Below are 72,089 nucleotides of genomic sequence, written 5' to 3' on the forward strand. Positions count from 1 at the left end.
TCTCCTCTTTTTTCTGGTCTTGTTTCTCTGTCCTTCAGTGATTCTGATTATCAGCTGTTCATCAGTGTCTGAATTCACTCACTTCTTTTCATTCACTCTGTCAAGTGGACTATATTAGTGAACTAATATAGGGAATAGTGAATGAGGGTATAGGGTGTGATTTGGAACACAGCCTCTGAGTGTCGACTTTGAGTGTTGTTAACTCACAGTATATTCCTGTAGGCTATTTTCTCGAAGATGACAAATATTACCCAGAATGCAGTGTTTTCTACGGTATATTACTGTTTTAATGGAAAATGGTTTGTTATTGTCAGAATTTGGCTGTTTTTCTACAGCAAGGTCTAAGTGTGTGTCTAATCCCTTGTGTTTAATTATTAATGGAAAATGGTTTGTTACTGTCAGAGTTTGGCCATTTTTTTTTTTTTTACAGCAAGGTTTAACAGTGTGGGAACACCCAACATGAAACTGAAGCCAAAGACATACTTTTCTAGGATGCCAATTTCATAAAATACAGATGTTGTGAGGTTGGTGGATGCTACATGTATGGTGAAGTTCACTGCAGATATACTCATGTCTCCCTCTTCTGTCTTCTTGCTCCAAAAACAAATAACTATCTAAATAAATAAATAATTTAATTGTGATCTAAAAAACAAAAACCAAAGTCAAGGTTAGTGGTTAGACTGCATGTACATAAAATTAAATCACAACCAGTTGTAAAATCTAAAGGGATAAAATTAATGTATGCTGAAGCAGAATTGGAATTGCATTCCAAATTAAAATCCCTCCAGATTATTATATAATTCTGGTAATCAAAACAATATGTTGGGTTTCAGGTAAATTACTTCAACTTCAATAACAAAAACAGAGTTCCAAAACAAATTCATCTAACCTCACCATAACCCTTATAATATGAATGATTCCATTTATTCCATTTATTTAAGTAGCCATGAAATATTCAGTTTATCAATAAAACAGAATAAAACACAACAGGGTGATAAGGACTCTGGTGCAAAGCAGTCGATAAAAGGATTAATAATTCAACAAAATGTCAGTTTTTTTGGAGAACAGAAGCAGAAGAGGTTTCCAGTCCAGTGCAGATAAAGTCCAAGATGAACAAAACCAACAAGAATAAAACAAATGTAACTTATTGACCAAAAGATCTGAACAATCTGCCGGGTCACAAGATAGTGCAATCCAGTGATAATGAATGGAACATATGTGATAACCAAGGTAGCAGTAGTTACTCGAATGATGTAAAACGCTTTTCTCTTCATGTGGTTTTCCTCCTCTCTCTCTCTTCTTCTCTCTCCTGGTCCTGACTGCTTCAGAGCTCTGAGAACAGCCACAAGACAAAACAACTGGATGGGAAAGCAGAGGAGGAGCTGAAGCGAGTAGAACCATATAAACATATGTATGGAAAATGAGAAAAAAGTAAACATGAAGAACAAACAAGTGCCATAAATAATTATCCAGACCACAGTGGAGCAGATCACTCTATATCTGAGAGCTTTGAACTTCAGAAAGGTTACAGGATGAACCACTGCCAGGTAACGCTCAACACAGATCAGACACTGAAACAGAGGATGAGCAGTGACAGTAATTCCAAAGAAAAACTGTGTTATTGCTGTGAGACTTTGAAATGGAAACCATTTTGTGAATAGGATGAGCAAAGAGTTCACGGACAATAAGATCCCACAAACAGAGAGATTGAGGTTGAAGAACTCTGATGCAACTCCACTTCCTGTTCCTGCGGTGATGATCCATATAACATAAGAGTGTGCAGGAAAACCAGATGTGAAGCTGAAGGTGAGCACACAAATTTCTGATATGCCAATTTGCCAAAATGAAGATACTGTGATGTTGGCAGGTGTATGGGGTGTGGTGAAGTTCTTCATTAGTTCCATGTCTGCTTTCTCCAGTCAGAACCAGAAGAACAAAGCAATAATTTTGCAGTTGTGATCTGTGGAAAAAAGAAGTCCAAATGTTCCAAGAAAAATCAATAAAAAACTGGCAATCTAAGGCAAAATTACACTTTAAGCAATTGTAATAATTTTACACATTACCTAAATTATGCACAGAAAATAAATGCATTCTATTTTAATTACCATGCTATATAATAATAATATTCTAAATATGTTATCACTCAATATGTTGTTAATGTTCATAAATTAAGTTACAAAATCTAATTTTGTTACTTTTTCCCCCCAAAGCTTAAACCTATTTACTCAACTAATTCATCTAGCATGTTCATAACACTTACCCTGTGTGTCACAGTGACTGTTATATATTAACAGATATTAAGACAATAAATCAAAGTGAACAGAGTTTGTCACCTGAAGAATGAATGAATGTCTCTCTGGCTTGACATAAAGCTCGCTGCTGTTTTATATAGTCACTTCACAGCTGTCTAAACCCCATGTATATACAATTTCATTTTCCAAGCATCCCTTTGGACACCAGCTATGCAAATACTTCAAGTGAAAATCAGGAGGTTAAAAAAGACAGATAATCTTGAGTAAACATGAATAGAAACACATTCTCTGTGGAAAACTAATTTAAAATAGATTGAATATATTTACCCATGGACACATAATAAACTGTTCTTAATATTCCCTAATGTTCTTTGGTTGCATTTGATGAAGGCAAAATGATATAAAATTGTTCATGAAAATGTAATATACTAAGTTCCACAGAGAAATATCATGAAATGTATTTCGTACAGACATATGTCAGGTTTAATGAGAACATCTCTGTGACAAATGTCTAATTAACAGGTTTGGTTGTTTCAGTAATTAAGTGAAAACAAATCTTAAAGAAATACATGGTCAGTACAGGTTAAGTTCATTCAACTATAGCCTATTTGTGGCATAATATTGATTACCACAAAAATATTTCCATTCTTCCCTCCTTTTCTCTGCGCACACACACACACACACACACACACACACACACACACACACACACACACACATATATATATATATATTTATTTACTTTACAGTGAATGGCTTTACAGTAATTTCGCTACGATGAGTTTTCTCCTATTTTCCAATTGATAAGTAAAAATACATAAATAAGGATTAGTTACACAACTTTTGAGGAAAAGAGGCAGGATAGCTTTTTAGCATTGAACAGATAAAGAACAGGCTGAACAAAACCAGCCAGCAAAAACCAAATCAAACAAATGAACAAAAGTGCAGGAATATTCTGTTTTGTCACAATTGTAAAGAGTCCTGTGATAATATATGGAACATATATGATGACCATGTTGACAGTAGTTATTAGAATGAGATAAAACGCTCTTCTCTTCATGTGGTTTTCCTCCTTTCTCTCTCTCCCTCTCTCTCCTGGTCCTGACTGCTTCAGAGCTCTGAGAACAGCCACAAGACAAAACAACTGGGTGGAGAAGAAGAAGATGAACTGCAGTGAGTAGAACCACGTTTGTTCTATAGTATTCAGTGGGAGAAACATAGAGGAAAAACAGGAGCCAAGAGTGATTATCCAGACTGCAGTGCAGCAGATCACTCTATATCTGAGATGTTTGAACTTCAGAAAGGTTACAGGATAAACCACTGCCAGGTAACGCTCAACACACATCAGACACTGAAACAGAGGACGACCGGTGATGGCTAGACCTAATAAAAAACTAATTAATGTTATGAGACCAGAAAACCAAAAAGACAGTAAAAAAATCAAACTACTCATACAGATACCAGTCTCACAAACAGACAGATTGAGTTTGAAGAGCACTGATGCAACTCCACTTCCTGTGATGATGAGCCATAAAACATAGAAGTGTGTAGGAAGACCAAGCAGGAAACTGATGCCATGTGCATACATTTCCAGAATGTCAAATAGCCCAAAGGAATGAGTTGTGGAAGATTCAGGTGTGGTGAAGTTCACTGTAGAGTTGTTCATTTCCTAAAATTAATAAGTAGTTGCAACTGTGATCTACCGGAAAAGAGAAGAGCAAACATACTAAGCAAAAAGCCAAAACAAATGGACTCACATTTTAATCTTCAATATATCCCAGTCTCCAATTTAAAACAATTTGACCATATCTTTCCAATATTAAATTACTTTCATGTCCAGGGAATTTTAAGTGACATTATTATTATTATTATTATTATTATTATTATTAATCAAATGCATCACAAGCCGTAATTCTATGCAATTGTTTAAACTAATTCTTTCAGGCCTGGTTTCACAGACAGGGCTTAGATTAAGCCAGGATTAGGCCTTAGTTTAATTATGACATTTAAGTAGCTTTTATAAACATGCCTTAGGGAAAAAAAAAAAAAACATATTACTGGTGTGCATCTTGAGACAAAACAATGGCACTGACATATTTTAAGATATGCAGTAAAAACAGCTTGACCATGCATTTTAGTCTGGGACAAGACATAAGCCTTGCCTTTGAAACCAGGGGTATATTACCCAAAAGATTATCTTCAAAATCACTTCAGCACCATTTTACTCATTCAGCTAATTTATCTAATTCACCTGTAACACTTAAACTACATCTGATAATCACACTCATGTTTTTGCACATTTAAAAGAAAAGCAAACAAATCAATCTAAAAGGAGTTTGTCACCTGAAGAGAGAATGTCCAGTCTCTCTGATGTAAATTATACTCTGTGCTGTTTTTCTAGTCTCATTTTACTGTTGTCACAAGAATATATTTGCATAAATTCATATATAACATGTCACATAAAACAAAACATATGCAAACAAATGCACAAGATTCAAAATGATCAATGGCCTACTGTTCAAATGACTTAGAACATTTAAATTGAATGGAGAAATTGCACTTTTTTTTTCTGCGGACAGTTTAATTACAGAAATGGCACTATACAGCACAATAACATTCAAAGAGCCTCAGGTCTTGCGCATCTCAGCTAAGGTCGGTGTTTTTAGTGAGTGTTTCACATTGGATGATACTTAATGTCTTATGAACAAACAAATGTAAAGTGGTACTTGACCCTGTGAAGTATTTGGTAACACTTTATTTTGATTTTAGACATTCTACTAACTTTGCAACTGCATGTCAACTACCAGTCATTTGAATATTAGTAGACTGTCTGCTTAATATCTGCTAACACTTTTATTATGATGGTCCCCATCGGACATTCTACTGACTATGAGTAACTTTGCATGTACATATCAAACTGTCATGTTTTAGGTCCTGTTTTATGGACTTTTGTTTCCTTGTGTTTCTGTTCCTGTGCCCTTTGTTCTCTATGTTCCCACTTCCTGTTTGTTGTCACTGACTTGGTTACTGATTTGGTTTCCCTTGTTATTGATTCCTTTCACCTGTTTCCTATCTAGTTTTCTTGTTAGCACAGTATATTTAAGCCCTTAGGGGCCATTTACAAGACACCATTTTCAACTAAAAATAGAAAACTTTTTATGTGTTTTGGCCGTTCATTTAAAATTTTGGTGGCCTAAAAAACACAAACTTTTTAAAACGGGTTTGAAAGTGCAAGTTTCTGAAAATGATACCTTTATCATCTCTGTGTAAACTGCAAAAATGTCTGTTTGTGAAAATGGTCACGGCATGCACATGCATATTACATATGTTCAGTCTATAGGCATGTCCCTCTCCTTTTCCTTGCCTGCCGTGCACTACACGTAATACATACACACACAAAAATAGTTTATATGTAACTAAAGTCATTTTAAGATGGAGTCATTAGTAGAAAATGCATAAATGAGAGCTGCAGTATACTAACATGTTCTGGGATCATGAGTTCAATAAAAAGACAGTTCAGCTGGAAAGACATATTCTGTACATACACTGTTAGACCTTGCTGGGCTTTTTTATAGTAAAAAACTGGCAACACCTTTGCCAGTGATTTACTATTGATTGTACAGTTATTTACTGTAATCTACAGTATGTTACTGTAAAGATACCATGCACTAAATTAATTTGCAGAAACCAACTGCTTCAAATTGTCAGAGAGTCATTTAAATTTACAAACTAAAAGTCAGCACATCAATCTCAACAATGGTGGCAATAAAGCTGCATAATTTATTAATTCTGCAGTGCATGCTGGGAGTTTTGTACTATGCTGGAATCCAGCATGCATTGCAACATTAAACTTTTGGATGTCACCATTGTTGAGATTCATATTCTGATTGTTGATGTCTCTGCGGAGCAAGATTTGCAGGAGCTTAAAATATTTTATGCATTATAAGACTTATATATTCTCCTAAATAATTGGTTACTGAAATGTTGCTGGTTCTTACGCTGTTGAATCACAGATACGGTATAATCATTAAAGATAAAATACCCATTAAAACAAATACTAAACACAGAAAGAGATCAGTGAATAAGACAAGCCCAAGATGATTACAGAATCATCACAACAGCCAAAAAACCTGATCAACTTAATATAAACTATATATTTTCTGCCATAACAAATGTGTTTTATAAACACTCAGTTACAGCAGCCAGAGAAAGCTAATGTAAAAGAGTCAAGAGCCCAACTAAAGCAGACACTGGTCACCACGATGGTGACTTCAATACATTTTTATTTTCAATAAAACATCAACATCCAAATCTGTTAATTCTCAACAAGAACTTCTGTACATGTATGAAAGAAATAATGTCAAACTGGTTTGTGAACTGGATTCATACTCAGTGTGGCTGAAGTCAGTTGTAGTTCTTGTGTTTCTGCTCGTGTCATTTTTCTGGTCTTGTTTCTCTGTTCTTCAGTGATTCTGATTATCAGGTGTTCATAAATTTTCTGAATTCACTCACTTCTTTTCATTCACTCTGTCAAGTGGACTATATTAGTGAACTAATGTAGGGAATAGTGAATGAGGGTATAGGGTGTGATTTGGAACACAGCCTCTGAGTGTCGACTTTGAGCGATGTTAACTCACAGTATATTCCTGTAGGCTATTTTCTCGAAAATGACAAATATTACCCAGAATGCAGTGATTTCTACAGTATATTACTGTTTTAATGGAAAGCGGTTTGTTACTCTCAGAATTTGGCCGTTTTTCTACAGCAAGGTCTAACAGTGTATTCTATACTGTTATGAAAACTATGGATGTCTAAAATAAATAAAGATTATTTACTTAATTTTGTAATAAATACATGTCTCATCAGGATCAGAGGCAGGGGATTTTTCCAGTCTGGTGCAGATAAAAAACAGGCTGAATAAAACCAGCCAGTAAATAAACCAAAACCAAAGTGCCTGATTATCCTGTTGTGTCAGAAGGATAGTAAATCCTAGAACTGTGCGAGGATCTGCTTCAGCGTCAGCATTTTGAACTTCCGTCTCATGAGGGAGCGATTCAAAAGTCTGAGATCTAGGATGGGTCTGAGGCCGCCATCCTTCTTGGGGACCAGAAAGTAACGGCTGTAAAAGCCTGACTCGCTCTCTGAAGGGGGAACTATTTCTATAGACCCTTTCTTCAGTAAAGCCATGACCTCGGCCCGGAGGACGTGAGCGTCGTCCGAGTTCACTAAGGTTTGAAGCACCCCGCCGAAGCGAGGGGGCCTTCGTGCAAACTGGAGCGAGTAGCCCTGCATTATGATCCCTAGGATCCAGCTTGACACGTCGGGGATGGCCTGCCAGGCCTCGGCCCGAGTGACAAGGGGTTAAATAATGTCGGATGACAGGCCGCCGGGTAGGGGGCCGTACACCGAGGGAGGTGGAAGAGGAAATTTGCTCTCTTTTTGAGGAAGTAAAATAGTGTTTGCCGTGAAAACGGCGTTTTGTGTGGGTGCAACATGTGTAGGCCCAGCTGCAACAGAGCATTTCTCCCACGCCCGGAATTAAACAAGGTGGAGGGGAGACTGCACGAGGGAGCTTTTGGGGTGGTCCGGTCGCAACGAGACATTCCCCAACCCTCTTCCTTCCTGCTAGATCAGGACGTCTTCGGAGTCACTGGGTCCAGCACAATCTTGGGTCGGGGTCCCTGGCGTCTCGGGAAGGAGGGGTGCTTTGCAGGGCGCGAGAGCTGGCGATGCTCCTTAGGCGCCGCTGCTTGAGAGGTGGATGGGGCTGGCTTGTTCTGCTGAGCCGGCGCAGGTCTGGGGCGGCTTGAAGCAGAAGCAGAGCTTTAGCGCTTAGGCAGAAAGTTCAGATTATATTGATAAAGCTGATCTTCTGCTGTAGAATCACAGTGCTGCTGTAATCAACAACGTAAATCTGACTCAGAGATTGGGCTCTAAATGAGTTCAGTGATTCAGGTCAAACTATGATCATATGAAAACATAACCAACACCGCCTGATCAATTTTTCCATTTGTTTGTCTGGATGTTATAACTCAGTTAAAACAGCCCAAACAAAATTTTATTTTAAAAAGTCAAGGGTCAAGAGCTCCACTAAAGCAAACCCTCATCTCCACGATGGTGGCTTAAAAATTGTGATTTTCTCCTTTGGTTATTCTGCTTGTTAACATAAGGTATCTTCAATAATGGTCAATCATCACTGTTAATCACTTAATTAACTCATTAACTTTAACACAGCTTCAGTGTTCATTTAACACTCTTATTTTAACACTTTAACACTCTTGAGTATGGTCTCACATATACTCCCAGGAGAGTTAATTTAACACTGCAGTTTTTGCTGTGCATGTTCAGGTGGCTTTTTGATTTCTTGGCCTTAAACCTCGTCCTGGTCATTGTTTCCATGCAGTCAAATGTATACAGAACTCACCTTGCATCTGTTAATGTAACAGTTAAATCACCCGGGAAACCTCTTATTGACTGCTCATTTGTTTCTTGAAGCCATTAGCAGCTCACGGTTTTCTCTTCCAGCCAAAGAGATCTTGGGTCGAAAACATTCTTAAGTATAAAACTCTTCTTAACTGCCATTTTCTTCTTATTTTCAACTTAAGAAAAAAGTTAGAATGTTCTTATCTAAAACAAAACATACAAATAATTAAAATTCTTCAAAAGAATGTCTTAAAAATCTCCTCAAAAAGGTAGGACATTTAATGAATTTATTTGGTTGTTTCAAATGTTAATCATTACAACGTAACACTCTACATACAATGCATATTATTATACATATTATATGCACTATGAAAGTATTTCAAGTAAGGGAAAGTGTACATTGAGTCACTCACAAATAGACACGTGATCCAAGTTCAACCCTCAATCTGGAAAATGGTGAAACTGGGTGATGCAGGAAGTATTTATTCAAAACAAACAAACCACAAACAAGTGTAACAACCATATCTGATAAACAAACACAGAAAAGATGAAATGTGTATGCAAATGAAGATTTAAATCACAAGTCGTTTTAAAGTGGTGGACCTCTCTGAATAAATAAGCAAATGTGTTTCCTACACTAACATGTTCTGGGATCATAAATTCTTATTTAGAGGAAAATGTCAATTCAGAAAAAAAGGGGGAAAAAAGTTTGTCTAGTTAATTAAGAATTAGTGACGATACATTAGCAAAATTATGAGGAACAGGTGATTTTTCCAGTTCGGCGCAGAAAAAGAACAGGCTGCAAAAATCCATCCAGCAAATTACCAACTGAAGCAATAAACCACAGAGCTGAATTATGTTGGTGTGTTAAAATGAATGCTGAAATTTTATATGGGACGACTATGATAACCACAGCCACAACAGTTATTAGAATGTGTTTAAATGCTCTTTTTTTCATTTGGTTTTCCTTCTCTTTCTCTTTTTCTCCTGGTCCTGTCTGTTTCAGAGCTCTGAGAATAGCCATAAGGAAAAACAACTGAACAGAGGGGAAAAGTAGATACTGCACAGTGAACAACCATGCATGTGGACTAGTGTTAAACGAGATTACAATAAACATGCAAAACAAACAGGATGCAAGAGTGATTATCCAAGCAGCATTGCAGCAGATCACTCTATATCTGAGAGTTTTGAACTTCAGAAAGATTACAGGATGAACCACTGCCAGGTAACGCTCAACACAGATCAGACACTGAAACAGAGGACGACCAGTGATGGCTAGTCCTTGCAAAGACTGTGATGTTGTCTTAAAATTTGAAAACCAACATGACAGTACATCAATTAAACATTTCAGACAGTTGCCAATCTCACAAAGAGAAATATTTAGGTTGAACAAGTCTGTTGCAATTCCGGTTTCTGTGACAATGAGCCATATGACATAAAAATGTATAGGAAGACCAAAAAGGAAATTGATGCTGCACACATACAGTGCCAGACTGCTCATTAATCCAATGGAATGAGTTGTTGAGTTTGTAGTAGAGTTCAGTGTGGTGTTCATTTCGTCACTATTTTTTTTCCAACTTAAGACTGCATGGAAGTAAAAAGAAAATAAAAGATAAATTACAGTCTTTAGTTTTGTAGTTCTAAATTTAAAATCAAATTAAACCAAAGCAACCTATTAAACAACCTAAATGTGTAGGTATGGTCATTCAGATCCACAAAGTCAGAGTCATTTAAATTAAGCAGTTGAATGACCATTTTAAATTACTTCAAAACTGAACTGCATTCATTATCATCAAACAACTTATCTTTATAATGATCACATTGATATTTCTGCATACTATTGAATAGAAAAATGGGTAACACTTTAGTATAGGGAACACATATTCACTATTAACTATGACTTCTCCCTCAATAAACTCATGATTTACTGCTTATTAACAGTTAGTAAGGTAGTTGTTAAGTTTAGGTATTGGGATTAAGAATGCAGAATAAGGTCTTGCAGAATAAGGCATTAATATATGCTTAATAAGTACTAATAAATAGCCAATATTCTAGTGATATGCATGCTAATAAGAAACTAGTTAAAAGACCCTAAAATAAAGTGTTACCAAAAAATGTCACCTGAAGATTGAATATCCAGTGCCTCTGGACTATGTTTTCATAGCCCTACTTTAAAGCTGTCACACAAATAAATGGCTTTATAAGCAACACCTCACATAAAATGGATATGCAAATTAATAAAAGAAATCATGAGGTTCAAAATGATATGTGGTATTTTATTCAAATGGCTCAAACATTTGAATAAGAAAAAAAAAAAAACCTCACTTCTGTGGAAATTTCTCAATAGAAATTGTAAGCTACTTATTTTAATATAAGTTTAAATATTACAAAATAAAATTTTCAGAATAAACATGAGTACAACAGTAAACATATTGGTAACACTTTACTTGAAGGGGTGTGCATAAGACTGACATGACACCTTCATAATCTTGACATGACCACATGTCATGAATATGAAGGAGGTTTTATGCATGTTTATGACAACTGTCATTAAGTGTCATTCGCTCAATTATGTCATTTTTAATGCAAAGATGACATTGTGTGAGATGTCTTTGTTACGACAACTTGACATAAACCAAAACATCATAACCTGTCAGTGTCTTTGTCATGACAACTTGACATTAGCAAAACATCATAACCTGTCATAAACATGACATAGCAGATTAATTATCAAACTTAAAAAACTACTTAGCTTTATGGGTTAACATTACATTACATTATTTTGGTAACATTTCAGTATAGGGAACACATATATAAACGATTATATGACTTTTCCCTCAATAAACTCTTAATTTACTGCTTATTATAGTTAATTGTTAGGTTTAGGTATTGGGTAGGATTAAGAATGTAGAATAAGATCATGCAGAATAAGGCATAAGTACTAATAAGTACTAATAAATAGCCAATATTTTAGCCATATGAATGCTAATAGTAATAAGCAACTAGTTAAAAGACCCTAAAATAAAGTGTTACCATTATTTTATAACAGTGTCATCTTTTTTACGAAATTTGAAATTGTCTATTATCTGACCTTCTGTTGGTGGAAACTTAAAAAAACAAAAAACAAAAACAAAAAAAAACATGAAATGAAAAATAGTCATGACGCTGTTATAAAATTATTTGTCAGAGTATTGTCACTTAATGACATTTTAATGACAAGTTCAATTTGTACCACTGTACTTGAGCTCAAGATACATATTCATGACACTATTATAATGGCCTCATGTCAAAACCAACTACATGACAGTTTAATGCAATGTTAACCCATAAAGCTAAATGATGTCAAGTTGTCATGACAAAGACACTGACAGGTTACGATGTGTTGGTTTATGTCAAGTTGTCATAACTCGGACATCTCAAACAATGTCATCTTTGCATTAAAAATGACATAATTGAGCGAATGACACTTAATGACAGTTGTCATAAACATGCATAAAACCTCCTTCATATTCATGACACGTGTCATGTCATGATTATGAAGGTGTCATGTCAGTCTTATGCACACCCCTTCAAGTAAAGTGTTACCAACATATTTAGCTCACACATAATCAGTATAGCAATATAGCTATATTCGATGTTTAGCATGCTCCATGTCAAACTTTCTCACTCGTGACAACTAACCTATGACCCTCCCACCCTCTTTGGTATGGGGAACACATATTCACTAACTATGACTTTTGCCTCAATAAACTTATAATTTACTGCTTATTAATAATTAGCGAGGTAGTTATTGTAGCATTTGAGTTTAGGTAGGATTTAGGGATGTAGAATATGGTCATACTGAATAAGGCATTAATATGTGCTTTATAAGTACTAATAAACAGCCAATATGCAAGCTAATAAGCAACTAAAAGTGAGAATTGTTCCCCATACTAAAGTGTTACCTCACTCCATCATGTGTCAAAGTTGCCGGAGCAACTTTTCTCTAATTGTGGTATGACGAGGCACATAAGTATAGACATAAGTATGCAATTTCACGAAAAAGCATCCCGCTCTGTCTTTAAAGGGTTAGTTCACCCAAAAATGAAACACCCGTAAGAACTTTGTTCATCTTCAGAACACAAATTAAGGTATTTTTGTTGAAATCAGATGGCTCTTCTTCAGAGTGTCAGCGGTTCGGAGTGGCAAAGTCACGTGATTTCAGCAGTTTGGCGGTTTGACATGCGATCTGAATCATGATTCGATATGCTGATTAATTTGTGCTCTGAAGCTCGAAGCAGTGTTTTGAAATCTGCCATCACTATATAAGTCGTTATTTCGGGGTTTTTTGCGCACCAAAAATATTCCCGTCGCTTTATAATATTAATATTGAACCACTGTACTCACAGGAACTGATTTAAATATGTGTTTAGTACATTAATGGATCCTGAGAGAAGAAATGTCATTGCTGGCTATGCAGGCCTCACTGAGCCATCGGATTTCAACAAAAATATCTCAATTTGTGTTCCGAAGATTAACGAAGGTCTTACAGGTGTGGAACGGCATGAGGGTGAGTAATAAATGACATTATTTTCATTTTTGGGTGAACTAACCCTTTAATAAAACACGTACAACTGGATTACTAAAGTGAATCAGGGTAAGACAAAGTCACGCTTTCGATTGGATAGTGTATTGACTCATTATTTAAATTTTGTTCATTTTGACCTTCAACTTAAACTTAATTAAGTTCTTTATTCAAAAACCAGCTATAACTGATAAACGCACATAGAAAAGTCATACTATGCATATATGTAAAAAAAAAAAAAAAAGTCAATGATTTTATATTGGTCTTTTTAAATGTAGTAGAATAAGTAAAACAGTGAATGTCTGACTAACATGTTCTGGAATCATAAACCGGTTTAAAATGAGCAAAGTGTCAATAAGCTTAAACAGAAACAAACAAACAAAATTAGTTAGTTAACATTGTTTACATAAATGGATATCTTTAACAGGATTCATGGAAAACAGTGGCAGTTTTCCAGCATGATCCAAAAAAAGAACTGGCTGAACAAAACCAGCCATAATATAACAAAAGACAGAAACAAACCAAAGAGCTGGAAATTGCCGTTGTGTAAAAATCATAATGAATCCTGTCATTATATATGGAACATATATAATAGCCAAGCTAACAGTAGTTATTAGAATGAGATGAAACGCTCTTCTCTTTATGTAGTTTTCCTCCTCTTTCTTTCTCCCTCTTTCTCCTGGTCCTGACTGCTTCAGAGCTCTGAGAACAGCCACACAGCAAAACAACTGGATGAATAGAAAGAGGAGGAACTGCATCAAGATGAACCATGTATAGACGCTGATAAGTGATATTGAAATTAACCAGCAGAATAAACAGGAGCCACAAGTAATTATCCAGACAGTAGTAGAGCAGATCACTCTATATCTGAGAGGTTTGAACTTCAGAAAGGTTACAGGATGAACCACTGCCAGGTAACGCTCAACACACATCAGACACTGAAACAGAGGACGACCAGTGATGCCTAGTCCTTGCAAAATTATAGACAATGTTGTGAAACTTGAAGACCAAAGTGACAGTAAATTAAACAAACCTTTCAGACAGACACCAATCTCACAAAGTGAACAATTGAGGTTGAGGAGCTCTGATGCGACTCCACTTGTTCCAGTGATGATGAGCCATATAACATAGGAGTGTGTAGGAAGACCGAAGAGAAAACTAATGCTGTACACACAGATTCTGGTGATTAAGTCAAAGGAATTAGTTGTGAAGTTTGTAGATGCTTCAGGTGTAGTGAAGTTCACTGTGGAGTTATTTATCTCATCCATCTTCTCAGCTCAGAACCTCACAAAAGGATTCATTAGGGAAACAGCCATCTATATGAAGAGAGAAATGTAAATTCACCACAAGCAATTAAAGGATTAGTTCACTTCTGAATGAAAATTTCCTGATAATTTATTCACCCCCATGTCATCCAAGATGTTCATCTCTTTCTTTCTTCAGTCGAAAAGAAATGAAGGTTTTTGATGAAAACATTCCAGGATTCTTTTCCATATAGTGGACTTTAGTGGGGTTCACTGAGTGTAAGGTCCAAATTGCAGTTTCAGTGCTGGTTCAAAGGGATCTACGCAATCCCAGGCGAGGAATAAGGGTCTTGTCTAGCGATCTGTCATTTAAAAAAAAACAAAAAAAACATTTTAAATACAAATACTTTTTATCCACAAATGCTTGTCTTGCACTGCTGTGCGATGTACCACACATTACACTGAAAGGTTACTCGTGACGTAGGCGGAAGTACCGCCGTAGGGTGAAAAACTTCTAATTTTCTCCTTCAACTTCAATATCATTGTTTTACCCTGTGTTGTAAAGGGCGTTTGGCTTAATCTTTGCACATTCACTTTCAGACGCATAGAGTTCATTACGCATGACCTTTGTAACATGATTACGTCATGCGTGCGGATCACAGAAACAATGCAAGACAAGCATTTGTGGTTAAAAAGTATATACATTTTTATATTTTTAGAATGACCAATTGTTTCACTAGATAAGACCTTTATTCCTTGGTTGGGATTGCATAGAGCCCTTCGAAGCTGCACTGAAACTGCAATTTGGACCTTCCACCTAGTGAACCCCACTGAAGTCCACTATATGGAGAAGAATCCTGGAATGTTTTCCTTAAAAATCTTTTTTTTTTTTCTTTTTTTTTTTTCGACTGAAGAAAGAAAGACATGAACATCTTGGATGACATGGGGGTGAGTAAATTATAAGGAAATTTTAATTCAGAAGTGAACTAATCCTTTAGGACTCCATTAAAAAAAAAGTAAAAAAAAAATATTACACATATGTATTCCAGTCTCTTGGATTCTGCACAGTTCCCAATTTAAATCCAAATAACCAAAAACACGATATTAAATGACTTTCATGAACAGGTAACAAAAAATATAATTATTTAATTCTCAAATTTCACAGAAGACAATTGCATTTTCTTAGTCTGAACTCATATACAAAATCTCAGTTTCTAAATACTGTTCTTGAAGTTCCTAGGTCAAGGAAAACATTTAGTGACCTATTTTACTCTGAAGCTAAATCATCTAACCTATCCATAACCCTTAAACTATGGCTGACAATCACACTGACATTTAGCATATTACTGAATGGAATAACTAATAAATGAATAAAAAAAAAAGAGTTTGTCACCTGAAGAGAGAATGTCCTGTCTCTGGAAGTAAGCAATACTCTGTGCTGTTTTTGTAGTCTCACTTCAATGTTGTCATTTGCACAGCTTCATATGCAACATTTCACATAAAACAATACATATGCAAACATTACAGTCAAATAAAAAAACATGAGGTTTAAAATGACAGATATTTTAAACCAACCCCCCCCCCCCCCCCCAAAAGCAATTTACAACTTATTCTTACAATGCATTCTATACACAAATAAAATTACAAACATATATAGTGTGTTCAGCTCAAGTTACTTTTATTAGCTATGTTTCCATCTAAAAATACAAATTGAACAAATTTGGAATATCACATAAACAATTGTGAGTAAAGCTTTCCATCCAGTGAGTCAAAGAGAACAAAATCTTCACTTCCTGATAAACTTTCACTAAATATCACTAAGAAAAATGGAAGTTGCTGCAGAAGAAGCCACTGTATATAATAATTTTCATATATAATAAATTATTTGCACCTCAGAGTACGCAGACGAAATGCAATAAACACTGTCATGTTATCTTGCCTTCAAGTGTGAAACGCTTCTGGGAGGTAATTATACTGAACCACTTTAATGACAGACTTTGCTCAGGCGTTACAGAATGACCTAAACAGCATTTCAGACGCTGTACAATGAGATCGGTCCTCTGGTTGGTCCAGTTATGCCATCCCATCGCAAAGTCACATGTTTTTTTTTGATGACCATCAAGGAATTTATTCGATAAAAGTGTTTCAATCGCAGTTTATGTGGATGTTCGACCGTATACGTTTTTTTACGTGCGTTTTTAGAATTTATGTGCATCTTGGCATTTTTGAGCACTGTAAGTCATTTCCCATCAAAATGCTCTGCTCCAGACTCACTTTTGTTAGAGAAGAGTGAGCCTGCGGGTCCTCAATGATGAAATCATGAGGCTTGCATGTTGATCTGGCTGAAGAGCAGGAGACAGGTCTATCCATTTCTTTTGCTCTCTCACCAGATCATGAGGTCCTGGAGCTCTCTTCTTGGCACTTCTGAAGACACAAGTTCTCTTGGGGAGATGGATTTTTGAGTGCACAGCCTCTGAGCGTTCCTCTCGTGATGACAGATCATTCGATGAGCTACTCAAGGTAATCACTTGTGCTGTGCATAGTCTTGGCCACAGGAACAAGAGACCCCCAGATTATCTAAGTTAGATGGCAAATTTCTGTTGGGTGGCCAAGGGGAGGCACCAAAGATGGTCCTCCCCTTTTTTCAAGATCTCCATGACAAACTTTCTAAATCATGGAACAAGCCGATTTCCTCTTGTGTCATCGTGCCCTTGACATCCTTATATTCAACTATCACTGGTGCGAATTATGTTTTTTTAAAACATACTCTCAGAGTTTGAAATCATTTTGTGACATTGCAGTGCACATAGAAAGAATTCTATTCTTCAGCTCAAGTCCACTTTCGGGTGTTGTGTGAAGGTAAGCATTTTTATTTTCTGTCACTGTGCAGGATATTTTATTGTATATGACAGAAACAGCTCAATAACCGTTTTTATTTAAAGGCTTAATCTATGTCCTGTAGACCGGCCCGTTGCATTACGATTGCAAACAATTTCAAAAATGTGATAAAAGTCAATGTGTATGCTGTTCTAGGGGCCATGTTTTAGGAAAAAAGAAAAAAAAAAAGAAAAGGAAAAAAACAACAACTTTTGATTGACTTTTGGATACGAGAAGAGGTAGGCTCCAAAACAGAACATGGCAAATCGTGCTCCCCTTTGCAGAGATTGGGGACCAGCGTGCCACACTCAACCACTCAACCAAGATGATGGACCTGAGATCTTTGATCTCTGCAAAAAAGAAAAAAGTACTGAGGTTTTTGAGGCCAGGACTGAGGGGCGGGATGGGGCAGGTAAATATACATCCAAAATGAGCTCCTTCCCAATAGAGTGCCCCAGGGATGACGCATTTTTGTAGGTAAAACCCGGAAGCGAGTTAGCATTTTAGGACTTCTGGTTCCAACGCCGTAAAGTCTATGGGTTTTTTGAATGGGTTTTTGCTAAATCGCCTGAAATAAGGTCTGTGGTTAACAAAGCCTCTAAATACATTCACGTTTTGATCTATGACATAAAACACACCAGTTATAACCCACTTGTGATTTTTTTAAACTTTTACTGTGTCTTAAAATCGGCGGTTGCTAACAAGTTGCTAAAAGGGACTACTTCCTTTGGCGGGGACTTTAGATGTCATCATTAAAAACGGGACATTTGGACAGCATTTCTCATGAAAAAGTGGATAAGTATTCATAACAGCACAGATCATAATCAGCGAGCATGTTTATAAATAAAGTTGTTTTTTTTAAATACAGTTTGAGGAAGCTTGGTGGTGACGACGTTGATCCGCGACCATGGTGTGCTGTAGTCCATTTATAGCCTACTGTTAGCCTTTTATATCTGACGACTTTATTTAGGCTTCAAAATCTATAAATGTTGTGTTAACTTGTAAAGATTATCTTGATAGACAAAACGTGTAAGTGTCATAACCCTTTGTTAAACACAGAGCTTATTTTCTGCGATTTTCCAAAAGTCTATGGGAAAAATGCATAGGCTTTCAACCGAGGGAACCCGTGCGCCGCTAACTTCCAGGTTGGCCTACAAAAACGCATCATCCCTGGGGCACTCTATACCCTCAAACCACTGTTCTCCACCACCTCCAGTGTTTCGGGAGGCAGCAGTTTACAGTGAAATGTTAAATATTTAGTTGCCACAAAGACTCTGCTGACTCAGCAAACTCTGCTGGACAAAGGGGCCATAGAACATGTTCCCCTCTCAGACAGTGAGGTTATTACAGCTGTTATTTTCTGGTTCCCAAAAAAATGGGGGTTGTGTCCAATTCTAGACCTTCACTGTCAGAACATTCAAAATATTGACGGTCAAAATGATTGAGTCTCAAATTCAACACAAAGACTGGTTTGTCACGATCGACCTCAAGGATGCATATTTTCACATAGAAATTCTGCCACAACACAAGAAGTTCCTGGGGTTTACTTTCAGGGGGTGAAGCTTAACCCTTAAATGCATGACTGTTTCGCCAGTCATTCTTACATATTCGGGTCTTTATCGACCCGGATCTATATCTAACACGGAAGGATTTCTTCCTGTCACGATAATATAAAACTCCTCTGCTATTAGAGTAACAATTACAGAAGAATAAAATAAATCATATTTTGTTACCTTTTGGAGCTTGAAAGGGCTCAGTTTGAGCAGATGTTTTATGTCATCACTGTCCTCGTCAGAGCTCATTTCCCAGTAAATTCAGCAAATAATAGGCTAGTTTTATGTTTGAGGTCACAAATACGAGCCTATTCAAGATCTTAAACATATTCTCAAAACTATATAATTTTCAACATCTTCAAAATCAATATTTCGATCGCTAACAGCTTTACCAGATCCATGCAGTAACAGTTACAGTCATATTTGATTGCGTTCAGTACTTGCTCTGCAGTAAATCCCTGAGCCATTTCATGTTTTTCTTATTATTTCTGATTATTTTCTGTCTAAATGAGTCATCACTTCAGCATTGTGTATCAGACATTGCCACCTTGTGGAATAAAGGTGAATTGCACTTATTCCGTCATCTAAGATTGTATTATTGTTGTGCAGAAAAAATATACATACACTGATACACACCTCGGGTCGTTAGCGACCCTATTCAATTTTTACAAAAAATGAATTCAAAAATAGGCATTCTTTTATAATTTTATCATTTTTTTCTTGTTATATTCTTTATAATGAATTGATCGAGGAATACCAAGAATGTTGATGTCTAACTTTAAAAAATTAATGAGGAGGAGGGTAGTGAATGACGTCCCGGGTCACTAAAGACCCGAGGTATGCATTTAAGGGTTAACAATATTGGGTTCTTCCTTTCGGCCTGGCCTTGTCACCCCGTGCATACACCGAATGCATAGATGCAGCGCCGGCTTCTTTGTGACTCCAGGGCATCCAAATATTAAATTACATAGACGACTGAGTGATACTGGCCCAGTCTCGAGAGCTTGCATTACAACATTGAGATATCATCCTAACTCATCTTCAAACTCTTGGGTAGAGACTCAACAGCAAGAAAAGCTTTCTCTCTCCGGCCCAGTGAACAATGTATTTAGGGGTCGTATAGGACTCATTAGTCATTCATTCACAAAACTTCTGCAAATCAACCAGCTCAATTTCTAATGAAAATTTAATTAAACATCACAATAATTGTTTAAAAACTTAACAGTATCCAAAATACATGAAGAGGGAAAAAAATGATGTAAAACACAGCTCAAAACTTTAACAGCATTCTCTCCAATATCAAGCAACAGTCCAACTGTCAACTGTGGCTGTCAATAACACAGTACTATAACCACATTTTTCATTGTGGAAGTAAGGTGTTTTGTTCTGCTAAAAATAACTGGAAGCGAATGACACCAGAAGCCAGACACAATCAATTTACAAATGGCCGTGCCCGCTCTTGGAAAATTAGTTGGATATCAACATGTCATTTATATAATCATTGTTTGTAAAAAAAAAAAAAGAAGAAGAAGAAGATGATGAATTGTAACATCCTATATATTTACCTATATATCAACCAGTATAACAAAAAGTGTTATAAAAAAAAAAAAAAAAAACTGCCACCCTTACCTTTAATGCTAAATACTAAGGCAACAAGGCAACATGTTTTATGATGAACAGAGGCAGAACAGCTTTCCAGTCCGCTGCAAATAAAGAACAGGCTGCACAAAACCAGTAAGTACATAACAAAGAAAAGCAGGAAACCAAACGTCAAGTAAATCCTGTTTAGTATGAATGATAGAGAATCCTGTGATAGTAAATGGGACATTTTGGACAAACATATTGACTGTTGTTATCAGAATAAGATAAAATGCTCTTTTTTTCATGTGGTTTTCTTTCTCCCTCTCTCTTTTTCTCTCTCCTGATCCTGACTGCTTCAGAGCTCTGAGAACAGCCACAAGACAAAACAACTGGATGGAGAGGAAGAGTAGGAATGCTGTTGAGAGAAACCATACATATGGCTCTATGTTGAATGATATTAAAGTAAAGATGCAGAATAAACAAGAACCAAGAGTGATTATCCAGGCCAAAGTGCAGCAGATCACTCTATATCTGAGAGGTTTGTACTTCAGAAAGGTTACAGGATGAACCACTGCCAGGTAGCGCTCAACACACATCAGACACTGAAACAGAGGACGACCAATGATGCCTAGTCCTTGCAAAAAATGTGTTAATATTGCGAAACTCGAAAACAAGTACGACAGTAGACCGAACATTGAATTGAGGCTGTTACCAATCTCACAAACAGAGAGGTTGAAGAAGAAAAACTCTGCTGCAACTCCACTTCCTGCTCCTGTGATGATGAGCCATATAACATAGGAGTGTGTAGGTAGACCAAACAGGAAACTGATGCTGAAGACACATATTCTACTGTCCACTAGTCCAAACGAATAGGATGCTTCTGGTGTGGTGAAGTTTACTGTAGAGTTATTCATCCTTTCAGCTCAGAATGTCACACAATATCTAGCTATAAATAATATTGCAGCTGTGATCTACAGGAAAAGAGAGAAGTGTAAATGCAGTTCAGATGGCACATAAACTGATGTTATTTTATTTTATTTATTTATTTGGTAACACATTTATTTGGTTATTTGGTTATTTGGTAACACTTTATTTTGATGGTCCCTTTTGCACATTCTGTTGACTATAAATAACTTTACAACTACATGTCAACTAACTCTCATTAGTACACTGCCTGCTTAATATTTGCTAAATCTGTATTGTGATGGACCCCCAACAGACATTCTACTGACTATAAGTAACTTTGCAGGTACATAATATTCTAACCCTAACCCTACCAGTCTACTAATACTGTATTAATACTCTAATAAGAGTTAGTAGACATGTAGGTGCAACATCACTTATAGTCAACAGAATGTTTTAAAGGGGCCATCAAAATAAAGTGAATCTATCTATCTATCTATCTATCTATCTATCTATCTATCTATCTATCTATCTATCTATCTATCTATCTATCTATCTATCTATCTATCTATCTATCTATCTATCTATCTATCTATCTATCTAGTGGTGCTCAGAATTATTGGCACCCTTGGTAAATATGATCAAAGATGGCTGTAAAAATAAATCTGCATTGTTTATCCTTTTGATCTTTAATTCATAAACTTAGCAAAAATCTAACCTTTCATTGAAGAAAAAGAATTGAAAGTGGGGGGAAAGTCACATTATGAAATAAATGTTTATATCCAAAACACGTTGGCCACAATTATTGACACCCTTTTATTCAATAGTTTTTGCAACCTCCTTTTGCCAAGAAAACAGTTCTGATTCGTCTTCTATAATGCCTGATGAGTTTGGAGAACACCTGACAAGAGATCAGAGACCATTCCTTCATGCAGAATCTCTCCAGATCCTTCAGATTCCAGCTCCATGATGGTGCTTCTTCTCTTCAGTTCACTCCACTCATTTTCTTTAGGGTTCAGGTCAGGGAACTGGGAAGACCATGGCAGAAGCTTCATTTTGTGCTCAGTGACACATTTTTATGTTGGTTTTGATGTTTGTTTTGGATCATTGTCCTAATGGAAGATCCAACCATGGCTCATTATAGGATTTCTAGCAGAAGCGGTCAGGTTTTGATTTTTTATCTGTTGATATTTGGTAGAATCCATGATACCATATATCTGAACAAGATGTCCAGGACTTCCAGCAGAAAAATAGGCCCACAACATTAAAGATCCAGCAGTATATTTAACCGTGGACATGGGGTACTTTTTATCTGTGTGTGCACCAAACCCATCTGGTGGGTTTGCTGCCAAAAAATCATATTTACCAAGGGTGCCAATAATTCTGAGCACCACTCTATCTATCTATCTATCTATCTATCTATCTATCTATCTATCTATCTATCTATCTATCTATCTATCTATCTATCTATCTATCTATCTAATCGGTGGGTTGGTTGGTTGGTTGGTAGGTAGTGGGGGGATTGGAAATAACCATTAAATGATAAAGTTTTCAAACAGTGTGTAATTCCAGACAATTACAAAATAATAGAAAAAGAATTACAGGTAAGTTAATGCAGGTCACTTTAACAATGCTGAATAATTCTGCACTACACATTTAAATAATCGAATAGCATAAGAGAAACACAAACCAATATTAAACAATTTAGAACATAAATTACTCTATTTTACCAAATAAAATACTGTTTACTTTCATATATGTTTACATGAACAATCAAATCATATTATAGGAGTAAAAAACAACAAAATTATAATCAAAAGTTTATCACCTGAAGAGTGAATGTCCAGTCTCTCTGGATGTGTATAAATCTCTGTGCTGTGTTTTGTAGACTGACTTCACAACTGTCAAAATAACATGTGAGCAAGGCCAGTGGCGTAACTTAATAATGATGGGCCCCAGTGCAGGCTATTACGATGGGCCCCCTTGGCTGCACTGCCTGCACTGTCTGTAGTTACGCCCCTGTGTGGAATAATTTTAATGGTTTTCTCAAAATATTTCTAAACACTTTTGGTTGTTACTGCCATTTTTGATAAAATACCGGGCGGGAAGAAACGGGAACATTTAGGGGTGTAGGCCTATAAATAGTCAACAATAAGCGGTAGAATGTGAATGACGTGTGATTTACAATTTCAAACTCAGCGCATTTAATTTGATGTTTCCAATGTTTCTGTCGATGTGTGCCCACACATCATAGAAGATCTGATGAACTGATAGATCACTAAATAAAATAATTCAATAAATACATATTTATAAGCATTTATCTCAAAATAACTATATAGACTTTAATAACTGAGAACTGGCAAAAACAAATCAGATCGCAAATGCTAGGCCTATCTCATGAAACGAAAAGGTGAGTCCTTATAATTTCTATAGCCTATAGGATACTTTTTTCTTAGAAGTGAATTGTGACAACATGCCCCAAAGGTGAGGCGCATTAAGATTAACATGACCAAATGACAGCTTAAAATGTTACCTTATATAATAAAAAAATATCTAAACTAAAACATTATGTCCAAAAAATTAATTAATACAAAAATAATAAAAAATGGCATTTTTAATCATTAAAAATAGCCTATACAATGTTTTGAGTTTGATAGCAAACACATCATACAGCTAGGCTATACAGCGTAGGCTAGTTAAAAATATAATAATTCATAATTTCTGAAGATTGACTGTGAGTCATTAGTCGCCCTTTTCTCATGGTTTCTCAAAAGAATTTATAAAATTAGGCTATAGAATAGGCTATAATAGCACCCCATCTGCACAACTGGGATTTGCTGGTTAGCATTAAATAACAGTCTCAACTGTTATATAAGATTAAATAATATCAGATTTGTCTTATTTTAAATAAACACAAAAAAAAAAACAGAGATGGAAAAAAATAACTTTAGAAATTTACTTTTGCGTTGTAAATGTTCAGTGATATCTGTGTTACTTACTCCGCGTTAGGTTGTGCACCGCGCTCCCCTAGCCTATACGGTGCTATTCTTCATTTAATCGAGAGTCTGGTGGTTGAAAGTTTACGGCAACATTAATTCAAGGTGAGAAAACAATTCTAAAGAAAGAGCAAGAAGGTTCACTCGGAGTGCACAGGACAAGGCTTGAGCTCGCACACGTATGTGAGCGAGAGCATGAGCCGTGAGACCATTATGAGAACGCATGCACGTCATTGTGAATTGCCTAGTGAAAGATATCCGCCTGAGAGAAAACAGAGAAATTTGCGCTCTACTCTCGTGTTACAATTATGTTCTCTCACATTTGTCATCAAAATAACGCAATAGAAACGGCCTCAAATTAATAAAACGAGAAGAACGTCATTTAAATCGGTTTTATTATTATGGGTTAAAAATGAATGTATAATATAGCATCCTGACGAGACACTTCATCGCCAGGGGCCCACTTGCGATGTGGGCAGGGCCCGGGTGCGCAGCGGGCCCCCCCGCCGCACGGGCCCCAGTGCGGCTGCACTGCCTGCACTGTCTGTAGTTACGCCCCTGAGCAAGGCATCATCTGTTACATGTCACATGAAATACCAGATATGAAAATATTAAAAGTAAAAAAATGAATTTGAAAACAACAACAAAACACCTTATCAGAATATATTTTGAATGTTGATACTTTATTTATATTTATGAAGTAAATGACCATTTTGACAAGGAAACTGCCTTGATTATCTAATGAATCACAACTCTTTGGCGAATGTATTCTCCATAACCATGACTGGCTTATTTTGATTAAGATTGATATTGTACACCAAGCAACATTTGAATAACATTCATCAACTAGATGAGTAAAGTTCATAGACAAACTTTAAGTTGGCTTGAAAAAGCCTAGCCAGAAGGTTTGGATTAGTTTTAAAAGCTTGAAGTTTGAAGCTTTTTAGTTTGAAATAGTTGAAGTTTTAGTTTAGTAGTTTAAAAGCTAGATAATGTATGAGTAAGTAAGTGTGAGTGAGTGTGTGTGTGTAGATAGATATAGTTAGTTAGATAGTTAGATAGTTAGTTAGATGGTTAGTAAGTTAGTTAGATAGTTAGAAAGTTAGTTAGTTTATGAGTTTGAATGGCTCAGTAATAGTACATTGAATGGAAGCTTCATTGAGTTTAATGGGCTTCAGTTTGTTTTGATTTGAATTTGAGTTAAATAGATAGTTATATAGTTAGTTAGAAAGTTAGTTAGTTTATGAGTTTGAATGCTCAGCAATAGTACATATGAAAGCTTCATTGAGTTTAATGGGCTTCAGTTTGTTTTGATTTGAATTTGAGTTAGATAGTTATATAGTTAGTTAGAAAGTTAGTTAGTTTATGAGTTTGAATGAGTTTGAATGGCTCAGTAATAGTATATAGAATGGAAGCTTCATTGAGTTTAATGGGCTTCAGTTTGTTTTGATTTGAATTTTGACAGTTGGAGTTTGATGGAATGTTCATAAGTCAATGGGAGTTTTTTCCAGTTTTAATCAGCATTTTTAGGAAAATCGTAAGTCGGATCAGTCTGAAAAGACATAGCAACTCGAGTCAGAACAGTTTGAAGGTCTGGGCCGAGTTTGGTGGTTGTAGCTTTAAAGCTCTAGGAGGAGATGCAGTCTAAAATTTGGCTCAGAAGACGGAAGAATAATACTAAGTTTATATAGCAGATCAGTAAGTTGGCTTTTTCAAGCCAACTTAACTAACAATTACATCATCAATACAAAGGCTAACACAAACACAGTGATTGTTATATAATCTTATTTTCCTAAACATACAATGAGACTTCTCAAACAATATTCATAAATCTAAAACAGGCCTGAACAGGTGCAACACATTTAACATCTGCAACACATTTTTTTGTGAGTGTTAAATGCAAGGTAGGCAATGCAGTAGAGTTAATGGGGAATCTTTTTATGAACGACATTGGTTAGGTGAGGATAAAGCCTGGTTGCCAGTCATTTTCTCTATTAAAAGGATAATTTGTCTTTTTCTGTTGTTGCTCCCCAGTTATGGAATTCTCAGGCTCACATTAACATGTTTTGAGGTAAGGAAGAACAGGAAAATTAATCTGAAAGTGTAAAACAGTAATTTACAAATTTTCCTGCCAAGGGTATTTAAAAAGAAAAAGTTTTATGGAGAGCAAAGACAGAAGAGTTTTCCAACCCGGTGCAGATAAAGAGCAGGCTGAACAAAACTAATAAGTACATTAAAAATAAAACTCACAGAAAAAAGTTCCTTAATATACTTCCTTGTTAGAATGAAAAAGAACCCTGAGAAAGTAAATGGCATATAGAAAATAATCACGCTTACAGTAGTTATTACAATGAGAAGAAATGCTCTTCTTTTCATGTGGTTTTCCTCCTCTCTTTCTCTCCCTCGCTCTCCTGGTCCTGACTGCTTCAGAGCTCTGAGAACAGCCACAAGACAAAACAACTGGATGGGAAGGAAGAGGAGGGACTGAATCACGTAGAACCATATATACATATAAAATTCAGTAAAGACGCAGTACACACTGGATCCAAGAGTGATTATCCAGGCCACAGTGCAGCAGATCACTCTATATCTGAGAGGTTTTAACTTCAGAAAGGTTACAGGATGAACCACTGCCAGGTAACGCTCAAAACACATCAGACACTGAAACAGAGGACGACCAGTGATGCCTATTCCTTGCAAAAACTCTGTTAATGTTGTTAGATGTGAAAACCCAGTACAAAAATAAAATACATAAAACAAAGAGATCAGACAGTTACCAGTCTCACAAACAGACAAATTGAGGTTAAAGAATCCTGATGCAACTCCTGATCCTGTGACGATAAGCCATATAACATAGGAGTGTGTAGGAAGACCAAACAGTACATTGATGCCATGTATATAAATGTTCAGACTGTCCATCAGAGTTGTGGAGTTTGTAGATGCTGTGGAGAAGTTCACTGTGGAGTTATTCATGTCTTCTGTTCTTTTCTTTTAGCTCAAAAACTAAAGAAATGTATAAACAAATATCAGCTGTGATCAATAGGAAATAGAAAATGTAATTCAGCCAAAACAAACTCTGTTGAATTATTTTTCTGTTATCACTGTAAAACTGATTTGAAACAATCTGCATTGTAAAAAGCGCTATATAAATAAAGGTGACTTGAATTTATGGCCAAATAACTTTAGGGAAATTCGATCAAATATCATATGATTTCAGAGCATGAAATGGCTACTTCAAATAATGTCCTTACATAATCTATAGCATTGCATGAAAATTCTAATCTGTTCTGTTTTTCACATTAGTTTTAAAAATATTTTAGGTATCTGATCTGTTTTAGCTAATACTTAAACCATCTTACAAAAAAATATTGCATATTATTAAGCTGAAAACAAGAAAATTAATAAAATGTTTATCACCTGAAGAGTGAATGTCCAGTCTCTCTGTATGTGGATAACTCTCTGTGCTGTGTTTGTAGACTGACTTCACAACTGTTACAAGAATATATGTGCATGTCTCCATAGGCAACAAATCACAAAACATCAGGCCTATGCAAATCTTAAAAGTAAAAAAGTAAATAATAATAATAATAACTCAGGAACAAAATTGTTTTTTGCTATTTGATGTTTACAACATGTAATTTACACTGTAAAAAAAAAAAAAAATCCCGTAAAAAAACTGTAATTTTCTGGCAGCAGGGGCACCAGAAAAATACAGCTCCTTTATCAGTACATTCAAATGTTTCAAATACATAGACACAATATACATTATATCTAACGTAAAAGACCGGCAGTAGCTTATAATGTTACTACAGTAAATGAAATTAACGGAAAATAAATGTCTTATTAAATGTCTTAAATAATGGCTATTTTCCGTTATTTTATGGTATTTTTACAGTTTTTTTTAACGGGATTTTCTTATTTATAATATAAAAACAATAAAAAAAAAAAAAATTCCCTATAAATAAGGTTAAATGCTGCTATATACAAATAACCAGTCTTAAATGCAAAATAATGTTTGTTATTAGTTTATTTTATAAAAAGCCAAAAACAGTTTTAAAACTAGTAATGGTTTCAATTACAGCAGTATACTAAATATACAGATACAACAAAGAAAAAAAAGTTACAGTGTAATAATAATTAAACAGTCTGCCTTCAAAACCTGACCACTGGTCGACAGATGAATTACAAGGAGTAATTAAAAAACAAACAATTAAACAAAGCAGGAAATATGTTCTTAAAGTCCATGTGACACTGATGAACATTTCTGTGCAAGTGAATGGAGGGAGATTGGACTCCATTCTGAAGAATGTTCTCCATGTTTGCCTTAGTCATAGTTTGCACTTTCAGTTCAGAGTGTAAGAACCTTTTGAATAAGGGTGTCAAACTCAGGACAGTGGCCCTACAGAAACTAATTAAACACACCTGAACCAGCTAAACAATGTCTTTAGGATTGCTAGAAACTTCCAAGGCCGGTGTTCTGGAGCGTGTTGGAGCACTTTGCAGGACAGTGGTTCCCCAGGAGCGGAGTTTGACACACATGCTGTGGACTGAACGTCATCTGCTTTCTTGAAGTTTCTTCTCAGCTTTTGATCCCTTGGGGTTTATCTTGAAAAGGCATCTGTCAATCAAACAACATGAGTAATGAAACAGACTCTACTATAGAACTCTTTTAATAAATTAACAGTAAAAATATCAGAATAGTGGAAAAGGACACAAAGCGTGTTTGTGGAGGGAATTTGCGAGAGAGACAGTGTGAATGCCAGAGGGTCTACGTCTACATTAACTAGGGCTGTCAACGAATATTCTAAATTCGAATATATATTCGAATAGTTTTAAAAAAACAAATTTCGAAGGTGAAAATTAATATTCGAATTAAAAAAAAAAAATGTGGAAAAAACCGCCCGCAGTATAGAGGCGTGGCTGTCTGCTTTGCAAGTGGGCGCGCTAGCGCGCCTAAGGGTTCAGGGATAGGTCACAGGAGTCGCACTGTCTGGCACAGCGTCACACTGATGAAAGTTAACGCTTCTTGCATGGAAGATGGCAGAAAGTGCAGAGCCCAACTCGACCGCAGCAGAGAAAGCGATTTTAACCCCCCAAAATCTAAAAAGCCATGTCTGGAAGTACTTTGGATTTTGGTCGGTAGGAGGTAAAATTGTTGAGCCGCGAGATAAAGTTGTATGCAAGATACAGTTAGCATACTATTCGACCACTAGCAACATGAGGTCACATCTCGAAAATGTGCACCCAAATGAGCATGGCATAATGTGTGGAACTCCAGCTAAACAGTCACGTCTTGACACTTACTTTGCATCGCCCGCCACAAGCTCTGGAGCAATTTTGACAGCATTAACATTAATCCCAGATACTTTTGCATATTTCTCTTTATGTTTTGGCCTTCCTTTCACAGTGAGTCCTGAGAAAACATGATCATTTCTTACGTTTAACAGCATGCGCAGGAAGATGATTTAAGAGTCTTCCGACATCTCATTGTGAAAGAGAAACTTTTGGAAAATTCTGGAACAATAATGTGGTCTAAGAACATCTCAAAATTAAAACAAAGTTTTCAAATGTGTCCGGATTAATGTAGATAGAGAGAGTAGATAGATAGAGATAGAGAGAGTTTCATAACTGTTTTGATGTATGAAATTAACTGCTGGTTTTGTACCTCTGCAAGAGCTCCAGCGTTGCTCCTTGGCCTATATTTGTCTAAACTTAAGTTTTATGTAATTGAATTACATTCAAATTTTCCATCCATTTGGATTACATAGTTTTTACATAAAACAAACTAATAAACTTAATGTGATTCATATTTGTAAGTCATATGTAAATGAAATAGGTAAGATTTATCTAATAGTATGCAGAAAAATGCCCAGGTTATACAACACTGCTTAGTGTTCATGTGTTTGCGCACTACTGAGTTAAAGTACCATTGAAGCAGTGTCAGAGTTAATGAGATAATGAAATGATTAATTGAGTGATGATTGTGAAACCCTTTGGATAATATTGATAAAGCTGATCTTCTGCTGTAGAATCACAGTGCTGCCGTAATCAGTAATGTAAATCTAACTCAGAGATTTGGCTCTAAATAAGTTCAGTGATTCAAATCAAATAATGATTATGTGAAAACATAACCAACACCACCTGATTATCTTTTCTGTTAGCTTGACTAGCTGTTACAACAGCCCAAACAAAATCTGACATTAAATAGTCAAGGGTCAAGAGCCCAACTAAAGCAAACCCTTATCTCCACGATGGTGGCTTAAAAATTGTGATTTTCTCCTTTGGTGATTATGCTTGTTATCATCAGGTGTCTTCAATAATGGTCAATCATCACTCAATTAATCACTTAATTATCTCATTAACTTTAACAGCGCTTCAGTGGGTGGAATAAAAAATATGGCAGGACTTTTACTTTCTGACTCCTGGTCTTTACACCTCTGCTAAACGATGACTCGCATCATCAATATCTAACCATCAGCACCAGATCACACATTCTCTTGACATTTATGCCATAACAAAGGTGTTTCATAAACACTCATTTATAGCAACCAGAGAACTCTTGACGCAATGAAACCAAGAACCCAATTAAAGGTGCCCTTGATTCAAAAATTGAATTTACCTTGGCATAGTTGAATAACAGGAGTTCAGTACATGGAAAAGACATACAGTGAGTCTCAAACCCCATTGTTTCCTCCTTCTTATATAAATCTCATTTGTTTAAACGACCTCCGAAGAACAGGTGAATCTCAACATAACACCGACTGTTACGTAACAGTCGGGGTGTACGCCCCAATATTTGCATAATGCCAGCCCATGATGTTCCCAACATTATAAAAGGCATTAGACAAGGGCAGCCAGTTAACGTCTGGAGCTGCACACAGCTGAATCATCAGACTAGGTAAGCAAGAACAACAGCGAAAAATGGCAGATGGAGCAATAATAACTGACATAATCCATGATAGCATGATATTTTTACTGATATTTGTAAATTGTCTTTCTAAAAGTTTCGTTAGCATGTTGCTAATGTACTGTTAAATGAGGTTAAAGTTACCATCGTTTCTTACTGTATTCACGGAGACAAGAGCCGTCGTTATTTTCATTATTAAACACTTGCAGACTGTATAATGCATAAACACAACTTCATTCTTTATAAATCTCTCCAACAGTGTAGCAATAGCCGTTAGCCACGGAGGACAGCCTCAAATTCACTCAGAATAAAACTTTAAAATCCAAATAAATACTTTACTCACATAATTCGAAGCATGCATGCACCATGCATGACGAACATCTTCCAAAGATCCATTTGAGGGTTATATTAGCTGTGTGAACTTTGTAAATGCGCTGTAATATAGTCGACAGCTGGTGTGGCAGGGAGCACGCGATTTAAGGGGGCAGCGCCGAGTGTAAATCAGTGCATTGTTAATGATGCCCCAAAATAGGCAGTTAAAAAAATTAATTTAAAAAAATCTATGGGGTATTTTGAGCTGAAACTTCACAGACACATTCAGGAGACACCTTAGACTTATATTATATCTTGTGAAAGAACGTTCTTGGGCACCTTTAAAGCCAGCACTGACCTCAAAGATGGTAACGTCAAATGAATCTCAATAGTTCATCAACATCTAGGCCTACACTCTTAGAAAAAAAGGTTCTTTGGGGTTCTATATAGAACCCTATGGTTCTTTAACCAACTTTATAGAACCCTTTCTGCCTAAAAGTTTCTATATAAGGAGAAAGAACCCTTTTGGCACAAAGGGTTATTTGGGCTAAATGTGCTTTATATACATTTATTTAAATGATTACACTATTGAACATTATATTTGTGTTTTTACTTCAATTTTACTTAGGCACACCTTTCATTCTGAAGAAAACAAACTTATATACATTTTCAAGTTTAATAGGTTTATTAGAAAAAATAATTGCTGCATTATCCTGTAATGAAAAAAAAAAAAATCTAAATTAAATATAGCCTACGTTGTTTCTGGATCTAGGCGCTAGGGGCAGAACTCTGCCATCTGCTGGTAAAATAAAATCCTGTAGGAATTACTTAGATTCTGAAAGTCAATTCTTATAACCCAACCCTCCAAAAAGAACCATTAAACGATCTTCGACATAAACAGCAAATAACTTGCATGTGTATGCGCTGATCAGTTCGGTTCTGTACTGTCTGCACGTGCAGTGTCGGATTTCAGCCGCGCGCGTCTTGCGCGAGTAATTAGAATGCGCGTGAACGCAGCATTTTAAACTTCAACCGTTACGGACGTCCGTTTGAGCTCAGCGCGGAGGACGACGATTAAATTGGTAAGTGAGAAAATTAATATCTCTTACATTATTTTAATTACATTTGCCTAAATCCTTGATATATTTACACACCTTACATGTTTTTTTTCAAGAAGCAAAAAGAAGAAATGTGGTTTACGGTGCTGTCCGGCCGGGCCTGCGCTATTCTCCGCCAGGAGGTTTGTCATTTCTCATTTCTTACATGAATTCCTAAAATCTCTGTTAAAACGGTTGTGGACTGATCAATAATTGGGGCTAGAGTTCATGTTATATCCTAATACACTTTTCTTTGTACTGTAGATTGTATAGAAAACGCTTAAAACGATGTTTGAGGAGCAGTCAAATCACGTGATCACAGCCAGACCGCAAGAGAAACCCCGAAGAACAAAGAGAGGAGGTGATGAGGATGTTTCTTCTGTGATATAGCTGTATTTGGTGTTTGCAGTTATAGCAAACTTTTTTGTGCAAATTATAGCAAACTATTCTGAATTATGCTAAACACTGTATTTGGTTCTTGAAGATGCATTATGACATGAAGATGAAGAAAAGACCTTCAACTGCAAACCAATGACACAAAAAAGTACATTTTTACTCACAGTACCAACTTTGGGAAACTTATGAAGTGGCTTATATTTGTTTTTCTGTTTTCCATGTTTAATGCAATAATTAATAATAATAAATGAATATTTCTGTTTGCACTCTCACTGCAGGGATGGACTCTGGAGTGCAGCATTACTTCAATAAGATGAAAATAACACACTCCTCTATGATTCACGTAAGTTTTAAGATGTAATTGTGAGAGATTACTTTCTGTTTTCTGTTGTACTGTACACTCCATAAGTCTAATAAATGTTTTTCTGACTTGCATCTCCATCTTAGGATGTCAAGCCCCCTGAACGCAAAGAGTGTCTGCATCAAAATGGACGTGAACCTGATTGAAAACACAGGATGTCAAAAGTACCTGTTGGCTGTCTACTTTTTGTTCAATATGGAGCATCCAAAAGCCAGTTTCTTTCATTCAGCACTATTTAGCCCTTCTCAGTACTTAATTTACCATGGGTCATTTGTTTTTATTGTTTAAATGCTTATCTGAATGTTAAATTATCATTTAACGCTTATGAATTTAAAAACAATTCTACTAGCTAGTCTTTTAGTTCATTTTTTAAGAAACATTTATTTATGTTAACTCTTCTAACTATTGCTCTATGAATTGCAGTGTGTTTTATGTTGCTTGTGTCATTGTAAATGCTAATAAAAATGTCTTAAATGATTACATATTATGTTGATGTGTTATGCCTATGGGTATTTAAGTTTTTCTAGTGATAAAGTAATTATATAAGCAGGTTAATTCATAAAATTTAATTAAAATAAATTAAAAATTAAATCAATAAAATTAACCCCTAAAAGGTTCTATATAGAACATTTTAGGGGTTCCATATACGTAGCGCCTGATAGAACCTTTTTTGGTTCTATATAGAACCTTTTCTTCTAAGAGTGTACACCTCTGTTAATTCTGTAATAATTCTGTAAACTCTGTAATGTTTTTTTTTTTTTTTTTTTTTTAGTAGTTTGTTTATGTATGAACTATGTAATCCAAATGGATGGAAAATTTGAATGTAATTCATTTTTTTTTTTTTAGTGAACATATAATAATAGAGAGAAGTTTAGAAAATGTGTGTTTTACCTGCTTATTTTCGCTTCACGTCCACGAACAGTCAGCAGCAATCCTAACGGTCGAGTGATTCCAGTCAGCTCCGCTGTTCCACCGTGTGCTTTGAAGACACTGTATCCTTGCGCCGGGCGGGAATTCCTTCATTTAGATATTTAAACTCTACATTCTTGAAATGTCCACGTATTTCAACAAAGAATGTATGATTATATTATATTACGAGATGATATTATAAAAAGAAATTCGTTGCGAAACGAAACATTGAACGCAGCAGAACTACTTTGACAAGCGGAACAGTCAGAGTAGTGATAAGTCCAATAAAAAAAACGGGAATTTTATGTTATTTCAGTTACATGTTTTTCTACATTATTTTACAGCGGATATGTAAATTTACATTATATTTCTGTGATTTTACAGAATATTCAAAATACAGAAAAAATCCATAAATATTAATCAACATTTTATGTAAAATTACACATTATTCTGTAAAAATACAGAACATTTCTTTTAAAAAACAGAAATTTAATGTAATACTAAAATACATGCAATTCCCTGTAAATTTAATAGTGTAAAATAAATTACAGCAAATATCAGTAAAACAACCCAGCCAGCAGAGCCATGTGGGGCCCAAATGGGTTTGACCTGGGCTATCTAACTGGGACCTAGCCAGTTTTGCACCCAGTTTCCATGTAGGCCCCACATGGATTTGCCCAGATGAAATTAACACTGCTTAGTGTGCACACTACAGGCTGTTTAATGTAACACTTAATCAGTGTTGGAGGTAATGAGATAATTAAGTGATTGAATAATGATTTTGTATTAGTGAAGAACACCTGCTGTTAACAAGCATAATCACTGAAGGAAAGAGAAACACAAGAACTACTTCCAGCCACAGCCTTGGATGAAATCAACTGAAGATAAAATACATTACATCTCTCAAGATCTGATTAAACAACTCCACAAACAACATTAGCTTCACTTTTTACTAACCAGACTGACTTTATTTCTGTCAGACATCTACAGAAGTTCGTATTAAGAATTAAGAAGAGGCTTAGATGTTGATTACTTATTTGAAAGTAATAGTTTGATTTGATGTTACCATTGTGGCGATCAGTGTGTGCTTTAGTCAGGCTCTTGACTTTTTAACATTAGTTTTTCTCTTGACAGCTGTGTCTGTTTGTTATGGTGAGAACAGCAAGAGAAAATATAATCAGATGTTGTAAGCTGATTGATGATAAGAATATAATCATCATATATTGGCTTAACTCATTGATATTATACGGGTAGTATGTTATTAAACTAGTATTAGTAGTATGTTGTTATGCAATGCATTCTGGGAGCCATGGATAATTTTCATATGATGCACTCAGAATGCATTGCACCATTGAAGCATGTCACCATTGTTGAGATTCATATGCTGATTCTTGATGTCTGTGTGCGAGTAAAACTCACAGGAGCCCAAAATATGTAAATGGTGTGTTATAAATCGTTTGATGTTCTGATTAAATTCTATTATTCTCTTGCTGTAGAATCACAACAATAAAACAGAATTAATAACATACTACCCGTATAATATCAATGAGTTAAGCCAATATATGATTATATTCTTATCATCAATCAGCTTACAGCATCTGATTATATTTTCTCTTGCTGTTCTCACCATAACAAACAGACACAGCTGTCAAGAGAAAAACTAATGTTAAAAAGTCAAGAGCCTGACTAAAGCACACACTGATCGCCACAATGGTAACATCAAATCAAACTATTACTTTCAAATAAGTAATCAACATCTAAGCCTCTTCTTAATTCTTAATACGAACTTCTGTAGATGTCTGACAGAAATAAAGTCAGTCTGGTTAGTAATAAGTGAAGCTAATGTTGTTTGTGGAGTTGTTTAATCAGATCTTGAGATATGTAATGTATTTTATCTTCAGTTGATTTCATTCAAGGCTGTGGCTGGAAGTAGTTCTTGTGTTTCTCTTTCCTTCAGTGATTCTGCTTGTTAACAGCAGGTGTTCTTCACTAATACAAAATCATTATTCAATCACTTAATTATCTCATTACCTCCAACACTGATTAAGTGTTACATTAAACAGCCTGTAGTGTGCACACTAAGCAGTGTTCATTTCATCTGGGCAAATCCATGTGGGGCCTACATGGAAACTGGGTGCAAAACTGGCTGGGTCCCAGTTAGATAGCCCAGGTCAAACCCATTTGGGCCCCACATGGCTCTGCTGGCTGGGAACAGGCATTTCAGTGTAGCCTATAATGACAAAACAGGAAAAATCTGTAAAAAAAATAAAATAAAAAAAATACAGACCATTCCCTGTAAATTTACATTTATTTTTAACAGTGTGGCGACTCGGACGCATGAATACTGGCCAGTTTGTTTGTCTGTTTGTTGTTTTAATGCTGCTTTTTATATATTTTTTTTATTAAGTTGTTAATCAAGTTGAGCTGAGTTTTACCACAATGAAGATGATACTGGCGTATGTTTTGTTGCTGGTACTTGTCGGAAGGGAGGTGTCCACTCTGAATCAAGTGACACCTGTAGCCTATGCACAGTTGGCGTGCTACCGATCTTTATCATGAGCATTGTAATGTTTAGCAGGTGTCTTAACAAATGTCAGTTGCCCGGGAAGATTTTAAAATGAGCAGTTCATTCATAAATACGTAAGATCGCTGTGGAAATACAAACCGGAAGTCAAAAGACAACGAGCGCGGCGCTGAAAAGGGGCGGGGCTACATAAGGTCTATAGCAGAGAGGAGTTGCTTTCGTTGAGGCCTGCAAGGACAACGCTACAAACGGACATACCTCAGGTCGTCAGGAGGCAGAGTGCTCATTTGGCGCGACCTCGTAGAAGAGGAAAGAGGGCAGGTATTCGACAACGTCTTCGGAATCGGGATAATAAACCACCGCTACCATCCATGATTCTAAGCAACGTGCAGTCTTTGAGGAATAAAATAGAAGAGCTGCGTACAATTTCAAGGATTTGAGCGTACTCCAGGAGCTCCTATTTTTATACTCGGTGATTTTAACTTGGGTAAAGTTGGTTTTATATTCACACATTCGGACTTCTGTTAAATTCAGACTTTCCAACAAATGTGCAATAAATTAATGTTTGCGAATTTTAAGCAGCGACATGATATTGACAACCAACGATTGTCAACTTACAACATTTTTCACAGTCGATCAAAATAGGCAAGTATTGTTTTAATGGCATATTTACTTGTGAATGTCCACTGAATGTCCAATGTAGTGTGATTAACAAGGCTATTGAATACGGATGTCCGAATGTGCGAATATAAAACCAACTTTACCCAAGTGTGATTTTAATCACTGCGAACTGGGCCGCACACTTCCAGGGTATGAACAATATATTAAATGTGGTAGGCTACCCGAGGCAATAAGATTTTAGACAAATGTTACAGGAACGTGAAGGATGCATAATATGTGGTTAAGTCTAAAACCCCTCTGTCGAACTGTGATCATAATGTTATTTATTTGATTCCTATTTATAAAACACTTTTAAAAAGGACAAAGCCACAGATACTGTATCTGTTTGGTCAGAAGACAGTATCGAAAGTTTGAAGGGCTGCAATGCTTGCACCGACTGGGAACTGTTTCATGGAATGGACATTGAGGATGCCACAGAGACAATAACGGACTACATTAACTTTTGTGTGGACACTGTTGTTGAGAAGAAAACTATAACTGTATTTTCTAATAACAAAAGTTATATAACAAAGTTAAGGAGTGCATAAATAGGAAGAAGTTGGCTTTTATCAATCAGGATAAAATTGGATTAAAATTGGTCAAAAGGAATTAAATTCTCTGTTAAAGGGGGCAAGGAAAAGACACAGAGACATTATAGATCACAATTTTAACTCATGCTATGAAAGTATTAACCAATATAGAACCCAGCCGGAAAAGGTTAGGATAGAGGTGATAGAGAGGATTTTTTCGTCGACTGAGAATCCAAAGACTGTTACTGAGTTTTTGAAATGAGCGCATGCGTAAGAACAACCCCCCTCCTTCACAGCTCAAAGGAACGCCTCCCAAAACTCGTGCACAAGTATTGGAACACGAGTGTTTACCACCGGCATTCGCTGTGTCGTGTTTTTTGGAGTCATTATGTCGGACTCACCGCAGGTAACTCATAATCTGCAGTTGTTATTCCTGTCTCCTGACAAAAACATTGCTTGCAGCGCCTGTAGAGTGTGGAAAGTTACTGGAGAGCGCAGCCGCGCTCGTCTCTCACAAGGAACGTCACGGCAGTGATTGACAAGCCAGAGGGCCAATCTTTTTAATTGGCTGATGTTTTTAAGGCCCTACCTCATGCACAGATGATGTATATTAATATTATTACTTTCAGTGCACCTAATAAATAGTCTTTTATCAGTTAGTAAAGACAGTTTCAAGTAATATTGCAAAAATGTATAAAACAAAACATCCTCTTTAGCACCTTTAACTAGTAACCATCAGCAAAGAGCAAATGATCTGAACAAATTTTTTCTTAGGTTTGAGTCACCCTTGGAGCAAATTGCTGATGTGGATTCTATTATATGTAATACAGATCAGAGATTAGAGGTACCCCCACATGTAGTTTGTTCATTATTTAAAGGTATATATACAAACAAATCTACAGGTCCAGATGGAATTTCTGCCTTCTTGCTAAAAACTTGTGCCTATGAACTTCAGCATTTTATCCTATTTTTCAGAGATCTTTAGATTTGCATAGCATCCCTTCCTTGTGGAAAAAATGTATAATCATGCCAGTTCCCAAGAAAAATTGTCCAGTCGAGAACTGTGATTTTAGACCTGTGGCTTTGACTTCAAACGTTATGAAATGTTTTGAATAATTTGTAGTAAATGTTTTAAAGGATGAGGTTAAATCAGCCCTTGACCCATTTCAGTTCGCTTATAAGGCCGGACGGGGCACCGAGGATGCCATTAATTGTATCGCTCACTTGGTGGGTAGACATTTAGAAGATACTAAAGAAGATACACATTTACTTTTTAATTTTAGTTTGGCATTTAATACACTCCAACCTAACATATTGATTAGGAAGCTGACAGAGTTGAACCTGAACCACTTTTGTAATAAGTGGTTTACTCTTTTTTTTTTTTTTTTTTTTTTTTTTTTTTTTTTTTTTTTTTTTAACAAACTGTCTTATTCGGAGGTCAAAAATACTAATACAGGGGCCCCGCAAGGGTGTGTTAGTTCACCCATCTTGTTTACGTTATATACTAATGCGTGTGTGTCATGTCAGGATAACAACTTTTTAATCAAATTCTCAGATGATACAGCAATATTGAGTTTATTGTAGAGGAACATCACACTTCTGCAGTATTTTGATGAAGTTTCGAGGTTTGTAGGATGGTGTGATGATAATTCCTTGATTTTAAATGGGAAAAAAGACTGTTGAGATGATCTTCGACCCCAGATCTGTGGGGGACCATAGCCCTGTAATAATACATGGAAATATTATTGAACAGGTTTCATCATATGAATACTTGGGTGTTTATATAGACAGTTCATTATGTTGGTCCTCCCACATTGACAGTCTGTGTTCTAGATTGTAGCAAAGGCAATATTTTTTGCGAAGGTTAAAAATATTTGGGGTAAATCAGAAGATTTTATTTTTGTTTTATCAGTCTGTTTGTGAGAGTTTGATAAGATATGGAATAATAGCATGGTATGGAAACCTGATTGTCCAATCAAAATCAAAACTTATACGACTTGTACAGATTTAAAGATTGTTGGGTGTGACGAGAAACGATCTATACAGGAGCTGTATGAGATATCTATTTTAAGACAAGCTAAGAAAATTGTTGCTGATGAGACACACATTTTACATGAGGATTTTAAGATGTTACCCTCTGGGAGATGATTGAGGATTTTGAAGTGCAAATCAAATCGCTACAAAAATTCTTTTGTGCCAACTGCAGTCAAAATATTTAATAGGAAATTGCTTAAATAAAAGAACAGGTAGGGTACTGTTGTTTTATCTTGCTTGTGGTTATTAGTAATTTATTATGTTTATACTGTTTATGTGAGTTTAATGTGGTACTGGCTATGTCATGGTTGTCCAAGATGAATTTCCCAGCAATGGGACAATAAAGTATATTCAATTCAATTCAATTCAATTCAAAAAGCTTTTCTAATCAGATTTTTTTTTAGAGTTCAGATATTTTTAGAGTATGTAGTCTACTTTCATATAGAAAATTTCATGTTTTTAAGAGGAATTTGTCACCTGAAGAGTGAATGTCCAGTCTCTCTGGATGTGTATAGATCTCTGTGCTGTGTTTTGTAGACTGACTGCACAGCTGTTACAAGAATATGTCTGAATAATTTTATCTACTACACGTCACATAAAACATTAGAAATGCAAATATATAATGCAAACAAATGTAAGGTTAAAAAAGTTCATATATCAAACTGAACATGTGAACTGAGAGCCAGTGACTGACTTTCATCAATGCACATTTCTAGGAAGTAGCATTAGTATAGCCGCTATACTATAGCACAGGGGTCATCAACTATATTTGTCCAAGGGCCAGAATTTTTCTCTGCAGACACTGTAAGGGCCAGATACTCGTAATATAAAATAAAATTCGAATTGTATCCTAATATGTTATTATTTGATATACTAATTCTAATTCCAAATGTATTTTATTTTTTACATATTACCTGTACTGCAGCAAGCCACCAGGGGGCGATAGCGATATTTTAGGCTTCATATTTGTGAGGCTGTCAAGCTGTCCATCACTGTCACGCAATTGTGCGCTAATCCCAGGCAAGGAAAATTTTGACATTTGTGAAAAAATGAGCACGTGAAACAATAAAAGATGTTCAATGAAAGAACGCGTTTATCGTCATTCTTGACTGAAGGCAGGCTTTGGCACAAGCTACTTTTCAGAAGGGTTTTTTTTTTCGTTAGATTTAAAAATAAACAAATATGGAACGGACCCGAATATTCAAATATTCGTTCGGTGGGTTGGTATTCGATTTGAAAATTTGACATTCGAATATTTTTTATTTTTTATTTTTTGCACACCTGGGATCCCCGCGAAACGATTCTCATTCCCCCTTGAATAAGGCCGGCGACACACTGGCTGCGTGAGCGTCTCAGCTGCGTGGCGTGTCCGTTTTTATTTCGGCTCCCATATTTAACAGGTTGGAGTTTGCACACTGAGACACGCGTCTCAGGCGCGCTCGAGCCACGCGGAAAACGCGTGCATGCTAGAAATAGAACCGACGCGTGTTCCAGCAACGGGAGTGTTCAGAACAGCGGAGTTTGTATGGACCGAAGTGCATGTCTGAGCTTGTGTTTTGTTGCTTTGACACTGTGGAAAATACAATAATAGAAACAAAATGTATTAGCATTTTTACCCGTTATTATCAATCTAAATTAATCTCATTTTTAATTTAACTTAATTTCGTTTTTCTTTATTTAAATTTCATTTTTCTTTATTTAAATTTCGTTTTTTCTTTATTTAAATTTCGTTTTTGTTTATATAAATTTCGTTTTTTCTTTATTTAAATTTCATTTTTTCTTTATTTAAATTTCGTTTTTCTTTATTTAAATCTACCCTTACTGTGCCAATTTGTTAGTCAGAAAAATATTAGACTACCTTAAAAGTATTGCTTAATTTAACAGACCTGTGTGTGTGCGTTTTATATCACTAGTGCAGTGTCCGTTCTCAGAGCATAAGCCCTGCCCGCATGAGGTGCGCCGCTTCCCGCTCGCGCTGTTCTGACTGTAGTTTACTAAAAGTTTATTAATTCTGAATGTGTCGCGTCTCGCGTGTCCATCTATATTGCACCAAATGCGACACTGCACTGCCTTGTGAAGTCGATTGGATGAACGGTTCTCGAAATAATAAAAATGCAAACGGACATACAGACACAGATTCCTGCCTTTATTAGAGAGAAAAATATGTTCAGCCCCTCTCTCCGAAGAGTCGATGTTCATTACTACCGAAGCTTCGAAGCTCAAAAAATGGTATTCGGACCAGCCCTAAACTTTTTTCCTCTTACAAGGCTATTCCTGAATTCAGTATTATTCTGGGGGCCGGATGGAAATCTCTGGCGGGCCAGATTTGGCCCGCGGGCCGCCAGTTGACGTTGCATGCTATAGCATATCAATATTATAAACAGTAATTAAAATAAAAACCGCATGCATGATAAGTCTAAAACAAGTAGACAAATGTTAAGTAGATTAAACAGAGCATGTGACTGACTCTGAAGGTGATTGACCCCTAATGTATTTCTACGGATTTTGATATTATTATAATTATAATTATTATTATTATTATTATTATTATTATTATTATTAACAGTTAAGTTCTTTTTGAGAATTGACAGAGGTTTGAAATATGTTCAATATATGAAAATATTTGGTTACCATTATGGCGATCAGTGCTTCCTTTAGTTGGGCAGTTGCTCTTGGTCTCTATGTTAAGATTATGTTAAACACTTTGTAACTGTATTTACAAAAACATATAAATGTATACAAATAAGACCTCAGATAAGAGCAGTCTGGTGATAGAGTTTACACCATAAATAATAAAATCTAATCCCATCACTGACTGAAAGTGGTTGTTCATTCATTATTAAGTTATTTTAACAACAGTACTTTCATGCAACAGATCAGGCATTTTGAATTAAAATCTTAAACACACTGGGAGAAAAGAAAAATTTTGCCAATTTTGTACCCTTTTTGAAGGGTCAATTTTTGTACTGTTAAATAAAGGTACAAAATTGTCACCACAGGTACAAAACTGGTCTCTTAAGGTACAAATCACAAGTGTACAAATTTGTACCCTATGCCAAGGGTACAAAAACTGTAGCTACCCTTGAGGGTACAGCCCCAGTGACAAGCCATTGTACCCCTAAAGGTACAATTATGTACTTTATTTTCTGAGAGTGTAAAATGTTTTTTGTTTGTTAGTTTTTTTGTATTATACTAGCATTAGATGTGAGAATTATGTTTTAAAATAGTCCCATTTCAAGTAACTCTTTAGGATGTCAAAATTGAACGCAGCAATTTGTGGAAACGCTCAATATGGGAAAAGTGACACTGTGTCATTTGAGAAGCATTTTATTAAATAAACAATCCATAGCAAACACTTATAATAACCATATTTGATAATCACATTCCAAATAAACATACTTTTTATGGGAAAAAGAACAATCAGGACAGACAATCAAGACTAGATAAACATTGAATGACAAAAAGTCACACTAACATGTTCTGAGCCACTTTACACTATGAAGACAGTACAGAAGCCACATGCAAAGCTTCTTCACTTACATGTTTATTTTCTAAAAACTAAACAATTGAATGTTTTACAGGAGAGTTTTCCGACCCGGTTCAGATAAAGACAAGGCTGAACAAAACCAGCGAATAGAAAACAAAAAAACCCAAAAGTAAAAGGTTCCTGAAAATACAGATTAGTCAGAATATAAGTAAATCCTGAGATAGCAAATGGCATATACATCATAGCCATGCTCACAGTAGTTATTAGAATGAGATAAAACGCCCTTCTCTTCATGTGGTTTTCCTCCTCTCGCTCTCTCCCTCTCTTTCCTGGTCCTGACTGCTTCAGAGCTCTGAGAACAGCCACACAGCAGAACAATTGAATGCACCAGAAGAGTAGGAGCTGAATAGAGTAGAAGAATACATAATAATAAAAATTACACGAGACTATAGTAAACATGCAGCACAAACAGCAGCCAAGAGTGATTATCCAGGCCGTAGCAGAGCAGATCACTCTATATCTGAGAGGTTTGAACTTCAGAAAGGTTACAGGATGAACCACAGCCAGGTAACGCTCAACACAGATCAGACACTGAAACAGAGGACGACCGGTGGAGGAGAGTCCTAACATAAAATATCTCAATGTCTTGAGACTTAAAAACCAACGCTCAAGTACATGGACCAAAATGTTCAGACAGTTAACAATCTCACAAACAGAGAGACTGAGGTTGAAGAACTCTGATGCGACTCCACTTCCTGTTCCTGTGACGATGAGCCATAAAACATAAGAGTTTGTAGGAAGACCAAACAGGAAATTGATGCTGTGCAGAAAAAGATCTAAAATTTTCATTAGCCCAATGGACTGAGATGTGGAGAATGTAGATGCTTCAGGTGTGGCGATGTTCTCTGTACAATTATTCATCTGTTCCTTCTTTCTCTCAACTCAGAATCTCACAGAAAATGTGTTCTATGGAAAAAAAAAAATGTTAACATATATATAAACATACATTTTTGTTTTATGTAAAATAAGATTTGCAGAGCATCTGATTTTAACAGAATAGAATATCCAAACGGGCCACATACCTTTCAAGCACAACTTTTAAGATGTAAACAATGTAAAAAAGCTTAAAATCATACTCGTCTCACTTTGACTGCATGGAATGTAGTCAAAAATGCCAAATTTGAAATACATTCTATTATATACCTCTTAAATCCATTTTACCAAAATACAAAAATAAATAAATAAATAAAAAGACTTTAAATTCAAATATTCAATTTATATCTTTAGAGTTTCTTATGTTTAAACAGAAAATTTAATGTGTTTTTAAGAGGAGTTTAGTACCTGAAGAGTGAATGTCCAGTCTCTCTGAATGTGTATAATTATCTGAGCTGTGTTTTAAATAGTCACAAGAATATGTGTATGACTTCATCTGTTTCATGACACATAAAACATGGCATATTCAAATATATAAAGAAAAAAAAAAAGTCATATATCTGACTTAGCATTTGACTGGACTGACACTGACTGACTTGAATTTAAAATTGTTCATCATTTCCACACAACATTTAACCGATTCACATCTTTAGTACTAAGCATGACAAGAACAGCATATGGAAATGGTAACACAGGGTCAATGATTAAGTATTTTATTGGATAAACAAATGACAGACTTGCAGCAAACTTAATTTGAGTGTAAGTAAAGCAATCTTTTTAAATAAACAGTGAAACACACTAACTTTCTAACATGTTGAACAGAATGCACTAATTATAATAAAAATAGAATCATTGATATTTAATATTATTCTTCATAAGCTAAAATAGAATCAGTCTTATCACAGTGAAGAAGAAATTATCATCTGAACAGGGAATGTTTAGTTTTCCCATGCAGACAATCTTTAAAAATCTGAAATTGGCATACAGGTGTGATGCAGTGAACACCTGACATGCAAAGTGTCAAATTTAAATACACAGTAAATGTGTTATGATGAGTCCAATGAAATAATCGTTGCCTCCCGGGTAATCGCTGAGAAAATATTTATAATGGGTGTTGATAAAGTGATTTATTGCAGTGGTTCTCAACCAGGAGGCTGGGGCCAGTACACTTAAAAAAACAATATTTTCATGATTTGTTATCACAATATTTTTTCTTTTGTCAAATCAACTCAGAAACTTAATATGGTTCAGATAACGTAATATTTTGAGTTTCCGTTGATTAAACCAATCTCCTTCATTGTATTGACTCAAATTTTTAATTTCAATGAACTCAAAATTTGAAGGCAAAAATTTTAAAGGTCCCGTTTTTCGTGTTTTTTTGAAGCTTTGATTGTGTTTATAGTGTGCAATATAACATGTGTTCATGTTTCGCGTGTAAAAAAAACAGTATTTTTCACATAATTTACTTATCTGTATACCGCTGTTTCCACTGTCATAAAAACAGGCTGATGACTTCCTTGTTCTATGAAGTCCCTCCTTCAGAAATACGTAACGAGAATGCCAGCGGTTCCTGTGTTGTGATTCGACAGTTCTGAGCGCACCGTGCCCGGAAAGGTCACACCTCTTACCATAACGTGGAGATGCACGCGCTCAGTGTTATTGTAAACATGTCTTTAATTTTACCCTATCAATTTGAGCCGGAATCAGACCCGGTGATTGGACTGCGGGATGAAAATAACAGCGTTTCGACGACATGGCGACAAACACACTCTACAAACGCAACTCTTGTGTATTCCTGTGGGCGGAGGTTAGTCAAAAAACTGTTTTAGTGACGTCATTAAAGAAGGAAGTAGAGGGATGTAGTCCAAACTGGCCGTTCGATGTAGGCGACTTCTGTTAAATAAAATATCTCACTTGGCATTGAACTTTGAGCTTTAAAATTTTACAGATTTTATTTATACTCTAACAACAACATTACACACTAACTAAAGTTTGAAACATGGGATCACGAAGAACGGGACCTTTAAGTTAAACCAACAATTCTTTTTTACAGTGTAGGGGCCTTAACAAAATTCTGAGAGGAAAAAAAAACAAACAAAAAAAGATAAAAAAAAAAACAAAAAAAAAACTAAGCAACTTAATGTTTTATTGAAAACATAAACAGGAGGGTTTTACAGCCCGGTTCAGATAAAGAATGGGCTGAACAAAACCAGCCAAAATAAAACAATATAATCCAACATCAAAAACTTCCTGAATAAAATCATGTTTTAGAATGAAAAACAAACCTGAGACAATAAATGGCACATAGGTAAAACCCATGCTCACAGTAGTTATCAGAATGAGATAAAATGCTCTTCTCTTCATGTGGTTTTCCTCCTTTCTCTCTCTCCTTCTCTCTCCTGGTCCTGACTGCTTCAGTGCTCTGAGAACAGAAACCCAAGACAAAACAACTGGATGGAGAGGAAAAGGAGGAACAGCATTGAGTAGAACAATATATAAATATAAAAAACAAGCCTACAGTAAAGAGGCAGAACAAACAAGAACCAAGAGTCATTATCCAGGCCACAGTGCAGCAGATCACTCTATATCTGAGAGGTTTGTACTTCAGAAAGATTACAGGATGAATCACTGTAACGCTCAACACACATCAGACACTGAAACAGAGGATGACCGGTGATGCCTAGCCCTATTAAAAAATGTGTTAATGTCTTGATTTTGATCCAAGTCTCAAATAGAGAGAGCAAAGAATTCATAGTAACCAAGCTCACAAACAGAGAGATTGAGGTTGAAGAATCCTGATGCAACTCCACTTTTTGTTCCTGTGATGATGAGCCATATGACATTGGACTGTGCAAGAAGACCAAACATGAAACTGAAAAGGTCCAGAATGTTGGATGGCCCAAAGAATTGAGTTGTGGAGTTTGCAGATGCTCCAAATGTGGTAAAGTTCACTGAGTTATTCATCGCCTGATTTGTCGCTTAGCAGCTCACAGAAATTATAAAATGTCTATGAAACAAATTGAACAAGATAAGGTTGGAGATTCATAATCCTAGTTTAAAGTTATGGTTCACCCAAACATTAAAATGTTATCCTCATGTACTTTCCCTCATGTCATTCCAAACCTGTATGAATTTCATTCTTCTGTGGAACAAAAGATATTTTAAGATGATATTTTGTAAAATGTCTGTTTTATTTGTTCTCCTCAGAGTTGTTTGAAACCAACATTCTTCAAAATATCTTCATTTTGTGTTCCACAAAAGAATATGATGACAATTTTCATTTTAGGTTGAAACATAATGATCACCTTTTTTCCACATCTATAGCTACTTGATACTCAACATATAATTTGATTTGTTTACTAATGCTTTGTTTACTTGTCATGCTAATTGCTAACCTCCAGGGAGCTATCATGTACAAATCATTGTTTTAGTTTTCAGGCTAATTTTCATTTTAACATTGTTAAACATAGGTATAATAAAAAAGTGTACCTGCATTTAACACATTTTTTCAGCACTTAATTTTTTTTGCAATTAACCATACATAAATCTTTGCATGTAGTTCCAAATTTAATTTTATGAAATATTTTACAGCTTGATTTGTTTATTTACTGTATTTAATGACTAACTAAACAATTTGTGTATACACATTGAAAAAAAAAAAAAGCTGTGTTTCCAAGCTCTTACGTTATAACAAAAAGAGTATGATGACAATTTTTGCATTAACTTAAAGGGGACCTATTATGCCCCATTTTACAAGATGTAAAATAAGTCTCTGATGTTCCCAGAGTGTGTATGTGAAGTTTTAGCTCGAAATACCCCACAGATAATTTTTTATAACATGTTAAAATTGCCACTTTTAGTGGTTGAGCAAAAACGAGCCGTTTCAGTGCGGTCCCTTTAAATGCAAATGAGCTGCTGGGATCGACCTAAGAGGGCGGAGCTTCAAGAGCTCGTTCTCCCCTGTCAGGATTCAGTCAGGACGGACTATATTAGTACAAGTCTGTTTTATCCTTCGGAATGATGGCCAAAACTTTACCGATGAGTTTTATAACATTTATTGTACTTCACACAAAAGATGAATTGTCCGTTTTCACTCTAGAAAATCTCTGTAAGAGCTTAATAAAACAGTGCAAGTGTGCATTAAAATATTATCCATAAACTCTCCCTTTGCCTTGTATTATCATCACCAACACAGCGAATAACACAGAAACACTCGTTACAACTAACAGTAAACGAATATATAAAGACCTTATGCCTTTCGGGTGGTGCTTAATAAACTTTATAGCCGTAAATAAACTCATATGAACTGTTAGAAAGTGCTCTTACCTTCAATACTGCTGTATCCAGTATCACTCTGGAGACTTTAAGCGGGATCACGAACAGTTTTTACTTGTATATCCTTGAGTAGCACATTTTTAGCAGTTTCTGTTTTGTATTGTCCCTTTGTATTGATATTCGTTCACTAAGCAGTCCGGTGTGAAATGATTCACGCAGACATAAACGAATTTCGGCAGAACTGAGGGAGCATTTTCCTGGAAAACAAATTAATCCACCTCATTTTCAGCAGCTCAGATTTAGGTAGTAAATGGAGAGAGCTATGTGGATTAATCTATCCAGCTATAGAACACCTAAAACGCTTGAGAGACGTTCTCATCAGTGCAGCAATGGCGGACTCCTTGTACACAACTTGCTCAGGGCGGTTCTAAGTTCAAACGTCAGTGTCTGTCAACATTCGTGGGCGGGGCATGTGGCTTTTGTGACGTCACACTGCCAGAGATCTGGAAACGGCTTGTTCTGAGACACTGCTTATGATTTATGGGGATTAAAAAAAAAGGAGTGGGTGGATTTTTATCACTATAGGGTGGCTGTGTACACACACTGCCAACACACATTTATGTCCAAACACCATGCAAAAGTGAATTTTGCATAATAGGTCCCCTTTAAAGAAAAAGGAGAAAATATGGAGCATGTAAATAGATTTCTGGATTAGGTGAATGTATTTAATAGAAAGTAACAATGATTAATAATATCTGGTCCCACTTTAATTACACTGTTGACCCATCCCTTACACCTTACTCCTTCCCTTAAACCTACCCATACCACCAAAGCTTTCCCTAACCTTACCCGTACCCCACCTCAATAGCAGCAAAAGTGTTCTGCAATTCAATATGAACCCAATAAGTACATTGTACTTAGTTTTTGATGTAAGTACATAGTAGTTAAGGCCACGCAGTAAAATCCACAGAGTTAAATCAACTCTGCTCAGATAACATTTGGTCCCTCTCTGAATAGTGTTAAAATAACACTGAAGCAGGGTTAAAGTTAATGAGATAATTAAGCTATTAATTCAGGGATGAATGAACATTAATGATGAACACCTGCTGTTAACAAGCAGAATAACTGAAGAAAAGAGAAACACAAGAACTACAAGTGACTTCAGCCAAAACAAGAGGTGATTGTTAAACAAGAGGTTAAACAGCAGGTGTTTATCATTATTGCTCAATCATCACTTAATTAATTGCTTAATTATTTCATTAACTTTAACTCTGCTTCAGTGTTATTTTAACACTATCCAGAGAGGGACCAAATGTACAGAGTTGACTTAACTCTGGGGATTTTTCTGTGTAGTCATGTAATAATTGTCTGGATTTATTTTGCTGATTTAGGAAGATATGCTAATATAAATTCATGTTTGCATAATTTCCTTTGCTTTAATATTGATGATCAGATGGATATTAAAATGGTATAGTGCAACTGAAATTTACTGCAAAAAAATCAAGAAAATATCAGGTTTTTTTTGAGAAGATTGTCACCTGAAGAGTGAATGTCCAACCACTTACAACATCTAATAAACACACACAATACAGTTCATATAGGCCTATGTAAAGTCAGGCATTTTATAAGGAATCAGTGAGTGGGTGGATCACTAAATAAACAGGAAATGGAATGAAAGAGGAACATACTAACATGTTCTGGAATCAAAAATGCAAATATACATAAAATAATTCATTGTAATTGAAAAACACGGGGAACATTTTTTAAAGTTTTTCCAGCCAAAGCTAAAAACAAAATTAGGCTTGGAAAAATTAAACAATTGAATGTTATGGGAAACAGGGACAAGAAAGTTTTACAATTCGGTGCAGATAAAGAACAGGCTTCACAAAACTGCACAAAAACAAGAACAAAACAAAAAAATACAGCAGAAAAAAGTTCACCAGTATATTGTTGTGTCAGAATGAAAGAGAATCCTGCGATAATAAATGGCACATATATGATAGTCATGCTGACAGTAATTATCAAAATGATATAAAATGCTCTTCTCTTCATGTGGTTTTCCTCCTCTCTCTCTCTCTCTTTCTCTCTCCTGATCCTGACTGCTTCAGAGCTCTGAGAACAGCCACACAGCAGAACAACTCAATGGAGAGGAAGATGGAGAACTGAATCAAGTAGAAGCATACATAAATATTAAAGTTAAATGAGACTAAACGAATCATTAAACACAAACAGGAGCCAAGAGTGATTATCCAGGCCGCAGTGCAGCAGATCACTCTATATCTGAGAGGTTTGAACTTCAGAAAGGTTACAGGATGAACCACTGCCAGGTAAAGCTCAACACTGATCAGACACTGAAACAGAGGACGACCAGTGATGCCTAGTCCTAAAAAAAACCATGTTAATTCCCCAAGTCTTGAAAACCAAGGAAGAGTACATAGTACAGAGAGCAAGGAATCTAGACTGTAAACAATCTCACAAACAGACAGATTGAGTCTGAAGAACTCTGATGCGACTCCACTTCCTGTTCCTGTGATGATAAGCCATATAACGTAGGAGTGTGTAGGAAGACCAAACAGGAAATGAATGCTGTACACACAAATGTCCAGAATGGTCACTACTCCAAAAGATTGAGTTGTGGAGTTTGCAGAAAAAACTTTGGCACAGAAAGCTCAACTTTCAACTTTTTATATACAAATATATCACATATAACATATACCTCAAATAAACATTGCATGTAGTTTCACTGTTTTGTTGTGAAAGATTTGAGCATGATTTGTTTATCATTACATGAGCATGATTTGTTTATATAATATTTGCTTTATGGGTTATTACAAAATTTGTGTAAACAAGGCTAAAAATGGATGTTCCAGAGATCTTTTTTTGTTGTTGTTTTTTGTATGGATGGTAAAAAATAATTACATAAATAAATAAAAACATAATAAAGTACCATATCATGAATGAAATCTTCATGGTCTTTATAAAATGCTGAGATTTGCAAAGCATATTTCATCAAAAAGCTATTTAGCTTCATTATAACGGAACAGAAATGGCAAAATATCTCTCTCAAACAATTGTTTAAGTTGAATTAAGTTTATCATGTGCTGTTGTAGTTCAGTAAAAGGGTCATTCTCAGGTATCTGTTGTTTTAACAATTTAAAGTGAACAAACTTTACATAATTCATTTCAGACTGCGTGAAACAAAGTCAAAAGTCAACAAAAGTAGCCTATAATTTAAAGGTAAAATTTCAGTCCAACAAACCAAAACAATTCCCTCAAAATCAGATATCACTCTATTATTAATAACAATCTAGATAAATTATCTAGATCTGCTATATTTTATAAGAGTTTATCACCTGAAGAATCCAATCTTTCTGGATGTATAAATCTCTGCTGTGTTTTGTAGACTGACTTCACAGCTGCCTGTATGAATATATGTGCAAAACTCCATCTGCTATACTCACATAAAACATAAAATATGCAAATATTAAAAGTAAACAATTATATAAGTCTCAGATTAATAGATGAATAATTTGAATTTGTTCACAAAGGCACATTTTACACAACATTTCGATTTTTGCCCTTTATCTTCACTGTAGACAATGCATGATTGTTTTGATGAAATCTTGTTTTTAAAAGAATAAAAATACCATTAGCAAAGCAACACAGTACTACATAAAACAAGGTGTATTTCTAGGCTACTGTTGATAATTAAAAGAATGCTAGGGCCAAGGACATGCATTGCCTCTTTTAACAATTTAGTGAGGAGGACATCATAGATGTAGTAGATTTTAAATTCAAGACAATGCCCTCCAACTGTTCCAAGGAAACCAACTTAAACTGACTCAAAACTGCGAGAGATGATCTATCTATTATATTAAACACTGTGTGCCCTACTCCTGACATACTCAACCTGATCAGATCCACTTTGTCCACGAAAAAGCTTGGCATAAGTCATGAGATGGTCTTACAAGTACACTTTTAGGCAGGTTTAACACCTTATCTATGGTAGCAAACAGCACTTTAGGTTTGCTCACCCCTTGTGATACAATCCTTGAGAAATAGGATGATCTTTCTGATTTGACTGCATTTTGATAATTTCTCAAGGATTCCCTAAAAATATCATATGAGATTTGTAATTTATTTTTAACCCATGTACGCTCAGCCTGCCTGCAGACCTGCCTGAAACCCTGTGTTACCTCATTTAGCCATGGTCGCTTATTCACTTTTTGCCTCTTCACCTTAAAAGGTGCAACAGTATCAAGAAACGTACTACATACATGATTAAAAGAGTGTAACATTTCATCTGGTGCTGTTACAGGCACTTCAGAGAAACCATTTACTAAAAGTGGCTCTGCAGCCATAAAAGCAGCAATAAAAGCATCATGTGTATGATCTGTATTGACTCTGGACATTTTTGGAAGAAAAGAAACATCCTGTACAACACGAGGCATGTTCAAATTAAACCTAACAGGCTTATGATCCGAAATAGGAATCTCATCAATGCAAATACTCTCAAGGCTTATACCCAAAGATAACACCAGATCCAGTGTATGCCCATGGACATGTATATGCCCCATTACACTCTGGGTGAGATTAAAAGAGTCAATCAAAATGAAAAAATCCTTAGACATGGGTTTTTCTGGGCAACAGACATGAATATTAAAATCCCCCATAATCAGAATCTTGTCAGCACAAGTTATAACACCAGATAAAAAAAACATAAAAATCCTCAAGGAAATCCTTACTGTAACCAGGTGGCCTATAAATGAATGCACAATACACTGGCGTAGACATGTCAACCTTCATGACTTGAACTTCAAAGGATTTAAAATTCTCAGTTGGGAGCAGGCCCGGATTAAGAACACATTGGGCCCTGGGGCTATAGCAACACCAAGGGCCCCCTTGCCATGCCACAGTGTCTTGTACCACAAGATTTTTTTGAGATTGACGGCACCCATTGACTTCCATAGTAGGAAAAATGTCAGTGGGTGCCATCAACTGTCTGGTTACCAACCTTCTTTAAAATATTTTCTTTTGTGTTCAACAGAAGAAAGAAACTCATTCAGGTTTAAAACAACTTGAAAGTGAGTATGTGATGACAGGAATTAAATTTTTGGGTGAACTATGCCTATAAGGACAAGGTTCCGCATGCTAACTATTAGGATGCTGTCACTTTAAGACCTGCACGCGTCCGATTTTCTCAACTCACTTCAGACATAACCAACTGTGTTTATGTAAACATTTTGTGTATTTGACAGTATTATAGCGCAATCTGACGCGAAAGATGAAGTCCAGTAGTCAGGTGCTGTTTGACAGGCTTAAGTGTGTGTGCATGCTTCGGGTGTATGGGGTCAGAAAAAGCGCATCTCAGAACAGCACACGAATGTTTAACTGGCAGATAAAGAACTTTTGTGATTGCGAATAAGTGCAGTGTCCCGTGAGTAACTCTACCGCTGTGTTAACATGTGATGTGAATGTGTCGAGGTCGAGTTGTACGGATGGAGGCACCAGAACTGCAATTGATAGAATGTGCTTCAAAGGCAGATAGTGGAGACAAGTCACACGACATTGGTGTTCGTCAAAAAACAGTAGGAAAATTAATTCGGGATTTTTACACGGGTGATGATGATTTGAGAAAAACACTGACATTCTGAATTCAAACGGCAATAAAATCAATCGACTCGTCCCTGTAAATGTTGAAAACACCTTAGGTTTTCATGAGAAACAATTACCATGCGAATAGGGCTTAACTCGTTATAAGAATAATAACTTGCTGCAGCTGCTATCTCACCTTCTTCAACGTGTAAAGCACGCAGATCGGCGACGGTGTCGGTGGGTGAAGATAATTGTGAGCTGCCGCTGCACGCGGGGTCTTCCACTAGCTGGCTCGGATGTTTTATGTGAACCGAAGTAGTTAGTTAGTTTTGGAATTTTTGCTGTAAGATTAGCATCCCTTTTCTCCCTTTCAAGCTTATTTTTCCTTTTTTTTTGCGCACCACTATCACTTTTTTTTTTTTATCATTTTGAACACCAGCGAGGCTGAACAAGCAATAAAGGCCAATTTCCCATTTTCTAGTCTACATGCGATGCGATAGCATAACGCAAAGAGGCGTTTCCCGATGTCATTGTAAAGTGATTTTGATTGGACGGTGATTTATCAGTCAGGCACATTTTCCAATCATTTTTTCTTGTTATTTTTTTTCAACCACCTATGACTTGTCAATCTCATTTCCTCCAGCCAATCACGGGCCCCCTCTACCCGCGGGCCCTGGGGCTTCAGCCCCACCTAGCCCTTATGTTAATCCGGCCCTGGTTGGGAGCTGCTTACATTTAAACAAATTACTAAAAATAGCAGCTAGACCTCCCCCACGACAATTTATCCGCGGGGTATGTAAAAACTGGCAGTCCAGCGGTAAAAGCTCAGCTACAGGGCTCATGTCATTATCGTTTAGTCTCACCCAGCCAGCAGAGCCATGTGGGGCCCAAATGGGTTTGACCTGGGCTATCTAACTGGGACCCAGCCAGTTTTGCACCCAGTTTCCATGTAGGCCCCACATGGATTTGCCCAGATGAAATTAACACTGCTTAGTGTGCACACTACAGGCTGTTTAATGTAACACTTAATCAGTGTTGGAGGTAATGAGATAATTAAGTGATTGAATAATGATTTTGTATTAGTGAAGAACACCTGCTGTTAACAAACATAATCACTGAAGGAAAGAGAAACACAAGAACTACTTCCAGCCACAGCCTTGGATGAAATCAACTGAAGATAAAATACATTACATCTCTCAAGATCTGATTAAACAACTCCACAAACAACATTAGTTTCACTTATTACTAACCAGACTGACTTTATTTCTGTCAGACATCTACAGAAGTTCGTATTAAGAATTAAGAAGAGGCTTAGATGTTGATTACTTATTTGAAAATAATAGTTTGATTTGATGTTACCATTGTGGCGATCAGTGTGTGCTTTAGTCAGGCTCTTGACTTTTTAACATTAGTTTTTCTCTTGACAGCTGTGTCTGTTTGTTATGGCGAGAACAGCAAGAGAAAATATAATCAGATGCTGTAAGCTGATTGATGATAAGAATATAATCATCATATATTGGCTTAACTCATTGATATTATGTGGGAGATTTATATGGGTAGTATGTTGTTAATTCTGTTTTATTGTTATGATTCTACAGCAAGAGAATAATAGAATTTAATCAGAACATCAAACGATTTATAACACACCATTTACATATTTTGGGCTCCTGTGAATTTTACTTGCACACAGACATCAAGAATCAGCATATGAATCTCAACAATGGTGACATGCTTCATGGTGCAATGCATTCTGAGTGCATCATACGAAAATTATCCATGGCTCCCAGAATGCATTGCACCATTGAAGCATGTCACCATTGTTGAGATTCATATGCTGATTCTGATGAGTTAAGCCAATATATGATGATTATATTCTTATCATCAATCAGCTTACAGCATCTGATTATATTTTCTCTTGCTGTTCTCACCATAACAAACAGACACAGCTGTCAAGTGAAAAACTAATGTTAAAAAGTCAAGAGCCTGACTAAAGCACACACTGATCACCACAATGGTAACATCAAATCAAACTATTACTTTCAAATAAGTAATCAACATCTAAGCCTCTTCTTAATTCTTAATACGAACTTCTGTAGATGTCTGACAGAAATAAAGTCAGTCTGGTTAGTAATAAGTGAAGCTAATGTTGTTTGTGGAGTTGTTTAATCAGATCTTGAGAGATGTAATGTATTTTATCTTCAGTTGATTTCATCCAAGGCTGTGGCTGGAAGTAGTTCTTGTGTTTCTCTTTCCTTCAGTGATTATGCTTGTTAACAGCAGGTGTTCTTCACTAATACAAAATCATTATTCAATCACTTAATTATCTCATTACCTCCAACACTGATTAAGTGTTACATTAGTGCCTGTAGTGTGCACACTAAGCAGTGTTCATTTCATCTGGGCAAATCCATGTGGGGCCTACATGGAAACTGGGTGCAAAACTGGCTGGGTCCCAGTTAGATAGCTCAGGTCAAACCCATTTGGGCCCCACATGGCTCTGCTGGCTGGGCAGTAATGAAGAGAAAGTCCAGGCAATGAGTAATATAAAAGTCATTCAAAATGAAAGTCTTATTTACAATAGAACGGGCATTTATTAAACCCATGTTCACAGTAGTCGAATCAAGACACGTGTCTGTGGAGTGAACACTTAGACCCGACTCGTTTCAAGTGACGCAGGTTTGCGCAATCCACCCCTCTGCTTTCCCACCGCCTCATCCACGTAGTCTGGATCAAAGGTGGCCGAGATGCAGGAGGGACCACAGGTACAGAGAAAGAAGGCCGTATCTCCACTACTCGTCTGCTTCCACAATCTGACCTCAGTTTCTTAAGCTTTACCATGATTCCCGCACACGTCCCCCGTTTCCTCCGATGTCTAGTGAACCAGCATGCACAGCCCGGTGAACCACACAATTTAAAAGGTAAGTGTGGTGTTCGTCTCTGCTCAGCAAACAGTTTTATATGGGAATCGCAAGTGTTAGTATCCGATACCAACTGTCGAAGGTTTAGCAGATTAGCCTGATCATACATCAGCCGTAGACAGTCCATGTGATTTTGCCCATCTCGTCATCATGACTAGAGAGAATGTATTCTACTCCAAAATCAATTTTGATATCAAAATTATCTAAAAGTTATAACTAAAATGAAGTAAAACAGAAAATATACATCTTGTTTAGTTATTTAAAGCTGCAGTTCGTAAGTTGTCGCCATGTCTGTTTGAAACAAAAATCTATATGATCTATTAAATCTATTAAATCTAATGATCGCTTAGCTCATATCACATCAAACCATGCAAATTATTTTTATTGTTATACTTTGTCCTCAAATTGTTAATGTCAACAACAGTGTTGGGCACGATACTTTAAAAAACGAATTAGTTATAGTTACTAGTTACTTCTCACAAATAATAACTGAGTTAGTAACTGAGTTACATCATTAGAAAAGTAACTAATTACCAGGGAAAGTAACTATTGCATTACTTTAAAAAAAAAACATCTAATGCAATATATTATTGTAAATATTATCATTAGTGGAAAAATAAAACAGAATAGATGGTCTAGAACTTTTAATATTTATTGCACAGACCACAACTGGCCTAGCCTGACTTCGTCATACTCATATTCTAGGCAGAATGTGAGTCTGATACTGCTCCATTGCACTTGAATTATGGGGCGTGTCTTAACCGAACCAGTAAAAAAAAAAAACTCTGCACTCAATTGGATAGACCTACAACCAATCAGAGCAACGCAGTAAGTGACGTATGTTGAACTTGTACTTAAACTTTTGCCGAATCCCGTTGGAAGGACGGCAAACACATCTTTCCCATCAACAAATGCCTTGATTGCGGTTCTTTGTTCGTCTTTTAAAATTAATGCGCTGTTGATTTCTTTTATTACAGACGTGATAGCGGAATCTAAACATCTTACTTCTCCAGCTGCAGTCATCGTTGGTGAAAACCAATTCAACCCAAGCGCTCTTTGATGACGTGGGTGGTTACGTAACCGCAGATAGCCTGTCCATCATCGATTAAAGCCCGCCCTGGCAATTTGATTGGCTCGGCCTTCTGGGAGCCGAGCATAATTACTCCACAATGGATCGATTCCAGACCGAACTTCCCGTCCAAAAAATGTTGTGGGCGGGGTTCGGGCTGGCACCCAGGCTACAACTAGCCAACAAATAAGTCTAAAAATGAATTATGCTTGATCCGACTCGACACATGATCTGCTCTTCCTCATGACATGAAATTTCTCTGTACTGTACGTGTTGGTATTAAAGAAAACATATTTAGCTTCATATTTATGTTTAAAGAGGCCTATTATAATGCTATTTTTTAAATGTCATTTATTTGATTATACCCCCCCCCCCCCCCCCCCCCCGTTTACAAGATAAAATAATAGAATTTAGTCAACTATTACAATTGCTGATGCTATGAGAAACAGAGACAAAACAGTTTTCCAGTGCGGTGCAAAAAAAGAACAGGTGGAACAAAACCAGCCAGCACATAACAAACCACTGCAGGGTCCCAAAGAAGCAACATATTGTGTTTCAGCAAAATGTCAAAGAATCCAGCCAAAATAAGTGGGACATATATGATAACCATGTTTACAGTAGTTATTAGAATGAAATAAAATGCTCTTCTCTTTACATGGTTTGCTTCCTTTCTCGCTCTTCCTCTCTCTCCTGGTCCTGATTGTTTGAGAGCTCTGAGAACAGTGACAAGACAAAACAACTGGATGGAGAGGAAGAGGAGGAACTGCAATGAGAAGAACCAGGCATATATCATGATAGATAGCATTAATATAATCATGCAGCCCAAACAGGATCCGAGAGTGATTATCCAGGCTGCAGAGGAGCAGATCACTCTATATCTGAGAGGTTTGTACTTCAGAAAGGTTACAGGATGAACCACTGCCAGGTAATGCTCAACACAGATCAGACACTGAAACAGAGGACGACCAGTGATGGCGAGTCCTTGCAAAAAATATGATAATGTTAAAAAACTTGAAAAATTAACTGACAGTACAGAGATCAAACCAGTTAGAGAGCTGGCAATCTCACAAACAGACAGATTGAGGTTGAAGAACTCTGATGCAACTCCACTTCCTGTTCCTGTGATGATGAGCCAGATGACATATGAGTGTGTAGGAAGACCAAACAGGAAACCGATGCTGTACAAAAAGATATCCAGACTTTCCAGTGATGCAATGGAGTTTGTAGTGGAGTTTGTAGATGCTTCAGATGTGGTGAAGTTCATTGTAGAGTTATTCATCTCCTCTGTGTTTGTATTCTCAGTTCAGCCCCTCACAAAATATATATTTCTATGGAAAAGGTTTTAAAACATATACATTTAAAGGTTTTCAAATTTACAATACATTTCAGCATGTAATCCATATTTGCAGTTCCAAATAACAGAAGCACTCCAATATTAAATGACTTGACATGGTTTACATTCACAGCCTTTTTTCTTTTTTTTTTTGGTTGAAAGCAAGAATTTAAACAAAAGTTCATCACCTGAAGAGTGAATGTCCAGTCTCTCTGTGCTGTGTTTTGTACTGACTTCACAGCTGCCACAAGATAATATATACATGAATCCAAATTCTACATGTCACAATAAACATCAGATATGCAAATATTGAAAGTAAAAAGTGATTCTAAATGACAGATGTTGTAACTTTGTAAACACGAAGAGAAAAATTTACAACAGGCTATGAGAAATTCAAGAAATGAATTTTACTTTATTTAGAATGTTGAATAAATGACCATTTTGATAATGATTTTATGTGGCGTAATAAATAGAATAAAATCAAGAAAGGAAGAAAAGTTTGACCACATTATGGTATTATGTTTCACTTTCTTTTTTAAGACAAAGCACTAAGCATACTAAACATGAATGGGACAATTTTTTTAACCCTAAGTTTGTAGATTATATGAATGGATGAGAAAAACTTTACATCTCAGATAATAATACCTTTCCAGCATGTCAACATCATAGGTGACCATGAGATTCATCAGCTGACTCCCAACTTCAGTATTGAGGCTGAAAAAAGTGTTCTTATAATATTTTATTTTGACGGTCTAAAACATAATCAATCTGCCAAAACTATCTTTATAAATCCAAAGACTTTCAGAGGTGGAACATTTTGCTATATGTAAATGTTTGCTATGTAAATGTTTAGTATGTCAGTGAACACACGGACAAAGCTTTTTATTTATTAATTTTTAATATTGGCTGTAACATTGTATGTAAATAAAATAGAAAAGTATTTTAAGTGTAAGTCATTGAGAATCTCGCAAAATACACAGAGCATGTTCTGGAATAAACACTAATATAAAGAAATAAGGCATTTTGCTTAAAATGACAAGTAATGGCAACTTTACAAAGTTCCCATCCATAAATAAAAATTATGAAAAAGAAAAATAAGGATAAGTAATTTGTGATTTATCACAATTACATATTTTATGAGGAACATAGACAGGATAGTTTTCCAGCACGTTGCAGATAAAGAACAGGATGAACAAAACCACCCAGAATAAATAAAATAATGCCAGCAGATAACGGTTCATAACAACTGAGTGTGAGTATGTAAAAGAATCCTGAGAGAATAAATGGCATGTATACAATAGCCATGCTCACAGTAGTTATTAGAATGAGATAAAACGCTTTTCTCTTCATGTGGTTTTCCTCATCTCTCTCTCTCCCTCTCTCTCCTGGTCCTGACTGCTTCAGAGCTCTGAGAACAGCCACAAGACAAAACAACTGGATGAAGAAGAAGACGAGGAACTGAATCGAGATAATGCACACATAAATATAAAAGTTAAGTAAGAGTAAAGTAAACAAGCAGCACAAACAGGAGCCAAAACCAATTATCCAGGCCACAGTGCAGCAGATCACTCTATATCTGAGAGGTTTGTACTTCAGAAAGGTTACAGGATGAACCACTGCCAGGTAACGCTCAACAGAGATCAGACACTGAAACAGAGGACGACCAGTGATGACAAACCCTGATAAAAACTGTCCTAAGTTTGTTAGACTTGAAAGCCAGGGAAAACAAGAAAGTACAGTGAATAAGGAGTACAGACTGTTAACAATCTCACAAACAGAGAGGTTGAGGTTGAAGAATCCTGATGCGACTCCACTTCCTGTTCCTGTGATGATGAGCCATATAGCATAGCAGTGTGTAGGAAGACCAAACAGGAAATTGATGCTGTGTACACCAAGCTTTACATTCACCAGTAGCTCCCTGCAATGAGGTGTGGAGTTTGTAGAAACAGCAGATGTAAAGTTCACTGTGAAGTTATTCATCTTCTCTCTGTCTTCTCTGCCCAGAAGATCACCAAACAATTTAATATTGCAAGATCTATAGGGACAAAAAAGGCAGTGTTATGTAAAATGAACCATTTGGTTTAGGAGACCAACCATTTGAGGAGAACAGATGTCGGTTATTATATGGGGATGCAGAGGTTCAGATAAAATTAGACCTGTAAACTTATTTCTTGTAAAGGTCTTCCTTTGAGAATTTGTCTCAACCAAACAGTACAAACAACCAGAAACAGTTTAAAATGCAATAAGGAAGCTGTTTGACATTTTACACAAGAGAATAACCAGACTAAAAGGCCTCCATGATGCCATTTCTAAATTAGTTTCACAAATTAGTATTGCTCATACTTTTCAAATGAAATGATGTAGACTTAAATTTCACATGGTCAGTCTGGAACTGCCTGAAAACGTGAAGGGTTTTCCTTCTTTTAATTCTCATTTTAAGTCAAATTCTCTGCGTATTTCAGCCAACGTCTTTATTGTCTAATACAAACGCTTAACTCCGCTCTGAACTAAACATGAAAAATAGACTAGACTGAGCATGCAACATTTGTCTCTGTCTCTGGAGTGTATTTTTTATAAACGGGAATTCAACATATAACAAATAGCAATACACTCAAAATGTAAAAAATAAACTTTACTGCAAAATATGGTTCTTTTAATTCAGCCAAGAGGTCACGCCATGACATATCAATCTTCTGCTGGTCACACGTCTTCACTTGATGCAAATGTGGCAAGAGTTCACCAAACTTGAACTTTGGAATGTGACAAAATGTGAAAATTTTCGCATGAGCTTGCATTTGCGATGTGACACATTCTCTTGCATATAAATGGAAGTCAATGGAATGAAAAGTGTAGTGTGACCTCCCCTTTAATTACATTCAACCAGAAAATAAATCTCTTCCTATACCACCCCTCCTATACCAAACATCACAAAATTTAGTCTAAGTGAATCAAAATGAAAAAAGTCAACGAAAGTAAATTTTTCATTTTCAATACATTTCTGTCCAAGTAAAACCAACACAAACAAATATTGAGATTCTATTAAATTATCAACCTTTACATTTATATAGAAAATCTTAGTTAAACACTTATCACCTGAAGAGTGGATGTCCAGTCTCTCTGGATGTGTATAAATCTCTGTGCTGTGTTTGGTAGACTGACTTCACTGCTGTCACAGAATATATGACTTCATCTGCTTAAAATATGCAAATATATAAAATAAACAAATATAAGGTTTAAAAGACAGTATCTGACTAAAATGAACAGGTTTGAACAGACTGCCACTTACTGACACCAATTATTCATCAAGACCCATTTCCATACAACATTTAACTTACTGACGCCTATTTTCCAACAACAGGTTTATTGTGATGTAATCTAATTTCTCAAAGAGTAGAAACAGTAGGGGGTTATTCTCAATAGTCAATACTCCTTATTTCCTCACTCCTCCATCCTGTGACCCAGAAACCAATCCAAGCTGAAGGGCATCTCAATTCTCTGATTGCACTGCAAGCACAAGAGGAACGAGGAGTGAGGGAGCTTCCAGAGGAGCTAAGAGTGAGGATGCACAGGTATATTCTATGCAGAAGCGAAAACCTCACGCATATATAAATTGTCCTCCGCCTTCACATCTGTCACACAAATTTTAACTTATTTTTTACCTCTGTTAAAAGTTTTAAAGTGCACCTATTATGCAAATTCCACTTTTACATGGTGTTTGCAGAGGTGGGTAATCCAGGGGACAGAGAGTAAAAGTCCTGCCATATTTTTATTCCACCCACTGAAGCATTAATGAGATAAATAAGTGATTAATTGAGTGATGATTGAGCATTATTGAAGACACCTGATGATAACAAGCAGAATCACCAAAGGAGAAAATCCTAATTTTTAAGTTACCATCATCGAGGTCAGAGTTTGTTTTAGTTGAGCTCTTGACCCTTCACTTTTTAATATTAGATTTTGTTTGGGCAGTTTTAATTGCTTTAAAACCATTCAGACAAGCAAAATTAAAAAAATGATGGAGTTGATTATGTTTTTACATAATCATTATTTGATCTGAATTACTGAACTCATTTAGAGCCCAATCTCTGAGTTAGATTTACATTATTGATTACAGCAGCACTGCGATTCTACAGCAGAAGATCAGCTTTTACAGTACAGAATTTATTTTTATTTTTTTAAAGTTGTCCTTATAACAAAAAAAATATATATATTTTAGGCACACACAGACATCAAGACTCAGCGTATGAATCTCAACAACGGTGACAAGCAACATATTCTGATAAACAGATCAACTCTGAACATTAGAAAACAAGCTACTAAAAAGTCACAGAAAAACAGCAAAATTGTAATAGTGAGAATAAAGAAAATTACTGAGACAATTCAGCTCATAATTTATTCATGCAGCAATGCATGATGGGAGGCATGGATGAATTTTGATTGGTGGCACCCAGAATGCATTGCAACATGCTTTATCACTCTCACCACTGTTGAGATTCACAGACTGATTCTTGATGTCTGTGTGTTTAAATGATCTTTGTTTTTTTTAAATCAGAACTCTGAAAAAAAAATTGTATTGATCTTGTAGCTGATCTTCTTCTGTGGAATCACAGTGCTGCTGTAATCAATAATGTAAATCTAACTCAGAGATTGGGCTCTAAATGAGTTCAGTGATTCAGATCAAATAATGATTATGTAAAAACATAACCAACACCATCAGCTTTTAACTTTGCTTGTCTGGTTGGTTTTAAAGCAGTTAAAACTGCCCAAACAAAATCTAGTATTAAAAAGTCAAGGGTCAAGAGCTCAACTAAAACAAACCCTGAGGTCATATTTTTGCACAGAGTTCCACACAGACATCAAGAATCAGCATATGTATCTCAAAAATGGTGTCATACTACATGCTGCAATGTAGGCTGGGTGCCATGAGTTTATATTATGGTGGCTCCCAGCATGCTTATGACATGAGGCATGTCACCATTGTTGAGATTCATATGCTGATTCTTGATGTTTGTGGGTGTGTCTACTTTTTTTTTTTTATTCTTTCCTTAATATGTTTAGAAATCAAAATTCAGAATGTCTGATCTGTGGCAAATGAAAATGTTGATGGCAAAACATATAAAAAAAACAAGTAACCATTTTCAGTCAATGATGACATTAATCAATCACTTTTCTTGATGATGATGATGATGATGATGATGATAGGTAAATCACCTGATCATGTTTCTTTCTGGCTTTCTTTGCAACTAATTATGTGTTTTTATAAACACTATTACAAAGAACACAAACTGATATAAGAACTCAAGAGTCAAACTGCCCAACTAAATGAAACGCTGAGCACCATAACGGTGACCAAATATTTTCAATAAAACATCAACATCTAAACCTGTTAAAGGTGCTAAAGAGGATCTTTTCATCGACTGAGAAACCAAAGACTGTTAGTGAGTTTTTGAAATGAGCGCATGCATAAGAACAACCCCCCTCCTTCACAGCTCATTTCGAGGGAACGCCTCCCAAAACTCATGCACGAGTATTGGAACACAAGTGTTTACCACCAGCATTCGCTGTGTCGTGTTAGTGGATTCATTATGTCGAACTCACCGCAGGTTACTCATAATCTGCAGTTGTTATTCCTGTCTCCTGACAAAAACATTGCATGCGGCGCCTGTGGAGTGTGGAAAGTTACTGGAGCGCGCAGCCGCGCATGTCTCTCACAAGGAACGTCATGGCAGTGATTGACAAGCCAGGGGGCCAATCGTTTACGCGATGATCGGCTGATGTTTTTAAGGCCCTTCCTTGTGCACAGATGATGTATATTAATATTATTCCTTTCAGTGCAATTAATAAATAGTCTTTTATCAGTTAGTAAAGACAGTTTCAAGTAATATTGCAAAAATGTATAAAACAAAACATCCTCTTTAGCACCTTTAATTCTCAAAAAGAACTGTAGACAAATGACAGAAGTCTGTCTGGTTTGTAATAGGAGAGATTTAATGTCTTTACGCAATGTTACGTGTAGTCAAGAGAATGACGAAAGGGAACCATCAAAATGAAGTGTAACCCCAAACATTAACAACATAAGGGCAGATCCCTTGAGTGCAGCTGATGACACTTGAGTGACCAAGAATATTCCAGTGTACAAATAAGATTCCCTTCGATTCCCCCATCCTCCTTTTCTTTCCTTGCATCCTTTCCTCACATCCTAAGATGGGTGGAGCTGAGATGCAAGGAAATGAAGCAAGGAAAGAAAATACAGATGCACAAATAAAAAATGAGAAGCACCCTAGCTATGGTTATGTCTGAAATTGCATACTTTCTTGAGTAGGTACGTATTTTGAATAAGTAATTAATTCACGATTGCTAAAAAGGTCAGTTCTATATAGTTTGAATGTGTGTAGTATGAATGTAATCTAGAAATGCTACATTCGCCATGTTGCCATTGTCACATGACCTACCAGCATCAGTCACGTCACATCATCACCGCCATTCACAGATCCTCTCCAGTGGCCTCATGGGATAGTAAAATGTCCATCATATGCACATTTAAGAATCTCGCCAGATACTGTGAATGCAATGTCTCATTTCGAAGACTGTGTCTTCTGGAGGTTGCATTTGTCATTTCAGAAAAGTGACATAATAAAATCTATTTTTTTTCTTTTACATGTTTGGGCAGCTATTATACTAAAATCTAAAATAACTGCCCAAAAAATCAAGAATTTTGGAAAAGTGTTAAAAAGGAAATAGACAAGATACAGTACTAGTGATAGAAATAACTCTAGGTGCAGTGGTGTGTTTGTTGGGAGCATTGCCCAAAAAAAATGTACAATGAGGAAAATAAATTGTTATGGATATTACTGATGAGGTGTTGATGTTTCATTGAAAAAAAATAAAAATAAAGTTTGAAGTCACCATTATGCAAGCGCTTGCTTTAGTTGGGCTACTGACCCTTGATGTTTTAAAGGGGTCATGAACTGAGAAATCAAATTTTCCTTGAGCTTTTGACATATCATTTGTCATCATACTTTAAGAATATCCTGTAAGTTTTAAAGCTGAAAGCTTAAAGCTTTAATTGACACCAGACCCAGAAAACGACAGGATTTACAAAGTGGGGATCTATGACGTCAAAGGGCAGCAAGCACCGCCTCTGCAGAAGAAGATCAACGCCTACTTCATCACTGCTTGTTTAGCCCCGCCCACCAATTTGCGCATGACATGCAATAGAATAGGTAGCCTAAAGCCGAGTTCAGACTGCACGATTTTAGCCCTGATTTTGGCTCGCCGACAAGTTTTGAGAAATCGCCGACAAATGCCCGAAATCACAGGCAATCGGTGCTCGTTCACGCGAGTGACAATCACGCAGTGTGAATGAGCAAAGACGCAATATGAGAGAATCGCCGACGAGTCGCCGACACCCGTGAGATATTTGGCATGCTAAATATCTGGACCTGTCGGCGATTCAAAATCATGCTGTGTGAAAAGTGTTCTGACTGGAAACTACATCGGCGATGACTGACAGCCAATGAGAGAGCAAGATACAGAGCAGCGGAGAGTTCGGGGAGGAGTTATAGACCACAATATCAGCAAGCATGGCTTCATTTCAGATAAACATTACAATTCTATCAAACAAAAACAAAGCACAAACATTTGCTTGACCATCCGCAACAGCAGCACATTGAAAAGTTATGTATTTAGTTCCAACTGTCGTTGCAGAACACACAATCCACAGTCTCCCCAAACATTTCCTCCTCCATATTCTTCTTTTATTTATGTTGTTTTCGCTGCAAATCAGCGCACAGGCAATTCGTATTTCAAGCTTCTTGCGGACTACTATTTTTAATAATCCCACCGTGTGTCTCAATCAGCTCCCTAGTTCAGTAGTCAGGGCACTGATCAGGGTATCAGCCACATTCACTTTCATTATATACTGATTCACGACCTAGGGAGTTAGGGAGCTGATTGAAACGCAGGGCCAGTCTCACGTGAGAACTCCGGTCTTGAAATACTGTAAATATATAAAAAATTCTTTTTGTGAGTGGATATACATTGTTAAGGACTTCATTTGGTCAACTTTAAGGCAATTTTCTCAATATATCGATTTTTTTTGCACCTTCAGATTCCAGATTTTCAAATAGTTGTATCTCGGCCAAATGTCATATCATAACAAACCATACATCAATGGAAATCTTATATATATTCAGCTTTCAGATGATGTATAAATCTTAATTTAAAAAAAAATTGACCATTATTACTGGTTTTGTAGTCCAGGGTCACATACAACAAACAAACAAAAAATAAATAAATTAAAAAAATAAATAAGTTAACAAATAACAATATATAATATATAACAATATAAAATATTATGAAAGCAAAAAGCACTAAACAAGACAAATAACCTTGATTTATTAACCCATTAAACACAGTATACCCCATTTCCCCATGATATATGTACTTACAAGTCATTTGCCCACCTGCCGCTTGGACTTTTGACTAAGTATACAAAAAACTATAGATCTCTTGTAAGATTTGTTTTGTTTGGATGATTCTAGAGACCCTCATGATTATGTAGATATATATATGTCAACAAAAAATTCCGAATATTAACATGAAAATTACTTTTATTTGGGAGAGTTTGCCTTCGCTATGCTTCCTGGAAGTAGGGGTAGGAAGTTGACAGCCTCATGTCACAGGAAGGAAGTCAATACCTTTTTTTTGTTCTTGAAATCCTTTATTTGGATGTTTTCTTGCATGTCATTGAGAAATAAAACATGGAAAACATCTAGAAAAAAACTTACAAAAGGAAAATGACAACCATACACTGCGGCAACTATAGTTGCCGGTGGGCTAAAATGGGTTAAGCAAAGAGAACCCAAGAGACACTTTGATACTTTTTGGGTAACAACCACTAGATGGCGCCATTATGGGGTGAAAACACTAACTGGACCATAGAATCCTTCACATCTTCACAATTTCACTGCCAAATCAGAAGCGCAATAGAACAGTTTTTTTTTTTGTTTGTTTGTTTTTTTTTTTTTTTTAATTAAGTCATCAATAAATTGTATGGCTCCTACACTGTAAAAAAAAATCCTAATTTTATGGAAAATAACTGATTTCTTTTTTTTTTTGTCATTTTCTTTTATTTTAAATTATACTTAAAACTCTGCAAAATTACAATGTATGTAAATTAACAACTCGGCTGTTATTTTATGTGTTATAACATTAATGAAAAATTACAGTAATTCACATTTTTTTTCTGTTTTCTTAAATTACAAACAAATGTATGCAAAATTACAAAAATAATCAGTAATTAAACAGTAACAAAACAGTTAAATGATAAAACGGTCAAATGAATGGCAGCCAAAAAACCTGTAGAATTAAAGAAAAATATCCTATTTAAATAAACTGAAAACGCTTACAGGTATTTCCTGAATTATTACGATCAAATAGACCCCTTAATCGCCTACGTCACTGTGACGTCACTGCTCTAGCTGGAGGCAAAACATAAATAAGAACTCATAGCAGGCGCGCTAAAAGTTTGAGGTTTTGACTTTAAAATGTTGTCTTGTTGTGTTTTTGGCTGCCAGAATAGAAGGAACAGAACTTTTAGTTCAAAACTAAAGTTTTACCAGATCCCGGCAGACATTCCTTCACAGAAATCAAAAAGATAATTGTGGTTGAATGCAATACAGCGTACAGACTTGACTGACATGATCATAAATAATGTTCGTGTTTGCAGTGCACACTTCATATCAGGTAAAATAATCGATGCATATGTAATGGTGTGTTGGTTTTATCTAGTACAAATCAGCAAGTTTTTTGTTTTATAGGTGAAAAGTCGCCAACTTTCAGCGCACTAGCTAGCTTAAATGTTAAACAAACATACAGTGATAGATGTGTGTGCCATCCTTTGAGTGGTCTCTTAAAATAATCCACATTGCTAGCCATAATCATAGTTAGCCCAGCGTTGGGTTACATTAGACAATAAGCCTTGACAAAATTCCCCGAAGCACCCGAAAGTAATTCATATGTTGTCTAAGAAATATCCAAAACTTAAGTTAATTTACAAAAATAGCTGTCACGGTTCCGCAGAGTCAGTTACTGTACATATTCGGACAGTTCTGAACCTTCTTCTGCATCTATGTTTAATAAATCCCTCCTAAAACATGCTATCTTACGCTTGTCAACATTGAGTCCAGCGTCTCTTTTTGCCTCCAGCTAAGCCCCGCCCACCAGGAAACGTTGCAATGTTTACAAACTTTTAAGGGGTCTATACTTTCACTTTAAAAGCATAAAAAAAATGGTCAATCAACAAAGCTTTTTTGTGATTTTAGTAGCTTGTTTTGTGACGTGAGTTGATCTGAATTTTTTTTTGTCACTATTGTTGAGATTCATACACTGATTCTTAATGTCTGTGTGAGTCTGCATGACCTTGACAGAACATTTTCTGCATAAAAATTTGTTTGTAGTATTACAGCAGAAGTTTTGGCATTTTAAATTACAACTGATATTAAACAATTTAGTTAAAGACCAGTGAGTCAGACCACTTTATGATGACTATCATCACTTAAAAAGTGACCAACATCAGCTGAGCATTTTCTTTTTTTCTTTTGCTACAACAAACATGTATCAGAAACACACAGTTAAAACAATCTGAGAAATACTAATGTTAAAGTGTCAAGGGTCAAGAGCTCAACTAAAGCAAGTACTTGTACCACCAGAACGGTGACTTCCAACTTGATTATTTTATTCAATAAAACATCAACATCTAAACCTCTGTTAATTCTCAATAATAAATTTAATATGAAATAAAGTCTGGATTGTAATAAGTGAAGATGCTGAGATCTTGAGAGATCTTTATAGCAACCTGAATCGTAACAAAGCACTGTTCGCCAGAGGAGAACTGGCCCCCCGACTAAGCCTGGTTTCTCCCAAGGTTTTTTTTCTCCATTTTAACACCTATTTGCCACCTGTTTGCCACCTGATGTCACCTGTTGAAGTTTGGGTTCCTTGCCGCTGTTGCCTTTGGCTTGCTTAGTTGGGGACACTTGACATTTGATATTCAACAGTGCTTTGATCTGCCTGCATTGACACTATTCTTTAACAGCTGCTGTGCAGCCAAAATAATGTACCAGTTATCACTATAAAGCTGCTTTGACACAATCTGCATTGTAAAAAGCGCTATATAAATAAAGGTGACTTAAAGGAACATTCCACTTTTTTAAAAAATAGGCTCATTTTCGAACTCCCCTACAGTTAAACAGTTGAGTTTTACCGTTTTCTAATCCATTCAGCCGATCTCCGGGTCTGGTGGTACCACTTTTAGCATAGTTCATTGAATCTGATTAGACCGTTAGCATTAGTTTCAATATTTTTCCTATTTAAAACTTGACTCTTCTGTAGTTACATCATGTACCTCGACTGACAGAAAATGAAAAGTTGCAATTTTCTAGGCCGATATTGGTAGCTGTAGCAAATAATAAATAAAAAACATAAAAAAAAAAACATAAAAAAAATCTCTTCATCCTCCTCACCTGTAAAGCAGCGGTCTTCAGTCCCTGAACAGCTCAAAACGTTTGTGCAGTTCTTTATTATTGTTCCATCACAACTGTAACATTTCTTTCCATTCGTGGTGTTAGAGGGCTCTACAGAAAGAAAATGCTTTCTTTTCATTGTTCTGGTCTTATTGTGCACACAACATTGTTCCAATGAAAAGTTTTGTCCTCATAATCTTTTGTAAAATTGGAATAACTTTCCAGTGTGTTCACACTTGTTCAGTTCTCTTGGTTCTGTCACTGAAGAAATGCTGTCACTGTCTATGGCAGTCTCGTTCAACAGTTTAATAACGTTGCACTACATTGCTCTTTAAAACTGTGCACAAGAGAGACTCAGCATGTGAGAGAGCGAGCAAATTAATGATTTCAGTTTCAATTTACCTCTGAAAAGGACAGATAAGAATTGCCACGAGCAGCCGGTATGCTAGTGTGATGCCCCAGATTGTTGGTCCGTCACAATTGATGTATTTAATATATTCTCTGTACGTGAAAATACATTGAAGGAATGGTGGTTCTGCCAGACCAGTAGAGGGCGCTATGTGAGTGCAGTGTGTTGTTAATGGGTCTGCTGCGTTGATCGTCATAACCCAGCAAGACCGGAGCTGATCACACGCACATTTTTGTCCTGTCTTTATTCCACAGGTTAGTCGATTGTTTAATATGTCAATCTTAATGGCTGTTGAAAGAATACATGTTAGTGCATATTAAGAGTTGGAAATTGATTCATTTTGATAAAGTTTTGCATGATTAATCATTAAATGTAATCGCGATGTTCACCCGCGATTGGATGCTATGTATGAATATGAATAT

General features: G+C 36.1%; 3 long non-coding RNA genes across 4 annotated transcripts; 1 reads left to right on the forward strand and 2 right to left on the reverse strand.

The window, feature by feature from the left end:
* Positions 1 to 28,432: 28,432 nt before the first annotated feature.
* LOC125261159 lies at positions 28,433 to 34,388 on the reverse strand. Its single transcript, XR_007183229.1, has 2 exons — positions 34,358 to 34,388; positions 28,433 to 29,011 (listed from the first exon to the last, which is right to left on the reverse strand). It is a non-coding gene; the product is annotated as an uncharacterized LOC125261159 (long non-coding RNA).
* Positions 32,086 to 34,183, forward strand: LOC125261158. Of its 2 annotated transcripts, none has more exons than XR_007183228.1 (6): positions 32,086 to 32,694; positions 32,790 to 32,852; positions 32,974 to 33,070; positions 33,194 to 33,253; positions 33,384 to 33,448; positions 33,553 to 34,183. It is a non-coding gene; the product is annotated as an uncharacterized LOC125261158 (long non-coding RNA). The 2 variants fall into 2 exon arrangements; XR_007183227.1 differs by having other exon boundaries at positions 32,089 to 32,694; positions 32,787 to 32,852.
* A 9,046-nt stretch (positions 34,389 to 43,434) lies between the features above and the next one.
* LOC125261164 lies at positions 43,435 to 47,619 on the reverse strand. Its single transcript, XR_007183230.1, has 2 exons — positions 46,829 to 47,619; positions 43,435 to 44,576 (listed from the first exon to the last, which is right to left on the reverse strand). It is a non-coding gene; the product is annotated as an uncharacterized LOC125261164 (long non-coding RNA).
* Between the last annotated feature and the right edge of the window lie 24,470 nt (positions 47,620 to 72,089).

The sequence above is a fragment of the Megalobrama amblycephala genome, unplaced genomic scaffold (genome assembly GCF_018812025.1).
Source record: "Megalobrama amblycephala isolate DHTTF-2021 unplaced genomic scaffold, ASM1881202v1 scaffold338, whole genome shotgun sequence".
Taxonomy (NCBI): Eukaryota; Metazoa; Chordata; class Actinopteri; order Cypriniformes; family Xenocyprididae; genus Megalobrama; species Megalobrama amblycephala.